The following is a 72,089-nucleotide window of genomic DNA, read 5'->3' as shown; positions in this document are numbered from 1 at the left end:
TGGTTCAACGCGCAACCGAGCAGGTCAGTGAGCGATGCTGCAAAAAAGGACCTCGGGTGAACCACTTACTATAGAATTAGGACCTAAACGTGCATTTTAAAAGAAGTAGGACTAAGGTGATACTGCCCAGAAACTTTTAGGACCTCTAGTGTATTTCTCTCGCCACGTGATTGGGCCCTGTGTTGACGTGGCATGGGTCAATGCGCCACGCGGGCAGGTCAGCGAGCGCTCATGAAAAAAGGACCTCGGGTGAACCACTTACTAAAGAATTAGGACCTAAAAATGCATTTTGAAAGAATTAGGACTAAAGTGACACCCCGATGAAACTTTTAGGACCTCCAGTGCATTTAACTCTTACAAAAAGGACTCCACCACTCACCATCTACCTTGGTTGGTGAAATTTTTGAATTGAGCCCTATAAACCGGAAAGGAGGGAGTATATGACTAGCCACTCTATCTACATGCGGGACATTTCAAAGCATCCGGGCCCGCGTGCCATCCACCAAATCACAGCGAGGTGCTACAGTCAAGACTCACCTGTCACCCCGGTGTGGCCGTCATGACCCGTCATATCACAAAACACACACCTTTACCAGCAGTGGTAAGGTGGCCTCCAAGTTGGACTGGACGAAGCAACCATCATTTCACCGGAACGCTTGTTCAAGCCCTTTCTTCCCTTTCTTGAAGAAAACCTCACTCCAGGCTACTCACTTCTGCCATTTTTCTTCTGTACCAACGAAGGAAAGGTGGGTGAATCAGTTATGCTGCTATATTTTCATTCCAAGAATCTTAATTTTGCGAAGCACCGACCGATTCTCACATCCTATTATTTTCTCGTTTTCATTGCGATTGTGGTTTCCTTTCGATTGCTTTTTGTTTGTCAGTTCATTGATGGATCCTGGAGCACAAGGCAAAGAGTTGCCGGCGGACAACCTACTGGAGACAGCGATCTCCAGGAAGCAAGCACCGACCAACGAGTTGACCATGTTGGCGGGCCAACCCATGGAGACGAAGAACTCCAAGAAACAAGCACTGGCCCAAGAGTTGAGGACGTTGGCGGACGAACTCCTCAAAGAAAGTTGGAAGAACAGCAATGGCCCCACCGTGCCTATCCCAGGAACTCTGATTGCCACCTATGTGAGGCTCAAGACTGAGTTTGAGGAGATACTCGCCGTTGAGAAGCAGTATTCCCCTGGCAAGGTGATGGCCCCCATCAAGGATGAGGAGATGGCCCCCGGAGGGATGAGATCCCCCGGTGAGCTGCACAAGGTAAAAAATAATGGCTTATTACCATAGTTGTGGTTTTTGATTATTTGCAATGTGCTTGCTAATATGTTAGGGTTGTGCAGGTGCCAGTGGACGTCCTTGATGATTCCGATGTCGTGGCCCATCCTGTTGGCATCGCCCTGGAGTTCGATTCCGCTGCCGCTGTCCATCCTATGGACATCGCCCCAGAGATCGATTCCGATGTCGCGGTCAGTCCTACGGACATCGCCCCAGAAATCGATTCTCATGCCGTTGTCCGTGTTGTGGTCATTGCCCGAGAGATCGATGACAAGAAATAGTTGGTCGCGCTAATCCTTCAGGGTAGTTTGCATTGCCCTGTCTTTAATTACCAGAATGATGTGTGTTATCAAACCATCTTAGGGCTAGTGCACTGTCTTGTGTGGGCAGATCTTGCTACTTTTGTTTGATAGTGAATCATGCGAACCCTCTCCGGGTTATGGAAACAGATGTATCCTCACCAGCTTTTGATGTAATATATGGCATGATTAGATGTAAGTTTGAATTGTTTATCATATCAGCAGGGCTTTTTTGATGATTCTTGGTGTTAGTAGGCTAGCTACTATGCGAGCTATAGTACTTGCAAAACACTCACCGAAGAGAAACGTTTGGGTTGATGAGCTCGTGGTACACTTATTGAGGGAGTCCTGGATTAGGGGGTGTCCGGATGGCCGGACTATACCTTCAGCCGGACTCCTGGACTATAAAGATACAAGATTAAAGACTTTGTCCCGTGTCCGGAAGGGACTTTCCTTGGTGTGGAAGGCAAGCTTGGCGATACGAATATGTAGATCTCCTACCATTGTAACCGACTCTATGTAACCCTAACCCTATCCGGTGTCCATATAAACCGGAGGGTTTTAGTCCGTAGGATAACACAATCATACCATAGGCTAGCTTCTAGGGTTTAGCCTCTCTGATCTCGTGGTAGATCTACTCTTGTACTACCCATATCATCAATATTGATCAAGCAGGACATAGGGTTTTACCTCCATCGAGAGGGCCCGAACCTAGGTAAAACTTCGTGTCCCTTGCCTCCTGTTACCATCCGGCCTAGACGCACAGTTCAGGACCCCCTACCCGAGATCCACCGGTTTTGACACCGGCATTGGTGCTTTCATTGAGAGTTCCTTTGTGTCATCACCGTCAGGCTCGATGGCTCCTACGATCATCAATAGCGATGCAGTCCAGGGTGAGACCTTCCTCCCCGGACAGATCTTTGTCTTCGGCGGCTTCGCACTGCGGGCCAATTCACTCGGCCATCTGGAGCAGATCGAAAGCTACGCCCCTGGCCATCAGGTCAGATTTGGAAGTTTAAACTACATGGCTGACATCCGCGGGGACTTGATCTTTGACGGATTCGAGCCACTGCCGAGCGCGCCGCACTGTCATGACGAACATGATCTAGCTCTGTCGCCGAACAGTTCCCTGGAGGCCGCACCCGCGTCGGCTTCGACCTTTAATTCGGAGCCAACTGCGCCGATCGAGGATGGGCGGTTGGACGCCGCCTCGGGGGCTGCGATCCCAACGGCGATCGAGCCGAACACCAGCCCCGCACTCCGCAAGACTCGTGACTCCAGGGAGCCGGACTCCGAACCCTCCGTGCCCCTGCCGATCGAATCCGATTGGGCGCCGATCATGGAGTTTATTGCCGCGGACATCTTTCAGCACTCACCTTTTGGCGATATTCTGAAGACACTGAAGTCTCTCTCTTTATCAGGAGAGCCCTGGTCGGACTACGGTCAGCAAGGTTGGGGTACGGACTGTCGACGATTTAACCGACATGCTCGACTTCGACTCCGAAGACATCGACGGTATGGACGCTGATGAAGGAGACGATGAAGAACCAGTGCCTATTAGGCCCTGGAAAGCCACATCGTCATATGACATATACATGGTGGACACCCCAAAAGAAGGAGATGGCGATGGAACAGCGGAGGATGACCCCTCCAAGAAACAGCCTAAGCGCCGGCGTCAGCGGCGCCGATCAAAATCCTGCCAAAACAAATACGGTGATTCCAGCACGGGAGATAATAATACTCCAGAGAGTGCCGAAGAAAACCCCCTCCAGCAAGACTTAGCACAGGAGGATGGAGAAACCAGCCCTCATGAGAGAGCGGCAGACAGAGAGGTCGAGGACGATAATTATATGCCTCCCTCCGAAGACGAGGCAAGCCTCGACGATGACGAATTTGTCGTGCCCAAGGATCCCGTCAAGAAAGAGCGTTTTCAACGCAGGCTTATGGCCACGGCAAGAATCCTCAAGAAAAAACAGCAACAGCTTAGAGCTGATCAAGATTTGCTAGTCGACAGATGGACTGAAGTCCTTGCGGCCGAAGAGCATAAACTCGAATGCCCCTCCAAGAGCTACCCAAAGCGCAGGTTGCTACCCCGACTAGAGGAGGAAGCACTTAAACCTACATCACCTGCACTCGACACGGCCGACCGGCCACCTCGTGGCCGCGACAAAGAGGCCTCTCGGCCCTCCACTCAAGCCGCACCCCGTACCAAGTCACGGGAATATGCGCCGGACTTACGAGATATGTTGGAGGACAAGGCAAGGCAAACAAGATCAATCTACTGATCACGTGGGCGCTCCACGGCTCGAGACGGTAATCGTCACGCCGGCCACAAATTCGGCAGGGCCGAACACAGTAGACAAAGCTCATTGGAGCTACATCGTGATATAGCCCAGTACAGAGGCGCCGCACACCCACTATGCTTCATAGACGAAATAATGGATCATCAAATCCCCGAGGGTTTCAAACCCATAAACATCGAATCATATGATGGCACAACAGATCATGCGGTACGGATCGAGGATTATCTCCTTCATATCCACATGGCCCGCGGCGATGATTTCCACGCCATCAAATACCTCCCACTCAAGCTTAAAGGACCAACTCGGCATTGGCTTAACAGCTTACCAACAGGATCAATCAGTTGTTGGGAGGACCTCGAAGCCGCATTCCTCAACAATTTCCAAGGCACTTATGTGCGACCCCCAGACGTCGATGACCTAAGTCACGTAATTCAGCAGCCAGAGGAATCGGCCAGGCAATTCTGGACACGGTTCCTAACAAAGAAAAATCAAATAGTCGACTGTCCGGACGCTGAGGCCCTAGCAGCCTTCAAGCACAACATCCGTGACGAGTGGCTTGTCCGGCACCTTGGACAGGAAAAGCCAAAGTCTATGGCAGCACTCACGACACTCATGACCCGCTTTTGCACGGGAGAAGATAGCTAGCTTGCTCGTAGCAACAATATGACCAAGAACCCTGGTAATTCAGATACCAGGGACAGTAGTGGCAGGTCGTGTCGCAACAAGCAGAAGCGCCGCTTAACGGTGACAATACTGAGGATATGGCAGTTAATGTCGGATTCAGAGGCTCTAAATCCGGTCGGCGGAAAAAATCATTCAAAAGGAATCCTAGGGGCCCGTCCAGTTTGGACCGAATACTCGACCGCTTATGCCAGATACATGGCACCCCCGAAAAGCCGGCCAATCACACCAACAGAGACTGTTGGGTGTTCAAGCAGGCAGGCAAGTTAAATGCCGAAAATGAAGACAAGGGGCTCCATAGCGATGACGACGAGGAGCCCCGGCCACCGAACAACAGTGGACAGAAGGGTTTTCCCCCACAAATGCGGACGGTGAACATGATATACGCAACCCACGTCCCCAAAAGGGAGCGGAAGCGCGCGTTAAGGGACGTATACGCGGTAGAGCCAGTCGCCCCAAAGTTCAACCCATGGTCCTCCTGCCCGATCACCTTTGATCGAAGGGACCATCCCACTAGGATCCGTCATGGCGGATTCGCCGCATTGGTTCTAGACCCAATTATTGACGGATTTCATCTCACTAGAGTCCTTATGGATAGCGGCGGCAGCCTGAACCTGCTTTACCAGGATACAGTGCGGAAAATGGGCATAGATCCCTCAAGGATTAAGCCCACCAAAACGACCTTTAAAGGCGTAATACCAGGTGTAGAGGCCAACTGTACAGGCTCAGTCACACTTGAAGTGGTCTTCGGATCTCCGGATAATTTCTGAAGCGAGGAGTTAATCTTCGACATAGTCCCATTCCGCAGTGGCTATCATGCACTGCTCGGGCGAACCGCATTCGCCAAGTTCAATGCGGTACCGCACTATGCATACCTTAAGCTCAAAATGCCAGGCCCTCGAGGAGTAATTACGGTCAATGGAAACACCGAACGCTCCCTCCGAACGGAGGAGCACACGGCGGCCCTTGCAGCAGAAGTACAAAGCAGCCTCTCCAGGCAGTTCTCCAGTCCGGCCATTAAACGACCGTACACCATCAAGCGCGCCCAGAGTAACCTACAACAAGACCGCCTGGCACGACCCGAGCAGGCGTAGCAATGCGGCCCCAACCCCAGCCCTCGCAAAAATGAGATACCAGTACTTCGCGTACATAACTACGCTCTAGAAATACCATGGGTACAGGGGGAGGGGCACCATCATGGCACACCCGAAACACGGCTTAAACCGCACCAGGGGCTGCCGATTTTTTAATTTTCTCTTACTTTTAGGACTCCACTCTTCGGAAGGCCTGTTCGACAGTTCAATTGCCGCACAAATGATGCAAGAACCAAGGAAGCAGACAAGCCACGCCACATTACGGAACTCCCAGGTGGTCTCTATCACGAGCAGTATACCTGTTTCGCATACTATTCCGCAGCCTGCCCCTGGAACGGACATGTTAAAATAGTCCAACCTTTTGCTTATCACATTATTTGTATCGTTCTGCTTCGATCGAAGCCCTTTTTAATAAATAATGCATAGCTTCTGTCTATTTTTGCATTACTTTTTTTACAAATATATGTTCCTTAACGACATGTTGCACCCGTACACTTTGGTACGGCCAAAACACGCCAGGGGCTTTAGTACCCCTCAATATGGTGTGAGAAGCCCGAACACTTTAACAAGTGCGGCACCCCGAACTTATAGCACTATATGCATCGGCTCCGAATCATGTCTTGGGTCCAATGTTGGGTTTGCCCGGCTCCTATGTTTTGGTGCCTTACGTTCTGCTATATCGGCTAAGGTAGCACTAGGAGAACCACTGCGATTGTGCCCCAGTTGAGCTGGGTCGAGCACCTCAGTGGAGAAAGCTAAAACTGACTGTCATGATGAAGCGAGAGCTGGTCGTTGTTCGAGAGGTTTTTCGAGTCCCTAAAGACTTATGCCGCTTAGAGCGAGGAGCCGGCTCTGTCCGGCCAAGGCGTGGATAGCGCCCCGAACTCGGTCTTCCGAATACCAGGGGCTTCACCGAAATTTAAAATTATAGAATTCTATGGCTAAGTGAGAGTGTTCACGCATTATAGTCCGATTGCCTTGTTCGTTGGGCTGAGCGCCTCCCTTGATGGACCCAAACATGGGAAAAAGAGCGCTCAGGTTTATCCCTGAACACCCCAGCACTAGCGGCACGGGGGCAGAAGCCGACGACTTGCCATCTCTCAGAATTGATAAACAGCTGCACATAAGGTAATATTTTAAATTCCAACAGCATTGCTTAGCGCATATGAACAAGTTTTCAGTGCACAGGACAAAACGAGCAAGTTTCACTCAAAAATTACATCCCTAGAACATTCATCCGCCACAAGGCAGGCACCCTTCAGAACATCCTTATAATAATTCTCGGGCTTGCGATGCTCTTTCCCCGGCGGTGGCCCATCCTTCACAAGCTTCTCAGCATCCAGCTTGCCCCAGTGCACCTTAGCACGGGCAAGGGCCCTACGGGCACCTTCAATGCAGACGGAGCGCTTGATGACTTCGAGCCTTGGACAGGCCTCCACCAGCCGCCGCACTAGCCCGAAATAGCTCCCAGGCAGAGCCCCTCCAGGCCACAGCCGAACTATGAGGCCCTTCATGGCCTGTTCGGCCGCCTTGTGGAGCTCGACCAGTTGCTTCAGCTGGTCGCTCAGGGGCACAGGGTGTCTGGCCTCAGCATACTAAGACCAGAACACCTTCTCTGTCGAGCTGCCCTCCTCGGCTCGATAGAATGCGGTGGCATCGGACACACTCTGGGGAAGATCTGTGAACGCTCCTGGAGAGCTCCGGATTCGGGTAAGTAACAAGTAACTCACGTTTATGTGTTTGCTTTGCATAAAGAATGCCTTACCCGCCGCTATGTTCTTCACCTCATCCAACTCCTAGAGGGTCTTCTGGGATTCGGCCTTGGCAGACTTGGCATTTTCAATAGCCACCGCAAGCTCGGACGCTCGCGTCTTTGAGTCAAGCTCCAAACTCTCATGTTTTTCCATGAGAGCCTGGAGCTCTTGCCGTACCTTGCCAACCTCGGCCTCATACTTCTCCCGCTCGGTGCGCTCCGTGGCTGCCCTCTTCTCGGCCTCGACCAGCGCTTGCTTAAGGGTCGCCACCTCAGACGTGGCCCCTACAATAGCCACGATAATCCTATCATTTTTTGCAATTGCACCTTTTTATATATATTTAAACAAGGTATTTCTTACCTTCATTGTCCTCGAGCTGCTTCTTGGCACGCCCGAGCTCTTGCTCGGACCGCTCAAGGTTCTGCTTTAGCGTGTCCACTTCCGCAGTCAGTGCGGCGGACGCAAGCAGAGAAGCCTGCATACGCATATTGACTCCTTTTTGTTAGACTCCTGCGAAACTTATTTGATCCTCTATTCGGCTTTTCTTCCCGAACGCCAAACAGAGCATCAGGGGCTACTGTCTATGTGGTAATATTATTTACACATTCTTTACTTACCTTAAAGCCTGTTAAAAGGCTAGTACAAGCTTCAGTCAGTCCGCTCTTGGCGGACTGAACCTTCTGGACCACCGCACTCATAATGGTGCGGTGCTCCTCGTCGATGGAGGCGCCTTGGAGCGCCTCCAACAGATTGTCCGGCGCCTCCGGTTGGACGGGGGTCACCGGCACGGTGGGCTTGCTCCTCTTGGAAGAAGGTCCCCCGCCGGACTCTGGAACCTTTGAAGGTTCCGGAGCAGTGTTCGGCCTAGAGCCGGACTTGGAGCCCTGGGGGGTTTCATCCCCTTTACTCCTGGAGTCCGGGAGGTCGCCTTGCGGCGCTCCAGGACCACCTCCTCCCGGCTTGGAACCTATCGGGACAACACTTCGGTGTCATCCGTAGGGCGGGGGGGAGGAAGCCGTCGGAAGCTAGTTCACATCCGATGAGTCCAGTGAGCCGCTCGACGACGCGTCGAGCCGGTCTTTGGGTGGGCTGCATAATCATATTCGACATAAGGGAAAGCTGTGCAATTAACGAATACTATGAATTACTCTGGTATCCGGATACTTACGATTTTGCCAGGGGCTTGGCCCTGGTCGACCACTCCTCTTTGCCATCATCGGTGTTGGTGGAGTAGTCCGGAGGAAGGGTTTTCCCCTTCTTGGACCCTTCGGCCTCCCCAGTTGGGGCGGCCTTCCTTTTCTTCCCTTCCCCCGCTGGAGGGGGAGAGGTCTCTTCTTCCTCCTCCTCATCTTCATGGGAGGAGTGTGTCTTGGAGCCGTCGGATGATGGATCCGACGCCTCCTGGCGCCGGGCACTCTTTCGAGTCCCCGTGGCCTTCTTCTTGGCCTTCTTCTCCGGCACCACATAGGGTGCTGGAACCAGCAACTTCGCTAAACGAGCGTCCGCTGGGCCTTCGGGCAAAGGAGCCGGACAGTTGATTTGTCCGGATGTCTCCTGCCAATCCTGTCAAAGGCAAGGGAGCTTAGATCCCGCATGGAGTCAAACTATGAAAAACTAATACCCTGTAGAAGGTAAAAATAGCTTACCGCACGAGCGTGACGCTGCGTGCTGAATCCGCGATCCTCAGTTGCGGATGCGAGGGCCTCAGCGCCTTTGAAAAGCACCTTCCAGGCATCTTCGTACTTCGTGTCGAAGAGCCTGCTCAGAGTTCGGTGCCGCGCCGGGTCGAACTCCCACAGGTTGAAAGCCTGTTGTTGACACGGGAGGAGCATAACCTAGACTACGTTGACAAGCTTGAGCTGCTTGTCCACCAGGGTTTGGATGCATGTTTGGAGTCCGGTCAGCTCTCCTTTTTTACCCCATGACAGGCCCTTCTCTTTCCAGGACGTGAGCCGCGTTGGGGGTCCGGATCGGAATTCGGAGGCTGCGACCCACTTAGGGTCGCGCGGCTCGGTGATGTAAAACCACCATGATTGCCACCGCTTCAGGGTCTCCACAAAGGATCCCTCGAGCCATAAGATGTTGGGCATCTTGCCCACCATGGCGTCTCCACACTCCGCCTGGTTGCCGCGCACCACCTTCGGCTTGACGTTAAAAGTCTTGAGCCATAGGCCAAAATGGGGGCGGATGCGGAGGAAGGCCTCGCACATGACGATAAACGCCGAGATGTTGAGGACAAAGTTCGGGGCCAGATCGTGGAAATCCAGGCCATAGTAGAACATGAGCCCCCGGACAAATGGGTGGAGAGGGAAACCCAGTCCGCGGAGGAAATGGGGGAGGAATACCACCCTCTCATGGGGCCTAGGGGTAGGGATGAGCTGCTCCCCTTCGGGAAGCCGGTGCGCAATGTCGTTGGACAAGTATCCGGCCTTCCTTAGTCTTTTGATGTGTCCCTCCATAACGAAGGAGACCATCCACTTGCCTCCCGCTCCAGACATGGCTGGAGAAGGTTGAGGTGGGGAGTACGGACTTGGGCGCTGGAGCTCGAGTGCGTGAAAATGGATAGGCAAAGGAGGAAGAAGGCGTAGGTGAAAAGGTGGATCCTTATCCCCTTATATGGGTGGACACGACTATGCGTGCCCACCAGCCTGGTAAAACTCGCTTGTCTCCCAAGCGCCGTAATCAATGGCGCGGTTGGGTTACCCACACCCGTATTGATGAGAATCCCGGAATAAGGGGACACGATCTCTGCTTTAACAAGACGTGCCAAGGAAACCGCCTCGCATAACACGCTGAGATGGGACAGTAAAACGATTCGAATAAAAGCTTGGTCATGGTGTGATGTCACACTATGGAATACGTCAGCAGATTAGATTTGTGTAAATATTATTCTCTCTGTGGCAATATGTGGAAACTTATTTTGCAGAGCTGGACACTATCTTTGTGTTCAAAATCTTCTATGAAGTACTTGGACGAGGAACCCGCCTTGCAATGTCGAAGACAATCTGCGTGCCGGGCTCGTCATCATTGAAGCCTGGTTCAGGGGCTACTGAGGGAGTCCTGGATTAGGGGGTGTCCGGATGGCCGGACTATACCTTCAGCCGGACTCCTGGACTATGAAGATACAAGATTGAAGACTTCGTCCCGTGTCCGAAAGGGACTTTCCTTGGCATGGAAGGCAAGCTTGGCGATACGAATATGTAGATCTCCTACCATTGTAACCGACTCTATGTAACCCTAACCCTATCCGGTGTCTATATAAACCGGAGGGTTTTAGTCCGTAGGACAACACAATCATACCATAGGCTAGCTTCTAGGGTTTAGCCTCTCTGTTCTCGTGGTAGATCTACTCTTGTACTACCCATATCATCAATATTAATCAAGCAGGACGTAGGGTTTTACCTCCATCGAGAGGGCCCGAACCTGGGTAAAACTTCGTGTCCCTTGCCTCCTATTACCATCCAGCCTAGACGCACAGTTCGGGACCCCCTACCCGAGATCCGCCGGTTTTGACACCGACACTTATACTTATCCCTCGTCAATCGACCAATAGCCCTAGCTCCTAAAATTGTAGGCTTAGCGATCGATGACCTAGGCGGGCTAGTTTGGCCTAGTGGGTTTCAGTGATATGATGTGCAACACAAAATCATAGAAGTGTAGAGACGTACTCCCTCCGTTCCAAAATAGATGACCTAGGCGGGCTAGTTTGGCCTAGTGGGTTTCAGTGATATGACGTGGTAAAGTGCCATCCAGTCTTCGCGTGTGGTAGCAGTATTGCGGGTACAGTAAGTTTTCTTGAAGAAGCGGAATTCAACGAAGTCATGATGGTTCCTTCGTCCGAACAACTTATAGTGGGAAAGGTTGGGCCTGCGATACGACCGGGGTAGACCAGGATAATTTTGTGCATGGCAGGTGGACCAGGATGGTCGACGTCCCACATGTCCGTGAATGAAAGTATTCTTTCCGATATAGAGGACGAGCAATGAGTATTCATTGTTTATTTTTGATGAAAGCTATTGTCTCCAGTGTTACGACGGAGGAGTGTGAAACACGACAGCCCAGTGAACTTGGCATGTGCACCACTCCCTCCTTCCTCATGTAATGCCCAGGTTACAACTTTTTCTCACTTTCTCTCTATCTATTTCCTCTCAAATGTTTTTTACCTTTCTTTTTTTAAGACACGATTGTTTTTATGCCTTTTTTAGAATTATTTTTTATACCTAGGAGCACGTGTAGAGACGGGCTCTTGCAGAGCCCACTCCTTGACTTTGTCAATGCCTCTCTCTCCTCCACATAAGGAGTACTACTTGCTATGCATGCATGCGGCGGGCAGCTGGCGTCTTGAGGGGCCAGGGCGGTGAGAGCGGGCTCCGGAAGCGGTCCGGACTCTAGCATAATTTTGGTTTTTACAGTATTTCTTTCTCCATTGACAGGTAGGCCCGCGTAGATAGATAAAGAACATGAGCTGATGAGGTGCATGCGGACTATTTGACTGGTCAACCAGACAAATACGGAGCTATACGCTGAGCCAGTGACCGTATAATCACCATATCTCGTATACAATGATCAAAGTGAGCTACCAAGACAAGTTCGATGACTGCCAATGCATTTTACTCGGTAATAAATGACCAGGATTGGAGGGGAATCCAAATTTGCTTTGTCTTCTGTCCTTGAGCTCTTGACAAACCAATGCACTATACGGTTGTCCGGCCACTCCACCCCAGAGCTCTCACCAAGCGTCGTTCATGCCACCACGCCGCACACTAACCGGTAAGGCAGCGATGGCATCCCGCCGTGCTGAGTTCCTCGCCGCCCACGACCGCACACAAAATGGTAGGGAAGCGATGGCATCCCTCCGGCCGAGTTCATCGCCGCTCGCGACCTCACAACTATGTGGGAGGAATTTGAAGATGCCAAGGCTGAATGGGCGATAGAGCAAGAGGCGGCCAAAGCCGCACAGAGGGAGCGGAAAAGTCAGAAAGCACTCAAGAAAAGAGAGGCCCGCCGCCACAAGAAAGAAAAGGACGCACGCACTGCTGCGGAGAGGTCGGCGGAGATCCAAGCACGGTGGGGTGTCGCCGACAAAGCCGGGAAGGAGAACGATGGTGTCTGGCCAGCATGTGAGAAGTAGTAGTACTAGTAGTTAGTTAGTTAGTGTGTGTGTGTGTGTCTGAGTACGAGCATGTACCAGTACTACTAGTTACTACTGTAGTTTTTAGAGCAAATTACCAGTACATTAGCCTAGACTAAATGGAAAAATTCCTATCCTAAGCATCAAATGGCATCTCTTTCTCTATAGGAATTGAGATGCATGTCATCTCACATCCTATGATTTTCATATTCCTATCCTATGAACGAAAGGAGGCCTTTGTTGTAGTAACTACTGTAGCTAGCAGTACTGCTGGTACAGTAGTTTTCTTCAAGAAGCGGAATTCAACGAAGTCATGATGGTTCCTTCGTCCAAGCAACTTCAAAGTGGGAAGTGGGCCTGTGATTTGACGGCTCATTAGTCATTGTTACTGCGGCGTGACGACCTGGGTGACTCCCTTGGAGTTCTACGTGCATGGCAAGTGGACCAGGATGGTCGACGTCCCACATGTTGGCGAATGGAGTAGTATTCTTTTCGATATCGAGGTATAGTATCACTATTGATTGGTTCACAAAAAAATAGTATCACTGCCGATTTATAATTAATTTTTATTTCTAATGAATGCTAGCATTTCAACTCTTACGACGAAGGGTGCCAAACACGGCACGTGCTGGATGTCCCACACGTCAGCGAAAGGAGTGGGACATGAACAACGTGGTAGAGCCCAGCGTAAAAAAACAGCATGGTAGAGCATCTCCACTTCTTCCACTTCTGGGTCAGAGACCACACGTAGTAGTACTTAGTGGTATGAACGATACAAAGTGCGACCTGGAGACAAAGACACATTTTCCGCAAAGAAATGGAGACAAAGACACGTCTAGTTGGAAGGTCTCGGGGCATACACGTAAACAAATATAAAAGTTAATATGTGCCTCCAACTAATATAGTAGTAGTAGAGTACTTAGGCACGTACTCCATAACATCACCGTGCATTGCACGTACAACATTTAGTGGTAGTACGTAGTAAGAGACAAATGCCGCCCAAGAGTTCCCTTCTCGACCTACTTTTAGGTGTTTGGTAGAGTGTATGGAGGGTGCATGAGTCCACACTAGTTTAGCACAAATACACTAGAAGCATGCATGAAGAGAGCATGCATGAAGAGGGGTGTTGAGTTGAGCATGCCTGAAGAGGGAACAACTATGCTAAGACGAGAACGCAACCAAACACACCCTATATGCCACGCATGTTCATACGATTTGTGCCTTTCTACTTCACTTACTACGCTACATTACTCAGGTTCGTACGTCCACTCCTGGGTACATGTTCATCTCGTAGTTCCAGTCCCACGTGTTCTTCATATAGATGGAACGATCCTTGCATAACACGTGCACCTTGATGCTAGATGTCTCGCGTGTTGGCAAAAGGATGAACAAAGCTCACGTAAAAAATAGAGTGGAAGAACATAGATTCCGGACGGCCGAGAAGGAGCAAGGAACCTCGTGGTGGAGCGTCTGCACTCATAATATTTAATATTATTCAACGATATAAAATTAACGAATCATCTCCACAGTGGACTGGAAGAGTACGAAACACGGCAGCCAAGTGTAGTTACATCATACTAGTACATGGCTAACCCACTCTATCACCATATTTCTTGGCTTCCGTGCGACACCTATCTCTAGTAATCCAGCAGCCTGTATCGCTTCTCCCTCCTCGTCTCTATCAAAGTGCGGCGGGCTGGCGTTTCTGCCGTCTATTGAGGTTGGTTAACTATCACATGTTAGCGACATGCCAAGAGCATTCTAAAAAAATTCCTTTCACTGTTCGTTTTCAAAAAGAAAAAATCCTTTTACGTACGAATTTGCCTATATGCTTTGAGTAACTTGCATGTCCTATACTGCTCCTGTTTGATACTCTAACTTAGCTAGAGGTTAGACTAACTCGTGACTAACCCTGAACTAACTATAGCCAAAGAGGTGTTTGGGTGACAGGGTTAGATTGACAATAAATGCACTTCATGGAGAGAGAAAAGTGATTTTTCAGTGGTCCCAATGAGAGTTATCTCCAGTTTAAACCCTCATGGGTGGGATAGTTTTTTTTGGTGGGTTCGGTGCAACTTGCCCCAATTTAAACCCTCATGCTTGGATAGTTTAGGGCTATTTGAGCCCCAACTAGCTCAAACTAACTCTAACCCATGGATCCAAACAGGGCCTATGGCCAGTCTCGATGCGGAGCAGTCGCGTGCACCGGGAAGTGGCGCTCTCTCGGCCGTCGCGCCACTTCAAAGCCGGCGCCAGTGAGAGGTCGCCTCCACTCTGGCAGGGCCGGCACTGACGCTCCAAGGCGACGCTGACCATTTCACGCGGGAAGCGCGCGCTGGCAAGGGACTATAGGTTTTGAACCGTTTCAGGTGTAGTACTTGTAGTTTGCAAAACTACTCAATTATTGCACTTGGTTTCCTAGGAAATTGTGGTAAAAAATGTTACTCCACAGCCCGCTTCCCTTCTCCCTCCTCTTCCACCGCCCGCGTACGTCCGTGGGAAGCGACCGGTCAACCCTTATATAGGAGTGCTAGCACAAAAAGATGCATGCATGGCCACTAAAATTTCCATATTAAAGCGCCGCTCCGGCGGGAGTATGGCGTATGTTGTTACCTTTGGCCGGTCCATGGCTACCGGGCGACGGCGACCAAAGAAGAGGCGGCGGGAGGGGAATGAATGCAGCTACTGTTTGGGTTCCTTCCGGCTTAAATAAATGCACAGCATCATGTGTACCCGCGGGTGCACAAATTGTAACATACGTGTCTGCTTAAGTGGGCGTCACGTAACTGGTGTGTGTGTGTGTGAGAGAGAGAGATTCTGAGAGACAGAGTGCGTGTGTGCGACTCTACTCTTCGGACATGTACTCAACCTTTTGCATCGGGATATAAGTATAATGGTATTTACTTTAGCTAGTGATTTACGTGGCCATGTTAACGTGGTTGTGTCAAAAAAATGTCACTTCCTGCTCGTGATTTGCGTTATATAATTACAAGCAAGATTCTCGTGCATTGCACGGAACATCAATATGCATTTTTTACAGAACACCTGTTGTGATTGACCCATGCAGGAGTAATCCCATGTGTAAAAACTAATGATATCTCAAGAATTTTATCGGAAAACTGGTATCTCGAGAATGTCATCGAAAAAATGAAAGATGAGAGATAAGGCGAGGAGGAGTGGAGCGTGGTGGTGACTGGTGGTCGGAATGGGCGGAGGCATGGGGATGGACGGCGCCGGCAGGCGGCAGCGGCCACCATGCATGCTAGATTGTTCCAGAGACTTATTCCTTTTTTAATTGCTGAGCAATGAGGTTGCGGGAGATAATGATGTGGAGAGAGGTGCGGGTATCTTTTGTAAAATTATCATAGTTTGCTTTCTATCCTCAGATATAGATCATACGGTCTGTATTACAAGATGGCAGGCACACCATCACCACCAACTCGTTTTTTATAAGGGTACAGATGATAAGTTTGCTGACTATTAAAGTAAAGTGGAATTTGTCCATGTTATGCAAGTAAATAAAGTTGATTGTTCATCATACGGGTACGGTTGGATGAAGGGTGGTAGGAACAAATGCTCCGCCTAGAGCATGTGTGTGTGAGATGGAGTCTTAGTGTGTGGGGGGGGTGAGAGAGAGAGATGGAGTCTTAGTTTGTTTGTGTGTGAGAGAGAGGGAGAGAGATGGAGTCTTAGTGTGTGTGGGGGGGGGGCGTGCATGCTTGCGTGTGTGTGTGTGTTTGTGTGTGTGTGAGAGAGAGAGAGAGAGATGGAGTCTGTGTGTGTGTTGGGGGGGTGTGCGTGTGTGTGTGTGTGCGTGTGTGTCGCGGGGTCCTCTGTGGCAGATGTAATTTAAGTGTCCATGGCTTTCATCATAGAGAGGTGATGTGTATGGCAGAGGCCACCAACGATGGGGTGCGAGAGAGAAAATGCTCGTAGATAGGGAAGAGAAGGTGTGTGCGCGTGAGAGGAGTCGACTTTGAGAGAACGTGTTTGTTTGAGAGACACCGAGGAAGACTACTATATATCAATGGTGCATGTAGGCGGGAATTAAACTAATGGATGGTCTTATTGGTTTCAGGGATATAGGGGAAGAGTGAGAGGCGGGGGGGGGGTAGCTAGAAGGAGATTGTTAAGTGTGAGTGTGTGTTTTACCCATCCAGGCGGAAGTTATGTGCACAAAAGAGGAGAACGATTCGATGTGGCGTTAGGATTGAGGGTAATTAACTACGTATGGAGACATAGAGACCTTGAACGTGCATGTGTGAGAGGTATACATGTATACGTGGGATGTGTGTGTGTGCGCGCGCGCATGATCGAGATAAAAGAAAGAAGACATAAGTCATAAGATCAACGACATGGGAGAGACGGATCGGTATGACAATATGCATGCATGTGAGAATGCATGGAAGAAGTCCCGACAATTGAGCATGTGTTTTTGTCTTTAAGAGATAGTGGCGTGGGCTGGAGCATGCATCTATGGCGAGCAGAGGGAGTGAGGCGCAACGATTGTGCAAAAGAGACCAACCTATAAATGCATATGTATGGAGAGACATATATAGTGTGGGTGATAGGAAGCAAGACTCCGTGCGAGAAAGAAATGTTGACGGAGAAACTACAGATAGATACAGAGATGGAGATGCTAGCTAGAGGGACATCCGCTAGTTTGGGTGTTGGAGATGACCGTCGGGTGGTTCAAAGGGTGAAGTTATATATGTGTGTGAGAGGGCACTTGACTGCATGTAGAGAGAAACATATGTAGTGTGCGTGATAGGAATCAAGAGTGAGGGCGAGAAAGAAGGTTGATGGAGAAACAGATAAATAGAAAGATAAAGATGCTAGCTAGTGTGCGTTAGAGATAGGAGTATAGTGGATCAGAAGGCTGGGTTATGTGTGTGGGTGTGAGAGAGATAGAGAGAGGGTGCGTGTGAGTCACATACAAACAGATATCAGAGAGAAATGAGATCCAGAGAGACGGAGTTTTGTGTCTGCGAGAGAGAAAGATATTTCACAACGAGAGTGATAGCTAGAGAGACATATGAGGGAACGCAAGATATCTCTAGGGAGAGAGGGTGTGTGTGAGCGACATACAAGAGAACAATGGAGAAATATGAGACCCTGGGAGACAGAGTTTGTGTTTGTGTGTGAGAAAGAGATATTGAAGAGGAAGAGTCGTAGGTTCTCATATCTAAGGAGCGAAAGACATCTCTGTATGAGGGGTGTGCGAGTGGCACACATGGGAATAGTAGAGAGAAATGAGACCCCGGGAGACAAAGTTTTGTGTTTGTGTGAGAGAAAGAGATTCCACATGGAGAATCATAGTTAGAGACACATAGCAGGGAGCGAGATATACTTAGAGAGAGATAGAGTGATGAAGGTCGAGGGAGAGAGTACCGTCAGTGTGTTACGAAGATAAAAGATCATTGTCGACATACAGGTAGCACGAGAGATACCTGAGAGACGATGAACGCGTATAGGTCCAGAGAGATAGTCCTATATAAGCATGAGTGATAGCTATATGAGACGAATATCTGGATTAAAGGGGATTCAAATATTTAAACTGGAGATCACGACATCGATAATATCATAACGCAAATTGGTGTATCAAACATGCATATTCATTTGAATTTGGGCACACGTGTAATGTTATATAGTTTATCAATATTGGTGATCCATAGATTCTTCAATTACAAACAATGCATGGTTTATATGCAATTAATGTCTAAACGGGATTACACTATATGTTGCGTGTGTGAAACACATTATACATGTTTGAGAAGTAAAAAAAACTGCATGAAACAACATTAATTGGAGACGGTTAGCGAGGAATGCATACATTGGATTTCAACATAAAGTGGTTTCAAATATTTGAAAATCCAAATTGATGGATACAACCTTATGAATCTGAGATCATGCCATTTGTAAACCATATTTATGTATAAATGGTGTTGTGCTTTTGAAAGTATATATAAAAAATGATGTATATAGAATGTAATTCCAATTGAAAATGGATCCCGCCCGAAAAAATAGAATACAAATGGGATTCAAATTGAGTTGGCACGGTAAACGTGCACTCTGCAAAATTTGAACGAAGCGGGGAAAGTCGCAGTAACCGCCCGAAACCAAAATCTGCGAGATGGAAATCACTACTGCCTATCCCTGCCACGCAAAGCCTATATGCTGGATTTCTATAGGTTTCGATAGGGGTAGGTTTGTAATTTCACCCAAACGTGACGTAACCGCCTCTCACCCGGATTCATACACGGTGGGCGCCAAAACACAGTGTGTCCTCGGCCGAAATCGACTCCCTCCCCGATTCATATTCATACACGGTGGGCGCCAAAAACAAACTCTCGTCGGCAAATATTCGGTGTATGCGAGATTACCGTCCTATCCCCAACCGACTAGTGTTGCTGTGATGTAGTAGAAATTTGAAACGGGGGCTAAGTTTGTAAATTTCCTCGCATTTGAGACAAGCGCGCCCTGAATACATGGTTCCCCCTTCCTCTCTACCTCCCTTTTCCCCATTCGTACTCCGTGGGCGCCAAAACACCCTCTCCACCCCACCCTCCTCCGTCCGCCGCCGTCCGCCACCCCATCCACCGCCGTCCTCCTCCACCATGCCGGAGCTGATACCCCGACGCGCCGTCCATTACGAGAGATCGACCTCTCTCATCCACGGCTTCGGACCGGGATCCTTGCATCCCGTCCTCTCGCTTCATCCCCGCCGTCGTCCACCTTGCCGGCGCCGCTCCTACGACCGTCTCGTCCACCGCGCCCCGCCGCCACCGTCTACCCTCCTAGATCTGCTTCCACGCCGCCGACAGCCATCGCTACCGCAGCACCGTCAAATTCTCAGCAGATGCGTACACGGCGCCGCACCAGAGGCGGTACTCTTTCGTATCTGCTCAACTTATTTATCGCAGCAAGAAAATAGATCGCCACTGCTTTACTCTGATTTCTTGTCTTGGTTGCGAAGTTGCCTTTGTCCGGTTTGCACCTTCAGATCCGCCATGGCACGCTCAACACCATACTCGCAATGCTCATGGTTTTCCCCTTTTATATTCCACACTAGTTAAATCACAGTAGACTAAATTTCAAAATTGGGTCAGTCGATTTTTCAGAGCTCGCCGGAGTTCGCCGGTGCGATCGAAGGGGCTCGGGTGGGGACGGTGGTTTTGGGGGCGGTGGTGGGGCCTCGTCGAACGAAGAAAACTCGACGCGGGTGGGGGCGGGGGTGGGGTGGGGGTGGCGGAGGAACACAGGCGGTGGGGCCGGTGGTTCGGCCGGCGGCCCGTGCGGTGTTCTGTATGGGAAGCACAGTATGTTCCTTGTCAGGAAGGGGAGCAGGGACATCTGCAGTCTAACAGCTGATAGAGCTGGCCTGTACGTGATCGATAGGCTTTCAATTACTAGCGGCAATACAACACCGTAATTTCCAGCCAGTTCCACTTTCCCGATTTATATATCCTGGTTATGGTGTACCCCTGTTATGTACACTATGATCTGCCTAGTTGTTGTGTGCTCTTGTTATCATGGTTTGGCAATAAACTCTCTATACAGTATATTATGAACCTATCATCTGCCAGCTATCCTTACTTCTGAAGCCTATTTTTTGTGTACTTGTGCCAGATTATATAAATGCACGCACCATATTACAGCACACATGAGCTCTCTCATCAGAATCCAGTGATAGCACACAAGTGTTTACAGGGGCGCCCCTATATTAGAATATCATCTGCATTACAAAGATAATCTCACAACTATTTATGTTTTCATGGTTCTCAGATATCATACGCAATTACAGTGAATATCAGAATCCGCGCATCAGAAGAATATTGTGGAACACTGCAATGACTTACAAAATTGGCACCAAGGCATTGAGTGCCATTCTGGAAGCAATGAAACTCGTACGCTCCCCACCTGTTGATTCTTGTTCAGAATATCATCCTAATGACTATTCTAACCTCGAGGAGTCAAAGGCAGATGGCCTGTCCTGTTCACCCATCAAGGTGCCTGTTCTAATTTGGCAAGGTTTTATTGATTGCGCGTATCTTGCATATGTTGTCTTGCATTTCTTCTACTTTGTTGCACCGCCATCTGCTTAGTTTACTCATCATATATGTCGAGATGCCATGCCCATCCATTATCAATACATATTCCATCTGTCATCGTACCATGTTTTTCCACTCAAATGCTTACATTAGTGTAGAATATATCCAATGCCAATGTTTTTATCAATTGTTCGCTCCAAATTATCTGATCTGTATGAATGGTTACATTAGTGTAGAATATATCCAATGCCAATGTTTTTTTAGCTCTGCATTGTTCTTGTAAGTACATGCTGTCCTTTATCAGTGTACTTATAATGACAGGTAGGTGTTCATGTACCATCACTCTGCAGCTTATTTTCCTTTGCCCTCCATTTTCTACACATCAGATCTATATTTACTCTTACCATAAGGTTGGTACTGAAGAAGTTTAGCTGTGCATTGCTCTTGGCTGTACCTTTTGCCTGTATCGCTGCACTTACATTTATAGCTACTTGGTTATGTAGCATCACTCTTCATCTTATCTTAAATATTCTCCATTTTTTCGTATATTATCACATCTATATTTACTCTTAACAAAATGTAGAATAAAGGCAATGCTTTTGAAGAAGATTCTGTGGTAAACTTCTTGAATTGCCCCCCCCCATCAGCATGGACAAGGCCTTTATAGAGCCTGTCTTCACCAATAATGTAAGTTTGTCCATCTCAAGCCTTCAAACTTTGTTGTATATATTTGGTTAGGCATGACTGCAACAGCTGTTTATTTTTGGTGTTTGCATCAAATTGCTTGTTTAAAGTTTATTATATGTAGTTCATAAACAAAAGTTCGTCCTTTCTCAATTTAAGTTTTCAGTTGTACAACCAAGTTCCTTCTTCATACCATGTAAATTAAACTATACAGAGCAAGTGATCTTCTTTTGCACTGCATGTATGCTTCTGTTCTTCATCTGTAATCCAGTGGTGTGGTGAACCTACCCACTACAGCACAATGTCATATTCTGCAATGTCTTAACTATGAACAATGTCATATCATTCTACTATTATTTAAACCGTCTCTTTATTTGCCAATCTGAAATGGTATAAATTGACAGCACACTAACCATTGATACTTATGAGTTCTTGATCTGTAATCCAGTGGTGTCGTGAAGCTGCCAACTCCTTCACAATGTCATTTCCTGCCATGTCTTGACCTGAACAATACCATATTGTGTTAATGCAAATTTAAACTGTGTCACTTTATTCGTCAGTAAGAAATGTGATGAATTGTCAGCACTGATACTTTTATGTGCAAAACCTGTCATCTGTCTGCTTGTTTATCTTTCAGAGTGAGGAAGATATAAGTGTTGAACAAGCGCAGTCTCATCATCTTGCTCAGCTGCTTGCGCTGCAGCTCCCCAGCAGGGCTAACCTTTCTTGAACTCTATTTAAGTGCTGTCGGTTTTGTATATTATTTTGTCGGCGTGTTTATTTGCACTGGTGGCGATCTTTGATGCCCAGTGTATGTAATCTGCTGTCTGCTTGTGCTTTATTATCATAGTGGCGAACTTTGATGCCCAGTGGATGTAATATGCCGTAATTTCTTTATTGTATAGTATAGGTTTTTTCTTATTCACGATGCTGCAGTTATTTTACTGTATATATATCCTGTCTTCGCAGTAAACCGGCCAAACCGTAAAATTACGGTACATAATCGGGCCGTCATGCAATCACGATGTAGGTTGGGCCTGAAACGTGCCGATCAGCTCACGGGCCGGCAGCAGCCCGAAATGAACCCCGGCCCATGATTGTGCGAATCAAATCACGGGCTTTTAACAGGCCGAAAAATTGTCTCGGTCCTTGTTTGGCCCAATCAGATATCGGCTGCGAGCAGGCCGGATGCAAACCGGGCCGTAGTTAGGCCCAACTATATGACGGGCTTTTAACAGGCTGAAATTAATATAGGGCCGAAATGTTAAACGGGCCCTTAACAGGCCAAAACTAATATCAGGCCGAATTACTAAGTGGGCCTTTAGCAAGTGGGCCCAAAAGCATAGTGTCCAGTTGACGGGCCGAATCTGATACGGGCCATAATTGAGCCCAAAGCCTCTTAAAGGGCCGGACCTGATCTGGGCCGTAATTTGGCCCAGAACGTGGTAGGCCTTTAACGGGCCGGATCTCATATGGGCCACTATTAGGCCCGGAGCGTGGCAGGCCATTAATGGACCGGATCAAATATGGGCCGGCATTTGGCCCAAAACATGGCAGGCAGTTAATGGGCCGGCCTACTAGGGTCCACAAATCTTGTGGGCCTACAGCTGGGCCGGCCCGTTAATGTCGGCGAAATCTCGTGGGCCTTTAGCTGTGCCGGCCCATTATGACCCGCAAGAATCTTGTGGGCTTTACCTGGGCCGGCCCATTATGGCACAAAAAAATCTTGTGGGCCTTTACCTGGGCCGGCCCATTATGGCCCGCAAAATCTTGTGGGCCTTTAGCTGGGCCAGCCCATTATGGTCCGCAAAATCTCGTGGGCCTTTAGCTGGGCCGGCCCATTATGGTCCGCAAAATCTTGTGGGCCTTAAGTTGGGCCGGCCCATTTAAACTTGATGGGCCGGTCCACGTGTCAACATATCATAGGCGCGTCTCGCCCATTGGATGAGTTGACACGTGTCTCCTCCAGCCAATGATGATTTTACACGTGGAAAATCCCCATTGGTCGGGGCTGTTAACGGGTTATCGGATCCAAAACCCGACCCGATAGCTTAACGGCGTTCCGTTACGGTGGATGCCACGTGTCGGTCACCCTTGACGAAAGCACTTCTGTGACGCGCGATTTATTGTCATGGAACTGGACACTTCCGTGATGATAATTTTGGTAATGTCATGGAACACTTCTACGACAGCACATGTATGACTATCTTGATTCTGTCATAAATTTGTCATGGATGTACATGCATGACAAAAAATGACCTACTGTGACAAACACGTATCATCACGGAAGTGTATTTTTTTTGTAGTGTGGGCTCGGGGCGGACTGCATGATTATATTCGGCGTTAGGAGAAGCTGTGCAATAAAGGAATGCTACGAGTCACTCTGGTGTCCGAATACTTATGACTTCGCCAGGGGCTTGGCCCTGGGCAGCCACTCCTCTTCGCCGTCAGCGGCGTTGGTGGAGTAGTCCGGAGGAAGGGTCCTTCCCTTCTTGGACCCTCCGGCCTCCCCCGTTGGGGTGGCCTTCCTTTTCTTTTCTCCCCCTGCTGGAGGGGAAGAAGCCTCTTTTTCCTCCTTCTCATCTTCATGGGAGGAGTGCGCCTCGGAGTCATCGGACGATGAGTCCGACACCACCGGGTGCCGGGAACTCTTTCGGGTTCCCGTGGCCTTCTTCTTGGCCTTCTTCTCCGGCACCACGTAAGGTGCCAGAACCAGCAGCTCCGCCAAGCGGGCGTCCGCTGGGCCTTCGGGCAAAGGAGCTGGACAGTCGATCTGCTCGGCCGTCTCCTGCCAGTCCTGTCAAAGGTACGGGAGCTTAGATCCTGCATAGAGTCAAATTATGAAAAACGAGTATCCTGTAAGAGGTAAAAACAGCTTACCGCGCTGGCTTGGCGCTTCGCACAGAATCCGCGATCCTCGGTAGTGGGAGGGGGAACCTCGGCGCCCTTGAATAGCACCTTCCAGGCATCCTCGTGTGTTGTGTCGAAGAGCCTGTTCAGAGTTTGGTGCTGGGCCGGGTCGAACTCCCACAAATTGAAAGCCCGTCGTTGACACGGGAGGATCCGGCAGATGAGCATGACCTGGACTACGTTGACGAGTTTGAGCTTCTTGCTCACCATGTTTTGGATACATGTTTGGGGTCCGGTCAGCTCTCCCGAACTACCCCAGGATAGGCCCTTCTCTTGCCAGGAGGTGAGCCGCGTGGGGATGCCAGATCGGAACTCGGGAGCCGCTGCCCATTCGGGGTCACGCGGCTCGGTGATATAGAACCACCCCGATTGCCACCCCTTTATGGTCTCCATGAAGGAGCCCTTGAGCCATGTGACGTTGGGCATCTTGCCCACCATGGCGCCTCCGCACTCCACCTGGCAGCCGCTCACTACCTTCGGCTTGACATTGAAGGTCTTCAGCCATAAGCCGAAGTGGGGCTCGATGCGGAGGAATGTTGGGGAACGTAGCAGAAATTCAAAATTTTCTATGCATCACCAAGATCAATCTATGGAGAAGTCTAGCAACGAGGGAAGGAGAGTGCATCTACATACCCTTGTAGATCACTAAGCGTAAGCGTTCAAGTGAACGGGGTTGATGGAGTCGTCCTCGTCGTGATCCAAATCACCGATGATCCTAGTGCCGAACGGACGGCACCTCCGTGTTCAACACACGTACAGCCCGGTGACGTCTCCTACGCCTTGATCCAGCAAGGGGAGAAGGAGAGGTTGGGGAAGACTCCATCCAGCAGCAGCACGACGGCATGGTGGTGAAGGAGGAGCGTGGTAATCCTGCAGGGCTTCGCCAAGCACCGCGGGAGAAGAGGAGGACTTGGGAGAGGGGGAGGGCTGCGCCAGAACTTGGGTGCGGCTTCCCTCCCAACCCCCACATATATATAGGGGCAAGGGAGAGGGGGGCCGGCCCCCTCAGATCCAATCTGAGGAGGGGGCGGTGGCCAAGGGGGGTTGCCTTGCCCCCCAAGGCAAGGGGGCCCCCTTTAGGGTTCCCCCAAACCCTAGGCGCATGGGCCCTAGGGCGGAGGCGCCCAGCCCACTAAGGGGCTGGTCCCTCTCCACATACAACCCATAGGGCCCTCCGGGGCAGGTGGACCCTCCCAGTGGACCCCGGAACCCCTCTGGTGGTCCCGGTACAATACCGGTAACCCCCGAATTATTCCAGTGACCGTATGATGACTTCCCATATATAAATCTTTACCTCCGGACCATTCCGGAACTCCTCATGACGTCCGGGATCTCATCCGGGACTCCGAACAACATTCGGTAACCACGTACATACTTTCCCTCTAACCCTAGCGTCATCGAACCTTAAGTGTGTAGACCCTACGGGCTCGGGAGTCATGCAGACATGGCCGAGGCAACTCTCCGGTCAATAACCAACAGCGGGATCTGGATACCCATGTTGGCTCCCACATGCTCCACGATGATCTCATCGGATGAACCACGATGTCAAGGATTCAATCAATCCCGTATACAATTCCCTTTGTCCATCGGTATGATACTTGCCCGAGATTCGATCGTCGGTATCCCGATACCTTGTTCAATCTCGTTAGCGGCAAGTCCATTTACTCGTTCCATAACACATCATCCCGTGATCAACTCCTTGGTCACATTGTGCACATTATGATGATGTCCTACCGAGTGGGCCCAGAGATACCTCTCCGTTTACACAGAGTGAAAAATTCCAGTCTCGATTCGTGCCAACCCAACATACACTTTTGGATATACCTGTAGTGAACCTTTATAGCCACCCAGTTACGTTGTGATGTTTGGCACACCCAAAGCACTCCTACGGTATCTGGGAGTTGCACAATCTCATGGTCTAAGGAAATGATACTTGACATTAGAAAAGCTTTAGCATACGAACTACACGATCTTTGTGCTAGGCTTAGGATTGGGTCTTGTCCATCACATCATTCTCCCAATGATGTGATCCCGTTATCAACGACATCCAATATCCATGGTCAGGAAACCATAACCATCTATTGATCAACGAGCTAGTCAACTAGAGGCTTACTAGGGACATGGTGTTGTCTGTGTATCCACACACGTATCTGAGTTTCCTATCAGTACAATTCTAGCATGGATAATAAAAGATTATCATGAACAATGAAATATAATAATAATAACTAATTTATTATTGCCTCTAGGGCATATTTCCAACAGTCTCCCACTTGCACTAGAGTCAATAATCTAGTTCACATCGCCATGTGATTAACACTCACAGGTCACATCGCCATGTGACCAACATCCAAGAGTCTACTAGACTCAGTGATCTAGTTTACATCACTATGTGATAAACACTCAAAGAGTTCTGGGTTTGATCATGTTATGCTTGTGAGAGAGGTTGTAGTCAACGGGTCTTGCCACATTCAGATCCCTATGTATTTCGCAAAACTTTATATCGTAGATGCTGCCACCACGTTCCACTTGGAGCTATTCCAAATTATTGCTCCATTATATGTATCCGGTATCTCTACTCAGAACCATCCGGATAGGTGTCAAGCTTGCATCGACGTAACTCTTTATGTCGAACTCTTTATCACCTCCATAACCGAGAAAAATTTCCTTATTCCTCTAAGGACAATTTTGACCGCTATCTGGTGATCTACTCCTAGATCACCTTTGTAACCTCTTGCCAGACATGTGGCAAGGCACACATCAGGTGTGGTACTCAGCATGGCATACCGTATAGAGCCTATGACAAGATCATAGGGGACGACCTTTGTCCTTCCTCTTTCTTCTGCCGTGGTCAATCTTTGAGTCTTACTCAACTTCACACCTTAAACTCAGGTAAGAATCCCTTCTTTGACTGATCTATTTTGAACTCCTTCAAAATCATGTCAAGGTGTGCATTCTTTGAAAGTATCATCAGGCGTCTTGATCTATCTCTATAGATCTTGATGCCCAATATGTAAGCACCTTTATCCAGGTCTTCCTTTGAAAAACACTCTTCAAACAACCGTTTATACTTTCCAGAAATTCTACATTATTTCGAATCAACAATATGTCATCCACATATACTTATCAGAAATGTTGTAGTGCTCCCACTCACTTTCTTGTAAATACAAGTTTCTAGCAAACATTGTATAAACCTAAAAGCTTTGATCACTCCATCAAAACATATATTCCGATTCCGAGATGCTTGCTCTAGTCCATGGAAGGATTGCTGGAGCCAGCATACCTTTTAGCATCCTTAGGATCGACAAAACCTTTTATTGTATCACATACAACTTTTCTTACGAAAACTGGTAAGAAAACTTGTTTTGACATCCGTCTGTAAGATTTCATAATCGAAAAATACAGCTAATGCTATCATGATTCCGACGGACTTAAGCATCGCTACGGGTGAGAAATTCTCATCGCAGTCAACTCCTTGATCTTGTGAAAAGACTCTTTCCCACAAGTCGAGCTTCATAGACGGTAACATTACCGCCCACGTTCGTCTTCTTCTTAAAGATCCATTTATCTCAATGGCTTGCCGATCATCGGGCAAGTCCACCAAAGTCCATACTTTGTTCTGATATATGGATCCTATCTCGGATTTCATGGCTTCTAACCATTTGTCGGAATACGGGCCCACCATCGCTTCTCCATAGCTCGTAGGTTCATTGTTGTCTAACAACATGATATCTAAAACAGGATTACCGTACCACTTAGGAGTAGTACATATCCTTGTTGACCTACGAGGTTCGATAGCAACTTGATCTGAAGCTTCATGATCACTATCATTAACTTCCTATTCAACAGACGTAGGCGCCACAGAAAACATCTTTCTGTGTTGCATCACTCTCTGGTTGAAGTAAAGGTTCGACAACCTCATCAAGTTCTATCTTCCTCCCACTCAATTCTTTCAGAGAAACTCCTTCTCGAGAAAGGACCCGTTCTTAGCGACAAACAATTTGCCCTCGATCTGAGATAGAAGGTATACCCACTGTCACCTTTGGGTATCCTATGAAGATGTGTTTGTCCGCTTTGGGTTCGAGCTTCTCCGGCTGAAGCCTTAAGCATCGTAGCCCCAAACATTAAGAAACGACAACTTTGGTTTCTTGCCAAACCAATGTTCACACGACGTCGTTTCAACGGACTTAGATGGTGTTCTATCTAAAGTGAATGCAGCTATCTCTAACGCATAACCTCAAGATGAAAACGGTAGATTGATAAGAGACATCATAGATCGCACCATATCTCATAAGGTTCGATTACGACGTCCGGACACACCATAACCCAGTGGTGTTCCAGGTGGCTTCAACTGTGAAACAATTCCACAATATCTTAAGTGTTTGCCAAACTCATAACTCAGATATTCTCATTGATCAGATCGTAGGAATTTGATCTTCTTGTTATGATGATTCTTAACTTCACTCTGAAATCGTTTGAACTTTTCAAACGTTTCAGACTTGTGCTTCATTAAGTAAATATACATATATCTACTCAAATCGTCAGTGAAGATGAGAAAATAGTGATATCCACCGCACGCTTCAATTCTCATTGGATCACATGCATCAGCATGTATGATTTCCAACAAGTCACTTGCCCGTTTCATTGTACCTGAAAGCGGGGTCTTAGTCATCCTGCCCATGAGGCATGGCTCGCATGTGTCAAGAGATTCAAAATCAAGTGACTCCAAACATCCATCGACATGGAGTTTCTTCATGCATCTTACGCCAATATGACCTAAGCGGTAGTGCCACGAGAAAGTGGTACTATCATTATTAACTCTACATCTTTTGGTGTGAACATGTGTATTACCACGACCGAGATTCAATGAACCATTCACATAGGGTGCATGAACATGAAAGGTATCATTCATGTAAACAGAATAACCATTATTCTCTAACTTAAATGAATGATCGTATTGCAATGAACATGATCTAATCATATTCATGCTCAACGTAGACACCTGATAACATTTATCTAGGTTCAATACTAATCCCGAAGGCAGATGGAGCGTGCGATGGTGATCTCATCAACTTTGGAAACACTTCCAACACACATCGTCACCTCGCCCTTAGCTAGTCTCCGTTTAGTACGTAGATTTTGCTTCAAGTCACCAATAATAGCAACTGAACCGGTATCCAATACCCAGGTGCTACTAGGAGTACTAGTGAGGTACACATTAATAACATGTATATACTTTGTTGAGGTTGCCAGCCTTCTTATCTATCATACATTTGGGGTAATTCCGCTACCAGTGACTGTTCCCCTTACAATAGAAGCACTCAGTCTCGGGTTTGGGTTCAACCTTGGGTTCCTTCACTGGAGCGTCAACTGGTTTGCCATCCATGAAGTTTCCCTTCTAGCCCTTGCCCTTCTTGAAACTAGTGGTCTTGTTAAACCATCAACACTTGATGCTCCTTCTTGATTTCTACCTTTTAGGGTCTTAAGCACCGCGAACAGCTCCGGGATCAACTCCATCCCTTGCATGTCATAGTTCATCACGAAGATCTAGTAGCTTAGTGATAGTGGCTAGAGAACTCTATCAATCACTATCTTATCTGGAAGTTTAACTCCCACTCGATTTAAGTGATTGTAGCACCCAGACATTCTAAACACATGCTCACTAGCTGAGCTATTCTCCTCCATCTTGTTGGCAAAAGAACTTGTCAGAGGTCTCATACCTCTCAACACGGGCATGAGCCTGAAATCCCAATTTCAGCTCTTGGAACATCTCATATGTTCTATGGCGTTCAAAACGTCATTCGAATCCCGATTCTAAGTCGTAAAGTATGGTGCACTAACCTATCAAGTAGTCATCAGGATGTGTCTGTCAGGTGTTCACAACATCCACAGACGACGTTGTAGGGGTTTGCACATCGAGCGGTGCATCAAAGATGTAAGCCTTCTATGTAGCAGTGAGGACACTCCTCGGACTATGGACCTAGTCCGCATCATTGCTTACAATATCTTTCAACTTAATCTTTCTCTAGGAACGTATTCAAACAGGGAGCTACAACGTGAGCTATTTATCTACAACATATTTGCAAAGACAATTTAGACTATGTTCATGATAACTGAGTTCATTTAATGAACTCCCACTCAGATAGACATCCCTCTAGTCATCTAAGTGAAACATGATCCGAGTCAACTAGGCCGTGTCCGATCATCACGTGAGACGGACTAGTCAACATCGGTGAACATCTTCATGTTGATCGTATCTTCTATACGACTCATGCTCGACCTTTCGGTCTTTCGTGTTCCGAGGCCATGTCTGTACATGCTAGGCTCGTCAAGTCAACCTAAGTGTATTGCGTGTGTAAATCTGGCTTACACCCGTTGTATTCGAACGTTAGAATCTATCACACCCGATCATCACGTGGTGCTTCGAAACGACGAACCTTCGCAACGGTGCACAGTTAGGGGGAACACTTTCTTGAAATTATTGCGAGGGATCACCTTATTTAAGCTACCGTCGTTCTAAGCAAATAAGATGTAAAACATGATAAACATCACATGCAATCAAATAGTGATGTGATATGGCCAATATCATTTTGCTCCTTTTGATCTCCATCTTCGGGGCTCCATGATCATCGTTATCACCGGCATGACACCATGATCTCCATCATCATGATCTCCATCATCGTGTCTTCTTGAAGTTGTCTCGTCATCTATTACTTCTACTACTATGGCTAACGCTTTAGCAATAAAGTAAAGTAATTACATGACGTTTATGTTGACACGCAGGTCATAAATAAATTAAGACAACTCCTATGGCTCCTGCCGGTTGTCATACTCATCGACATGCAAGTCGTGATTCCTATTACAAGAACATGATCAATCTCATACATCACATATATCATTCATCACATCCTTTTGGCCATATCACATCACAAGGCATATGCTGCAAAAACAAGTTAGACGTCCTCTAATTGTTTGTTGCAAGTTTTTACGTGGCTGCTATAGGTTTCTAGCAAGAACGTTTCTTACCTACGCGAAAACCACAACGTGATATGCCAATTTCTATTTACCCTTCATAAGGACCCTTTTCATCGAATCCGATCCGACTAAAGTGGGAGAGACAGACACCCGCTAGCCACCTTATGAAACTAGTGCATGTCAGTCGGTGGAACCAATCTCACGTAAGAGTACATGTAAGGTCGGTCCGGGCCGCTTCATCCCACGATGCCGCCGAATCAAGATAAGACTAGTAATGGCAAGTAAATTGACAATATCGACGCCCACAACTGATGTGTGTTCTACTCGTGCATAGAAACTACGCATAGACCTAGCTCATGATGCCACTGTTGGGGAACGTAACAGAAATTTAAAATTTTCTACGCATAACCAAGATCAATCTATGGAGAAGTCTAGCAACGAGGGAATGAGAGTGCATCTACATACCCTTGTAGATCGCTAAGCGGAAGCGTTCAAGTGAACGGGGTTGATGGAGTCGTACTCGTCGTGATCCAAATCACCGATGATCCTAGTGCCGAACGGACGGCACCTTCGTGTTCAACACACGTATAGCCCGGTGACGTCTCCTACGCCTTGATCTAGCAAAGGGAGAAGGAGAGGTTGGGGAAGACTCCATCCAGCAGCAGCACGACGGCATGGTGGTGAAGGAGGGGCGTGGTAATCCTGCAGGGCTTCGCCAAGCACCGCGGGAGAAGAGGAGGACTTGGGAGAGGGGGAGGGCTGCGCCAGAACTTGGGTCCGGCTGCCCTCCCAACCCCCACATATATATAGGGGCAAGGGAGAGGGGGACCGGGCCCCTCAGATCCAATCTGAGGAGGGGGCGACGGCCAAGGGGGGTTGCCTTGCCCCCCAAGGCAAGGGGGCGCCCCCCCTTTAGGGTTCCCCCAAACCCTAGGCGCATGGGCCCTAGGGGGGGAGGCGCCCAGCCCACTAAGGGGCTGGTCCCTCTCCACATACAGCCCATAGGGCCCTCCAGGGCAGGTGGACCCCCGGAACCCCTCCGGTGGTCCCGATACAATACCGGTAACCCCCGAATTATTCCGGTGACCGTATGATGACTTCCCATATGTAAATCTTTACCTCCGGACCATTCCGGAACTCCTCGTGACGTCCGGGGTCTCATCCGGGACTTCGAACAACATTCGGTAACCACGTACATACTTTCCCTATAACCCTAGCGTCATCGAACCTTAAGTGTGTAGACCCTACGGGCTCGGGAGTCATGCAGACATGGCCGAGACAACTCTCCGGTCAATAACCAACAGTGGGATCTGGATACCCATGTTGGCTCCCACATGCTCCAGGATTATCTCATCAGATGAACCACGATGTCAAGGATTCAATCAATCCTGTATACAATTCCCTTTGTCCATCAGTACGATACTTGCCCGAGATTCGATCGTCGGTATCCCGATACCTTGTTCAATCTCGTTACCGGCAAGTCTCTTTACTCGTTCCATAACACATCATCCCGTGATCAACTCCTTGGTCACATTGTGCACATTATGATGATGTCCTACCGAGTGGGCCCAGAGATACCTCTCCGTTTACACGGAGTGACAAATTCCAGTCTCGATTCATGCCAACCCAACAGACACTTTCGGAGATACTTGTAGTGAACCTTTATAGCCACCTAGTTACGTTGTGACGTTTGGCACACCCAAAGCACTCCTACAGTATCCGGGAGTTGCACAATCTCATGGTCTAAGGAAATGATACTTGACATTAGAAAAGTTTTAGCATACGAACTACACGATCTTTGTGCTAGGCTTAGGATTGGGTCTTGTCCATCACATCATTCTCCCAATGATGTGATCTCGTTATCAACGACATCCAATGTCCATGGTCAGGAAACCGTAACCATCTATTGATCAACAAGCTAGTCAACTAGAGGCTTACTAGGGACATGGTGTTATCTATGTATCCACACACGTATCTGAGTTTCCTATCAGTACAATTCTAGCATGGATAATAAACTATTATCATGAACAATGAAAAATAATAATACTAACTAATTTATTATTGCCTCTAGGGCATATTTCCAACAAGGAAGGTCTCGCACACAATGATAAACGCCGAGATGTTGAGGATGAAGTTCGGGGCCAGATCATGGAAATCCAGGCCGTAGTAGAACATGAGCCCCCGGACGGATGGGTGGAGAGGGAATCCCAGTCCGTGGAGGAAATGGGTAAGGAACACTACCCTCTCGTGGGGCCTGGGGGTAGGGATGAGCCGCCCCTCATCTAGGAGCCGGTGCACGATGTCGTCGGGCAGGTATCCGGCTCTCCTCAGCTTCTTGATGTGTCCCTCCGTGATGGAGGAGACCATCCACCTGCCTCCCGCTCTGGACATGGTTGGAGAGGGTTGAGGTGGGAAGTGCGGACTTGGGCGCTGGAGCTCGAGTGTGCGAAAATGGATGAGCAAAGGAGGAAGAAGGCATGGATGAAAAGGTGAATCCTTATCCCTTTATATGGGCGGACGAAACTATGCGTCCCCACCAGCCTGGTAAAACTCGCTTATCCCCCAAGCATCGTAATCAATGGCACGGTTGGGTTACCCGCGCCCGTATTGATGAGAATCCCGTGATAAGGGGACACGATCTCTGCTTTGACAAGACATGCCAAGGAAACCGCCTCGCAAAACGCACTGAGGTGGGACAGTAAAAAACAATTTGAATAAAGGCTTGGCTGTGGTGTGATGTCACGCTACAGAATACGTCAGCAGATTATATTTGTGGAAATGTTACTCTCTCCCTCTACGGTGGTATGTGGAACTTGTTTTGCAGAGCCGGACACGATCCTCATGTTCAAAATCTTCTATGAAGTATTCAGAGGAGGAACCCGCCTTGTAATGCCAAAGACAATCTGTGCGCTGGACTCGTCGTCATTGAAGCCTGGTTCAGGGGCTACTGAGGGAGTCCTGGATTAGGGGGTATCCGGACGGCCGGACTATAACCATTGGCCGGACTGTTGGACTATGAAGATACAAGATTGAAGACTTCGTCCCGTGTCCGGATGGGACTCTCCTTGGCATGGAAGGCAAGCTTGGCAATACGGATATGTAGATCTCCTTCCTTGTAACCGACTCTGTGTAACCCTAGCCCCCTCTGGTGTCTATATAAACCGGAGGGTTTAGTCCGTAGGACACAATCACAACAATCATACCATAGGCTAGCTTCTAGGGTTTAGCCTCTCTGATCTCGTGGTAGATCTACTCTTGTACTACCCATATCATCAATATTAATCAAGCAGGAGTAGGGTTTTACCTCCACCGAGAGGGCCCGAACCTGGGTAAAAACATCGTGTCCCTTGTCTCCTGTTACCATCCGCCTAGACGCACAGTTCGGGACCCCCTACTCGAGATCCGCCGGTTTTGACACCGACACTGGGGGTGTTACAGGATAGAAGGGAACCCGCCTTGCAATGCCGAAGACAATCTGCGCGCTGGACTCCTCGTCATTGAAGCCAGGTTCAGGGGCTACCGAGGGAGTCCTAGACTAAGGGGTCCTCGGGCGTCCGGCCTGTTATCCATGGGCTGGACTAATGGGCTGTGAAGACTTGAAGACCGAAGACTGTACCTGTGTCCGGATTGGACTCTCCTTGGCATGGAAGGCAAGCTTGGCGACCGACTATGAAGATTCCTTCTTATGTAACCGACTCTATGTAAACCCTAGGTCCTCCCGGTATTTATATAAACCGGAGGGGTTAGTCCGCAAAGGATATACTCATTACCATAGTCATACAGGGTAGGCTTTTAGGGTTTCGCCATTACGATCTCGTGGTAGATCAACTCTTGTAACACTCATATTCATCAAGATCAATCAAACAGGACGTAGGGTGTCACCTCCATAGAGAGGGCCCGAACCTGGGTAAACACTGTGTCCCCCATCTCCTGTTACAATCGATCCTAGACGCACAGTTCGGGACCCCCTACCCGAGATCCGCCGGTTTTGACACCGACAGGCACCGCACACGGCTAAGACAACTGTCAACTTGTGTCTATGGGGTGCCCCCCTCCCCCGTATATAAAGGATGGGAGAAGGGGAGGGCTGACCCTCTCTATGGCGTGCCCAAGGGGAGTCCTACTCCCAGTAGGAGTAGGTCCCCACTTCCCTAGTTGGAGTAGGAGAAGAAGGAAGAGGGAGAGAGAGGGAAGGAAAAGGGGGGCACCCAATTTGGACTGGGCTTGGGGGAGTGCCCTCCACCTGGCCGCCTCCTCCTCTCTCCCACTAAGGCCCAATAAAGACTCATTGACTCCCCGGGGGGTTCCAGTAACCCCCGGTACTCCAGTAAATGCCCGAACTCATCCGGAACCATTTCGATGTCCAAACATAGCCTTCCAATATATCATCTTTATGTCTCGACCATTTCGAGACTCCTCATCATGTCCGTGATCACATCCGGGACTTCGAACTACCTTCAGTACATCAAAACACATAAACTCATAATATCAATCGTCATCGAACGTTAAGCATGCGGACCCTACGGGTTCAAGAACTATGTAGACATGACCAAGACTCACTTCCGGTCAATAACCAATAGTGGAACCTGGATGCTCATATTGGTTCCTACATATTCTATGAAGATCTTTAGCGGTCAAACCGCATAACAACATACGTTGTTCCCTTTGTCATCGGTATGTTACTTGCCCGAGATTCGATCATCGGTATCTCAATACCTAGTTCAATCTCATTATCGGCAAGTCTCTTTACTCGTTCTGTAATGCATCGTCCCGCAACTAACTCATTAGTCACATTTCTTGCAAGGCTTATAGTGATGTGCATTACCGAGAGGGCCCAGAGATACCTCTCCGACAATCGAAGTGACAAATCCTAATCTCGATCTATGCCAACTCAACAAACACCATCGGAGACACCTGTAGAGCATCTTTATAATCACCCAATTACACTGTGACGTTTGATAGCACACTAAGTGTTCCTCCGGTATTCGGGAGTTGCATAATCTCATAGTCATAGGAACATGTATGAGTTATAAAGAAAGCAATAGCAATAAACTAAATGATCATAGTGCTAAGCTAACAGATGGGTCAAGTCAATCACATCATTCTCTAATGATGTGATCCCTTTCGTTAAATGACAACTCTTGTCCATGGCTAGGAAACTTAACCATCTTTGATTAATGAGCTAGTCAAGTAGAGGCATACTAGTGACACTCTGATTGTCTATGTATTCACACATGTACTAAGTTTCCGGTTAATACAATTCTAGCATGAATAATAAACATTTATCATGATATAAGGAAATATAAATAACAACTTTATTATTGCCTCTAGGGCATATTTTCTTCAGTCTCCCACTTGCACTAGAGTCAATAATCTAGATTACATTGTAATGATTCTAACACCCATGGAGTCTTGGTGTTGATCATGTTTTGCTCGTGAGAGAGGCTTAGTCAACGGGTCTGCAACATTCAGATCCATTTGTATCTTGCAAATTTCTATGTCTCCCTCCTTGACTTGATCGCGGATGGAATTGAAGCGTATCTTGATGTGCTTGGTTCTCTTGTGAAATCTGGATTCATTTGCCAAGGCAATTGCACCAGTATTGTTACAAAAGATTTTTATTAGACCCGATGCACTAGGTATGATACCTAGATCGGATATGAACTCCTTCATTTGCTGCTTCCCGAAGCAGCTATGTACTCCGCTTCACACGTAGATCCTGCCATGACGCTCTTCTTGGAACTGCACCACTGATCTTCACATAGCTAAATAATTATTAAATGGGAGAGTCTTCACATAGCTAAATAATTATTTAAATACTCATTGATCTTCACTTATATCTTTCGGAGTAGTTTGTTATTCATTCACGTGCTTCACATATATCCTATGAGTAAATGGTTGAATGAATTGAATTTAATAAATCTGAAATTATATATGTTTCATATGCTTATCCCATGGGGAGTAATGACTTCACATATAAGAAGTAGAGGTGGTAAATTTATTGAAGGTTAGCAAACATTGTATTGGTCACTTAAACAATTCATGAAAGAATATTGAGGGAAGAGAGATTTCACATATAAATATACTATCTTGGACATCTTTTGTAATTGCTAGTACTCATTAAAATATGACATGTTAAAAGGTTGATGGTGGACAAGGAAGACAATGTAATGGATTGTGCTTTCTTATATCTGAAATAAAGTATATTGTCATGGATCATTCAACATGCTGAGCTTGCATTTCTCCCTCATGCTAGCCAATTCTTTGCACCAAGTAGAGATACTACTTGTGCTTCCAAACATCCCTTAAACCACGTAGCCACTGACTCGTTGATCTCCACATAGCCGGTTTCTTTCTCCACCGACCGGCCGCGGTTTCGCCAATGTTAACGGCGGATGGCACGGTGTCTGGCCTCGTCCATGGCAGCTACCATGCCCGTTCCGCCATGCTCCCTCGCGTGTCTTCTGGAGCAACTCGCCACCGCGATCTGGCTTGGAGTGGCGAGTTGCCGAATGATACGTCTCCAACATATCTATAATTTTTTATTGTTCCATGCTATTATATTATCTGTTTTGGATGTTTTATATGCATTAATATGCTATTTTATATTATTTTTGGAACTAACTTATTAACTCAGAGCCCAGTGCTAGTTTGTGTTTTTTCCTTATTTTTGAGTTTTACAGAAAGGATATATCAAACGGAGTCCAAATGAAATAAAACTTTATGATGATTTTTCTTGGACCAGAAGACACACGTAGGACTTGGAGAGGAAGTCAGAAGAGTCCCGAGGGCTCCACAAGCCCTCAGGGCGCGCCCTAGGGGGGTGCCCCTGGCTTGTGAGCCCCATGGGATTCTTCCAACCCTAATCTTTGGCCTATAAGTTCCCAAATATTCCCAAACGACCAGAAGCGTCCACCAAAATACTTTTCCGGCACCGTAAGCTTATGTACCCGTGAGATCCCATCTTGGGGCCTTTTCCGGCACACTGCCGGAGGGGGATTCGATCACGGAGGGCTTCTACATCAACTCTATTGCCCTTCCAATGAAGCGTGAGTAGTTTACCACAGACCTACGAGTCCATAGCTAGTAGCTAGATGACTTCTTCTCTCTCTTTGATGCTCAATACCATGTTCTTCTCGATGTTCTTGGAGATCTATCCGATGTAATCTTCTTTTACAGTGTGTTTGTCGAGATCTGATGGATTGTGGATTTATGGTCATTTTATCTATGAATATTATTTGAATCTTTTTTTAATTCTTATATGCATGATTTGATATCTTTGTATTTCTCTTCGAATTATCGGTTTGGTTTGGTCGACTAGATTGGTTTTTCTTGCAATGGGAGAGGTGCTTAGTTTTGGGTTCAATCTTGCGGTGTCCTCACCCAGCGACAAAGTAGGGATAGCGAGGCACGTATTTGTATTGTTGGCTTCAAGGGTAAAAAGATGGGGTTTTCATCATATTGCTTGAGTTTATACCTCTACATCATGTCATAAAAAAATGGTGCAAGAGGAGATGGGAGCGGAGGTGTGGTGCGTTTTTTGCTCGACGTCTGGCATAGTTTAAATAGCGGGCGGACGGGAGGAGCTTGCCCGACCTTGTGTTTAATGCCGACCCGCTCGTGAATGGATGTGTGATCGGAGTAGGGTTCTCGGCTTCCACACGAGTTTAATGGAGGCGTTTGAATGCGGCGAGGAGTCGTGTCCTTACCGAATGTGCAGCCGGCGGCGCCCTCGACCGGTGCGTCGCGTCAATGGCAGAGGCAGTGAGAGGTCGCATTCGTTTTGGGCCACTCACCAGCGGCATAAATGGGGGCAGCTGGCGTGGGCGGGAGCGCGTGCAGACGAGGGAGGAGGGGGTTTGGGTGGGCCAGAGTGGTCAGAAGCGGGCGTGGCCGCGTGGGTGCTGTCCAATGGCTGCAAAGTTTCACGTTTGTCTCTAGTTTGCGAGAAAAAGTATGTCCAGACTGTCCTGCGGATTGATACAGACCCGTGTTAAATGACTTCCATGGTTCGGATAGTTGAAAGGGGTTTGAACATGAGCGTTGGAGATGCCCTTAAATGACATGTTTTTTTTTTTTGAGGGAACATGTCTTTTCTTGACATTATTGGTTTTGAGGTTGCTTGCATGTCTTTTCGAAACGGTCGATTCTTGTAGTTTGCTTATCCGTAGAATCCACGGAGGCGTCTAGAGCGGCACAAGTACCCAAAGCATCGTGGGAACGGTGGCAATCAAACCATGATCCAAAACCAGGCGCCGAAGGTGGGAATGAGCCTATGAATATTTAAGCAAAAGAGATTCAGAAGATCGTTTGAGCTGGAGAGCACGCCTCTCGAGGCGAATCTGAGAGTCAGAATCTTAAGTTAAAATTAACACCGGGAGTCCATATGAAACCACTGCACATATGAAGGAAAAATTACACTCCTCACGACATTTTGAACGTTTCGCCTCACCCTTTTCACCCACCACCGACCCGAACCTCCGTCGAAACAACACGCTCGCGAACAAACAAAAAAGTTCTACTACTACTATTGCCGCTGATACTACTCACTCTCACTCTCTCTCCCTCTGCTGGCAATGGCAATGGCGAGTACTACTGCTCCTGCCAGTGGCCACACGGCCGCGGCCCCTCGGGGGCCCGCCACCCACCAGGGGCGTGTCAGGGAAGCTTTACATTACATTGATGGGTCCGTCGATCCAGTCGAGCCACAATGCGGCGTGGAGGCGGGCAGCCGCTCCATAAATTAAATCCCACTTGGCTCGTGCCGCAGTGCGGCCGCTGCCATTAAAACCGCGAGATATACTAATCCGGCCATTAATGCCCTTAACTCGAGCTCGAGATCGGAGGCGAGGAGGGGTGTGCGTGCGCGCGCGTGTACTCGGTCCGCCACGTCGTGGCCCGTGTCGCCGTCCGTGCGCTACGCTACGTGCCGCCCCGCCATTTAAGGCCGCGCGCCGCTCCCGGTCTCGCTTTCCGGGTCTGTCGCTGCCCGTCGGTCAGAGGGGGCGTGCGTGCTCGCCGGCGGCGGGATGCTCACGTGCATCGCCTGCTCCAGGCAGCTCGGCGGCGGCGGCGGGGTGCCGCCGCTGCACGAGCCGACGGAGGACGAGGACGCCGTCGATGCCGGCGCGGGCGTGGGCGGCGCTGCCACGCCTAGCGCCCGGCAGGCCATCAAGGCGCTCACGGCCCAGGTGGGCTCTCGGGACTGTGCTTGCATCTCTTGCCACTGGAGTCCTGCTTGAAATGTTGGATTTTTTGTTTCGTTTCTCTTGTTCTGTTCATCCGAAGGATTTTTTAAGTCGTCTGAATCTGTCTGGAAGGTTACGCCTTTTAGGTTTTGGAATCTTGTCTCGAGCGTAATCATCAGATCGGGTGGGACTGAATTGACGGGGGATTTTCTTGGGTTCAGATCAAGGACATGGCGCTCAAGGCGTCGGGCGCGTACCGGCACTGCAAGCCTTGCGCCGGCTCCTCCGCGGGGGGCTCGGGGCGGCACCACCCGTACCACCACCGCGGCGGCAGCGGCTTCCGGGGCTCCGACGCCTCCGACCGCTTCCACTACGCCTACCGGCGCGCCGCGGGCGGCGGCTCCAGCGGGGAGGCCACGCCATCCATGAGCGCGCGCACCGACTTCCCCGCCGGCGACGAGGAGGAAGAAGAGGAGGAGGACGGGATGTCATCTGGCGGCGGCGGCGGCAAGGAGGACAACGCCAAGGAGTGGGTGGCGCAGGTGGAGCCCGGCGTCCTCATCACCTTCGTCTCGCTGCCGCAAGGTGGCAATGACCTCAAACGCATCCGATTCAGGTGTGTGCTCTTACGCGATTGCGCCTGCATTATTTGCATTTCTCCAGTGCATTACTCTGATTGTTGGTTGGAAAATACCTTGTTGGCTTAGTTTACATTTTCAGAAAATGTGATCGAGATTTGAGACCCTCCTGCATTCAGAGTAGAAAAATGTTTTTGTTAAATTTGGTAAAAAAAATGCAGAAGGATGAAGCGCAATGTGTTGGAAAACTCTCAACGAATTGAAGTTCCAAGTAGTATCTTTCATCTTTTTTACTGCTCAGTGCTCAGAGTTACTACAATTTTCTTTGAGAAATGCCTAATGTGAATAGTTAAACATTTGAGACTAAGGCTTTCTTGGTTAACCTCTTGTTTAAGCCTTTTTTTAAATAAGTACTACCACTGTAAACTAATATAAGACGTTTTAGATCACTAAAGATATTAGTTTACAGAGGGATTCTTTTTGGATTATGCACTACAAAAATATGTGCTACACTTTTTCCTCACTGCTATATGTCCTATATATAGATAGTAAATCCCTTGAGATTTTTACACACTGGATGAGCTGTAAACGGGAACAATCTGGCGCATTGACTTTAGAATAGGCCCTCATTTAACCCCTCACGTGCTCCAGCCAGGTCGAAGTCTAGATGTGTCAGAATGCATGTTGTGTGAGGAGCCGGTAGATTTAGAATTGCCCACCCTAGAATCATAGAAGCTCCAGTGCATCAACTTGCTATGAATTTTGAAGTTACCAGTTCTATGTGGGGGCAAGTCCAGCTTGCACATTTGTACTTTAGGCTATGAAAATGATACATCTAGTGTGCTGGCGATGATGCTTCCTCTCCACCAAAGGGGTGGTATTATCATGGGATAGAGACACAAAGAGGCCCACAAGCTACATCCTATCTGGGTATCCAATACAGAGGCTTAATTGAAACTTTGAAAGATGTTGGAACAGAAAAATTCTGCTCCTCTCACTTCTTTGTCCATTTGCTTGGCTGGTGGCCTTCTTATTGATATGTACTAGTTGGGTCCCTCCACACCGGGTTATCAGGAGAGCCATCCAACATGGACTCTTGACTGCAGCACTTTTGCTAATGTGCAATACTACAAAATATTCTAGTATATATCTGCCACCCTATTTTGCCACTCCTATGTGTTCTATAGTTAGTAAATCCTTGGTTCTTTTAAATTTTACAACTGGATGGACTCTAATGAGAACAATCGGGTTAACTCTAAATTCAGAAAATGGTACTAATTGTCAACTCTAAATTTAGCCCCCGATGTGCTCCAGCCAAGTTGAATTCTAGATGTGTCAGCATGCATGTTATAGAGTTGTCAGATTTAGAATCTTGATTCATACATTATAGAGTTTACGGGATCATGTCAGTTGTGCACGGTACAGGTGTAGCAGCTCCAGTGTATCAGCTGGCTATGAATTTTGAACTTACCAATACTATGACGGGCAAGTCCAGGTTGCACATTTGTACTTTATGCTATCAGAGTCATACATTTGCTGTGCTGGCAATGACACTTCCTCTCCTGGAAGAGGTAGTATTAACAGGGATAGACTTGAAAGGCCCACAAGCTACCTCTCAACTGGGTAGTCAATAAAGAAGCTTCAATGGAAAGATGAGTGTTGGATTAGAAAAGTTCTGATCCTCTCTCTTCTTTGGCCATTTGCTTGGCTTGTGGCCTAAAGAAGCTTCAATGGAAAGATGAGTGTTGGATTAGAGAAGTTCTGATCCTCTCTCTTCTTTGGCCATTTGCTTGGCTTGTGGTCTTACTGATATGTAGTTGGGTCTCTTTGCACTGGCTTATCAGGAGAGCAAACAAACATGGCCCTCGAACTGGAAGCATTTTTGCTCATGTGTAGAGTTTTAGTTCCAACAATATTACACTCATAATCAATCTTACAAACCACTTTTGCAAACTTAGTCTTGGCACTATAAATTTAAAATGTGCATGTGAAATATGCTCATTATAAATTTGTAGTGTTCGGATTGAGTTTATAATAGTCGTTCTAAGATTTGTTTGTGAACATAGTAATATTGTTAAAATAAGGTTCTTGTTGGGAGCTACTTGTGGCCAGCTATGTTGATTGGCCCCCACTAGTATCATTAGGGATAAAATAGTATTTTATGGTTGAAACAGTAGCTGGATCTTAACATGGGTGCAGGTGTTGTTTTGTTTAGTTCACTGGGTCTAGATCTAAGGCAAGTAGGCCAATTCAAAACTTGGTAGTTTGTGAAGTAACATTAGTCTGATTGCCAACGTTGTCACGGGATGCACTAGTTGTCATTCCATTGACGCATGGATCAGTCGATTAATGTGCTTCAGATCTGCCGACGCACCTATTGGCTTAACCACTGCACACTCGTGATTTCTTTCTGAATGGAGCATGGGCAACACAGTAAATTGATAGTAGTGGGCCATCTCCTTCTGTTTGTGTGTCCTGCCCTTTGACCTCTTCGACAATCAGCATGATGTACAATTATCACAGGGATGGAATAGTTTCAGTTCTTCTCGCTTTACAGATTGTTTCTAATTTTATATTGAGATTTCATCCATCTAAGGCTTTCCTTTCAAATGGCGTGCCATCTTTCCCCTCTTTTAAATGGTGTGTCATAATACCCGGAAAATTTGGATCTCCATATATTCTGTTCTGGATTTAGATTGCCAGGTGAAGTTGGTTAGCTGTTCACTGTATCAGTTGAACATGGGGTCTAAACTTGTTGGTATGCATGTGATGAAACAGAGCTCTGCATAGATGCAAGTGGAACTAAAAAAACTACATGTCCTGCCACCCTTTCAAAATAAAAGAACTACATGTACTGTCAGGCATCATGATTTATGAGGCAAAAAAAACCCTGATGCATAGGAATAGCATCAATTTTGGGCTTATAAGTTGTGAAATGAAAAACTTTCCTTGTCTGGTCTGGAATGTTATAGTTGGGAGGCAAAGACTCCATTCTTCTTCTTTTTTCGTTCCATGCAGGTGGCCTGCAAGCAAACACTCTATTCTGTGATCCTTGATCATGGAGGATATCTCTTAGCTGCCCATGTGCTGACTTAATTCCCATGCATTCATAACTCTTCACAGCTTTGTATACAGTGATTAAGTAGAGTACTATACAGCTATAGCCAGCGTGTCTTATCGATTCACTACTTATTCTGTAATTATGTACATTAAAGTGACAGTTTGGATCTTCCTTCCATGTGATCTGTACAATGCAAAGTTTTGCACAAGCTACAACACAAAAAATGTAACCATATAAAAAATAAATGGAAAGTGAATTCATAGACAAACAGCAACAGTGGAAACAAAATGCATGCTTGTTAACCTTTCTCTATGAGAAGTTGTTTCCATCTGTATCTCATGCTGCGACTTTTTCCTGCATGGAACGGTGTATGACAGCCGTGAGATGTTCAACAAATGGCAAGCGCAAAGATGGTGGGCTGAAAACTATGACAAAGTTATGGAACTTTACAACGTGCAGAGGTTTAACCATCAAAGTGTTCCTCTCCCTACTACTCCAAAGTCTGAAGATGAGGTGAGACGTGCTGAATTTATCCTTAGCTGTTTCAATCACTAAAATCCTGTCTTGTAGTAGTGCCTTTACACTGTTTCATGGCCTTTCTTTTCCTACAGAGCTCCAAGGAGGACAGCCCGGTAACACCACCACTGGACAAGGAGCGAGTGCCTCGTTCTTTACAGAGACCAACATCGGGGGGCGGAGCGCTGGGTTACTCTTCATCTGATTCTCTTGAGCACCATTCTAACCACTACTGTAACGGTCTCCACCCTCACCATGGGCACCAGTGCTATGATTCAGTGGGGCTGGCATCGACACCGAAGCTGTCAAGTATAAGTGGGGCCAAGACAGAAACGTCATCGATGGATGCGTCGATGAGGACGAGTTCATCTCCAGAAGAGGTTGACAGGTCCGATGAGCTCTCGGTGTCCATCAGCAACGCAAGCGACCAAGAGAGGGAATGGGTTGAGGAAGACCAGCCTGGTGTATATATTACCATCCGGGCTTTGCCTGGTGGCATCAGAGAACTCCGCCGTGTTCGATTCAGGTTTGTCTTGTGTCCTGCCTTTATTTGATTTCTTTGTGAATGAGATTACCCAAGAGCAGTTTTCGAGGCGGTCCATAAGTCCCTAAAATTGGAAGAAAAAGAAGTCAGAAATCAGAATAACAACTTAATCCTGACAATGCAAGTTTGGTGAAATGGTGGCAGTGGCCCTGTTCTTACTATCTAGGGTATGAATTATGATCATGGCAACATGCTCAATCATTCCATGTCTCTTGTTCTGCCTTGCAGCCGAGAGAAGTTCAGCGAGATGCACGCGAGGCTATGGTGGGAAGAGAACCGAGCGAGGATACATGAACAGTACCTCTGAGACAGAAGAAGAAGCACAGATGAAAACAATACTGAGAACTTCGCCGTTGACATGAGCCAGCCGTCGATCCATGTTGTACATTTGCAGTTTGAGCTAACATTACCCCCTCTCTGGTGAAGGCGTCTTGAGAAACTGAACTATACTGATCTGCAAGGCTCTGATTATGTGGCCATCCACATGTTCTCATGCATGGTTTTTGGCTTTAGATTGCGCAGGAACTTCGTTTGTGTTGGGTAGCTCGAAAGGGTGCGTACTGTGTCATTGGCCTAGAGATACCATCTGTTCTGAAACTGTTGCTTGCCAAAACCAATTCCCCACCTGGAATGCTGGAATTTTTTGTGGGTTTTCACCTGAACTGCTGTCAGCATGTCAGATTCTTACCAAGGCGTACGCCTCAAGCAGGCCCAAAAATGTTCGTTTTAAGTTTCGTCCATTCGTCTACAATCCAACCGGTTGCTATTTTTCTTTTGAGAAAAATTCACTATAGGTCCCAAAACTTAAGCCGGTTGACACTTTAGTCACTGTACTTCAAAATATCCTAAATACCATCCATATACTTGCTCTAGGGGTTCACTTCGGTCCATATATACGATTTTGTGTACGTATACGCAGGAAAGCAGGGTTTTTATTGCAAAATTGCCAGTGATAAAACAGTTGCTTCCCACCGACACTCCTCCCCGATCCGCTCCCGCCGGAGCACCTCGTCGTCGGTCGCCACGCGCACCCCCATCGCACGCGCCGTGCACCTGGCCCACCCGCTCCGTCGCCCTGTCGTCGCCGAGGTCGTAGAAGATGGAGCCAAGGCCGGCGCCAGCGAGCAGCGAGTGCAGCGCATCGACGAAGCCATGATGGAGCATGGAGTTGGCGGCGAGCAGGAGCACGGCGTTGAACATATTGACGATGCGCGCGCCAGGCTGGTGGATGCTGAGCACTACGGTGCGCCCGCGCGACTCGGCCTTGGCCCGGAGCGCGGGCGCGCTGTCGAGGCCCGACGTGGGCTCGTCGAGCACCAGCACGGCGGGGTCGCGCACGGCCTCGACGCCGATGGACACGCGCCGGCGCTCTCCGCCGGAGAGGTCCTTGACCCTGGCATCGGCAACGCGAGCGAGCGCAAGGTCGTCAATGAGCGCGTCAACCGCGGAGGGGTCCTATGCGTCCGGGCCGAGGCGGAGGCGCGCGCTGAAGTGGAGCGTCTCGGGCACTATGAGCAGCGGGAAGATGACGTCGCGCTAGGTGGCGTAGCCGCAGAGGCGGCAAACGGCCGCAGCCCGTGGCGTCCACGGGTGAGCCATTGACGCGGAGGTCAGTAGGAGGGGAGGAGCTGGTCTCAAGGGGGCCGGAGAGGATCTCGAGCGGTGTGGACTTGCCGGCGCTGGGGCCGACGATGGCGAGCAGCTCGCCGGGGCTCGCGCGGCAGCCGACGTTGCGGAGCACTAGGCGGCACCGGCTGTTACGGCTCACCGGCGGAGGTGCAGGCGCAGCAAGGTCGCCGGCGACGTCGAGGAGGAGGTTACACAACCCCGAAAGAAAATATCGACCATTAAATACTCAGTTTTGCTAAAGCACATCTAGATGTGCCATAAGTATTGCACATCTAAGTCATATATCATTGATCTTACATTAAGATTCGTGTGAATATTTTCTTTGTCTTTTTTCTTTTTTTCTTTATGCTTGATTCACTCACTTAGATGTGCAATAACTAAAACACATTTAGATGTGCCCTAGGCACACCCTTAAATACTTTCTCTCCGAAGAAGATTGATAAATCAAAAGGCACTTGCCAAATGCAAGGAGGAATTAAAGAAATTCCTTAAGAGTTGACTTGGGCTTCTCACATCATCACCGTGTTTGCATTCATCGCTCCACCACGTCTCGCCTCTGCTGTCGAGCAAGCCGGCGCTGTTGCCGGTAACCGTGAGCCCGTCGATTTGGTAGAACATCAGCCAACAGTTCTTCTTCTCCCTCCATGCGCCCGCCGGCGGCGCCGTAATCGTGCCCATGGCCTGCAACAACCAAAGCAAGTTTTCCAGACCGTCAGATGAAGCCAAAACACAACCCAGATCAGGAAGGACAGACGAGCGGTGCGTGCCTGGACGGTGATTCTGGTGGAGGCGCATGGCCCACTGAACCTGGTGAGGCCGACGAGGAATGACTTTGCCGCCGGCACGAGCAGCGTCGTCGATGAGCCAGTGGCGTTGCACGCCGCCGCCCATGCGTCCACGAACGCCTTCGCACACGGTGCAGATAGTCAACACACATCCGGCCATCAGGTATACACCAGTATTATCGACGTAGAGCAGGCGCGTGCGTACCTTGGTGTCGTCCGTGGTCCCGTCACCGAGAGCACCGTAGTCCTCGATGTTGAACACGCCGTCCACCCCGCCGGCGGTGGCGATTAGCACACTACAGCACGCGAGGCCGACGAGGAGCAGATTGGCAGTGCGGAGGACGCCGATGATACCCTGCATGATTAAGCACATCTCACACAGACACACATGCATGGTCGTCGACTGATCACCAGCACGCACGTACTACTACTCTATAAACTATGGATGAATCTGAACATCAGTTCGAGCAAACTTAAAATGCACTAATATACACAGAGCACTTTGCGGAGAAGTAGTTGCTGGCGAGGGAGACAGCGATGAGGTTCCGGAGCAGGGTGAGGTTCCCCGGTATGGTGCCAGAGAGCGCGTTGCCGGCGAGATTGAGGGCACAGAGGCTGCACAGCAGGCCAACGTGCTTCGGCAGCGCCCCCATGATGCCGTTGCTGGCGAGCGAGAGGATGTGGAACTCCAGCACGCGGAACAGGTCGACGGGGAGGGTGCCGTTGAGCGCGTTGCCAATGAGATCGAGGTGGCGGAGGTGCTCGATCCGGCCCAGCTCCGGCGAGATGGGGCCGACGAGCTGCTCGTTGGGCAGGACGACGCTGACGACCCTCATCTGGTCCGAGGACGACGTGGCGGGGAAGGCCATGCAGACGACGCCGTTCCAGGCGCAGGGCGTGGCGTCGGCGTAGCCCCAGCCGGAGATGGAGCCGAGGTGGTCGGCAAGAAGGGAGGACTTGAAGGAGAGGAGCAGCACGCCGTCGTGGTTAAGCACCAGGGCGAGCTGCGTCGCGGGGCCGCGCGATGCCCAGCAGCAGGACTAGCAGCAACGGCGAGCTGTGTAGGTCATTTTTGCAAAAACACCCCCGGATCCCCCCCGAATTGCTGAGTATTCCTTCTCCCCTAACTACGTGACAGTCAAAGCACGCGTGGCGAGCGTTGACGCGGCCAGATTAGCGTATACGTACACAAGATCGTATATATGGACCGAAGTGAACCTCTAGAGCAAGTATATGGATGGTATTTAGGGTATTTTGAAGTACATTGACTAAAGTGTCAGCCGACTCAAGTTTTGGGACCTATAGTGAATTTTTCTCTTTTCTTTTTCAAAAGACGTCTGCGCTGCCTTAAGGGGGTGGCTCGGGCGAACCCTAGCCGCCGCCGCCCCTGACCCATCTTCGCTCCATTTCCCCATTGCTGCCAAAGGAAGCCGGTGAGTAAAGCTTGCCTGGTGGACGGCGGTGCCAGGTCGCCTCCTTCCTCTTGGGGGCGGCTCGTGCCAGTGTGCAGCGGCGTCCCTGGGCGCCATGAGTGCAGGCCGAGCATGAAAGCTGGGGCTGCGGCCTTAGGGGTTCACGACGGTGGCTGCGTCGCCATGGCTAAAGGGGCAACATGGTGACCAGCCGTGGCGCCGCAAACTTTGGGCTTCCCCTGCCCCAGATCCATTCTGATGCGGGCGGTGGTGCCTCGCACACTCATCAGTGGCTCTAGACGGCGGCGCTTCACGTCCGACGTTGGGGAAGGCCGATGGTGAGTTGGGCGTCGCAGGTCTGGGCTGGTCTAGATATGTTGCTAGCGGTGATAGGGTAGGTTCTATCCAGCGGTCAGTGGCGCATGACGTTTGGAGCCTGGTGGGTGGTCGCCGGTTGTGGGTCCTAGTTTCTAGGGCGGCGACTCTAGGCAGCAGTGCGACAAATTCTTCCCTTTGGCCTGGTCGTGGCTGCTGTTGATGGCGGAGAGGCCGGTGGCGTTCGGTGTCACCTTCTTCAACCATGATAAGCGTGGCTCCCTTGTCTCGCTCCGGTGGTTTGGATTTCGGTCAAGGTCAGCGCGAAATCCCCGCTCAGCTAGCCGATGCTGGCAGCGACGACACCTGCAGGTGTTGTGTCCTCCTTGGGGACGCTGCCATGGCCCTGGCCGTTCCCCTTTTTGAGCGCCGGGGAAACCCTCGTTCTTTCATTTTGTCGGAACAGGCAATGGCGGCGACATGACATCATTTGCTTCTTGAATGCGTTGCCTTGGCCACTCGCGGTGTCCTTGGTGTTGGAGCTTGGGGCATATCGGTTCTCGTTGCAGGTTGCCTCTCAGGTCATGAGCCGCTAGGGCGCAATGTATGTCATCGTCTACCCTTCCGGCGCGACTTCTTCCATAGGTTCGGCTACGTCCTACCCCCACTTGCCTATTCCTTTAGGTGATATGGGTGGGGCGGTACATTGATCCAGTTAGTTTGATGATCGTGTCGTGGCTTGGATGTGCTTGCATCTGTAGTGAAGTGGCCTGATTTTTGTGCCCCTTCTCCTCGCCTTCTTGGCTGGTGATTGGGCAAGGCGAGTTTCCTTGTTTTCTTGTTAAGTAGGTGTGGTACTAATCCCATGATCAACGTGGCGTTGATTGCCTCATTTGCCATTGTATCTGCCATTTGGCATTGCTCTGGCCATTTGACCCTTATTCTACGAAATGATGATACACCTCTCCATGGTGTATTCTAGAAAAAATCCAACCGATTGCTTCAATACCATCCCTCGTCATGGTTAGTGGTGAATCTAGAAAGAAAATGGAGGGTGGGCTCAAAGTTAAGTTTGAATAAAATAATCACTTTTTTGCATCAAATTTGGATATGTTTAGCGAAATAGCCAAACATCTCTTAAGCATGTGGTTCAAATAAGCTAAAAATCAAAATTTTACTGTGAACAAGTCTTATTTACCGAAACAATTTCATTTTATCAACTTTTTAAACAAAGTTTGGATCTAACTAGCAAAATAGCTATTTCTTTCAATTATGTTGTCCAAATAAGCTCATATTTGTTTATATTACTACTGGGCACATGCAGTGTTCTCTTCGATTTTCTTTTGTAAAAATATTTTGACAAAAAATATGGTACCGTGCCAGCCGCTCAAATCGGGGCCTTCCTCCGGTAGACCAGTGCTCAATGTGCTTGGATGTGTGCAGTGGCGGCGTGAAGAAAATTAAATGAGGGGGGGGGGGCAGTTGTTGTTAATCCTTGTTGGGGAGGGTTGGCTCATCACATCACACCATTTTAGCAGCAATTAATCAACTTCTCACATGCATATTAGCCTAAATTCAGAGATGTTAGGGGGAGGGGGAAGGGCCCCTGCTGGTCCCCTGTCTCCTCCACTGGATGTGTGCATCTACTAGCTTGGATTGGAGAGCAATGTGCGTGCGTGTTCCATGTTCTTTTGTTGTGCATGGACTATGTAATTGATGCCCATGCCCTAACCCTAGTTCACCGGGGGTGGCGATGTCGGACCACATGCAGATCAATTATAAGGTTTCCTGACTTCTCGCCCACCACGTCGGCGGCGTAGAGGAGGCCGCGATATTTTTTGGTCACTGCTCTTCTAGGGGGTGTATTTGGTCGTGTAGCCTTCGAAGGTATCTTTCGACGGAGTGAAAAGCGTTGTTTCGTGTCTTGATCATTTGGCTCCTTAGGGCATCTCCAACGGCAACCCACAAATATCCTCCCGCATCCGTCCGCAGACATGGATGCGGGAGGCCACCATCCAACGATGCCCGCATACATTTCAACTACCATCCAAACTAGCCAGATGAAATTCATGCAAACATGGCCAGATTTCATTCAAGTTCGGATATACTTGTGGGTTATCAGCGCCTGTTGTAGTTTTTTTCTAAATGTTTGGACCGTCATGCAAATCCCTTTTTTCATAAGTAAGAGTGTCAAACCTGATCAGGAGCTAAAGGTAGAATTAATATTCTCTCAAGTTGTATCGACCACCGATACAACTCTACGCACACTTAACATTTGTTTTACCTAGAACAAGTATGAAACTAGAAGTACTTTGTAGGTGTAATGCTAGAACTACTTGCAAGAATAAAATTAGGAGTACTTTGTGAGATAATAAAAGTTAGTTTGTTTTAGTAGAGAGCTTTTTTGCAACATAAAGAGAAATATTGTCCATAGACAATTGAATATAACACGATAGATACTTATCATATGCAATGAGGGAGACACATACGCTAACACACTTTTCGTACTTGGATCATATGCACTTATGATTGAAACTCTAGCAAGCATCCGCAACTACTAAAGATCATTAAGGTAAGACCGAACTATAGGATTAAGTAACAATTCCTCTTTATTCCCATACACAACAACCCCCTTACTTGGGGTATAAGCTTATGTCACTCTCGCTACCCACTATAAGCGAATCATGAACGTATTGCAAAACCCTACAATGATAATCCCACACGCTTGCGCGACACGGAGGGCACCATAGGACAACACCAATTTAACATACAACTATATCAATCACACCATACCACAATTAACCCATAGGACAAAAGAAATCTACTCAAACACCATAGGATGGCAACACATAATTGGATAATAATAATATGAAGCAGGAAGTACCATGTTCAAGTAGAGATTACAGCGGGGAGAATAGGTGTTACACCGCTACATAGAGGGGGGGAGTTGGTCATGACGGCGACGAAGTTGTTGGTGTAGATCGCTGTCATGATGGTTCCCCCGGCGGTGTTGCGGCGCCACCTGGAGAGTGGTGGAGAGAGGCCCCCTCCTTCTTCTTCTTTCTTGGCCTCCCACCTCGATGGGAGGAGAGTTTCCCCTCTGGTCCATGGACGACATTGCTCCCAGAGGGAAGGAGCCCCCTCCGAGATTGGATCTCTGTCTGTTTCTCTTCTGTTTCACATTCCTGTTTTCTGGCCAAAAACCATTTCTTATATTCCCGGAGATCCGTAACTTCAATTGGGCTGAAAATTTGAGGGTATTTTTATCCGGATATTATCTTTCTTGCGGCAGATGGACACCCCAACCAACTTACAAGGAAGCCACAAGCCTGCTAGGCACGCCCAGGGTAGGGGGGCGCCCCTTGAGTTTGTAGGCCCCTTGAACATCGTCTCGCGTTGATTCTTATTTCCAAAAATCACATATATTAGAAAAAAAATCTCCATAAATTTTATCGCGTTTGGACTTTGTTTGATATGTGATATGTCTCCAACGTATCTATAATTTTTTATTGTTCCATGCTGTTATATTATCATTCTTGGATTTTTTACATTCATTTTATAGCAACTTTATATCATTTTTAGGACTAACCTATTCACATAGTGTCCATTGATAGTTGTTGTTTTTTGCTTGTTTTTTACTTCGCAGAATATCAGTACCAAACGAAGTCCAAATGCCACGAAACATTTTGAAGATTTTCTTGGACCAAAAGACAACTTGGGAGCCAACGAAGCACCAGAGGGGAGGCCCATGGGGCCCACTGTGACGCCCCCGATTCAATCGTACACTAATCATGCACGCAAATGTGTACGATCAAGATCAGGGACTCACGGGAAGATATCACAACACAACTCTACAAATAAAATAAGTCATACAAGCATCATAATACAAGCCAGGGGCCTCGAGGGCTCGAATACAAGTGCTCGATCATAGACGAGTCAGCGGAAGCAACAATATCTGAGTACAGACATAAGTTAAACAAGTTTGCCTTAAGAAGGCTAGCACAAACTGGGATACAGATCGAAAGAGGCGCAGGCCTCCTGCCTGGGATCCTCCTAACTACTCCTGGTCGTCGTCAGCGGGCTGCACGTAGTAGTAGGCACCTCCAGAGTAGTAGTCGTCGTAGCCGAAGTTGGCATCTGGATCCTGGGCTCCAACGTCTGGTTGCGGCATCCGAGAAGAAGAGGAAAACGAGGGAAAAGAGGGAGCAAGCAACCGTGAGTACTCATCCAAACTACTCGCAAGCAAGGAGCTACACTACATATGCATGGGTATATGTGTAAAGGGCCATATCGGTGGACTGAACTGCAGAATGCCAGAACAAAAGGGGGATAGCTAATCCTGTCGAAGACTACGCTTCTGGCAGCCTCCGTCTTGCAGCATGTAGAAGAGAGTAGATTGACGTCCTCCAAGTAGCATCTCCAAGTAGCATCTCCAAGTAGCATCGCATAGCATAAACCTACCCGGCGATCCTCTCCTCGTCGCCCTGTAGAAAAGCGATCACCGGGTTGTCTGTGGAACTTGGAAGGGTGTGTTTTATTAAGTATCCGGTTCTAGTTGTCATAAGGTCAAGGTACAACTCCAAGTCGTCCTGTTACCGAAGATCACGGCTATTCGAATAGATTAACTTCCCTGCAGGGGTGCACCACATAACCCAACACGCTCGATCCCATTTGGCCGGACACACTTTCCTGGGTCATGCCCGACCTCGGAAGATCAACACGTCGCAGCCCCACCTAGGCACAACAGAGAGGTCAGCACGCCGGTCTAAATCCTATGCGCGCAGGGGTCTGGGCCCATCGCCCATTGCACACCTGCACGTTGCGTACGCGGCCGGTGAGCAGACCTAGCAACCTCCATTACAAAGGAAGTTGCGTTAACGCAGTCCAACCCGGCGCGCGCCACTCAGTCGCTGACGTCAAGAAGGCTTCGGCTGATACCACGACGCCGGGATACCCATAACTACTCCCGCGTAGATGGTTAGTGCGTATAGGCCAGTAGCCAGACTCAGATCAAATACCAAGATCTCGTTAAGCGTGTTAAGTATCCGCGAACGCCGAACAGGGCCAGGCCCACCTGTCTCCTAGGTGGTCTCAACCTGCCCTGCCGCTCCGCCACAAAGTAATAGTCGGGGGCCGTCGGGAACCCAGGCCCACCTCTACCGGGATGGAGCCGCCTGCCCCTTCAGCCCCCATCTCCGAACAGTATCACAGGTAATGTAACTGTGTAAAGTATATAGTATACGCCCGTGATCACCTCCCAAAGTGATCACAACCCAGTAGTATAGCATGGCAGACGGACTAGAGTGTAGGGCCACTGATGGAACACTAGCATCCTATACTAAGCATTTAGGATTGTGGGTAAGGTATCAATGACTGTAGCAGCAATGACAGGCTATGCATCAGAATAGGATTAACGGAAAGCAGTAACATGCTACACTACTCTAATGCAAGCAGTATAGAGAAGAGTAGGCGATATCTGGTGATCAAGGGGGGGGGGGCTTGCCTGGTTGCTCAGACAAGGAGGGGTCGTCGGTGACGTAGTTGTACTCGGTGGCATCAGCGTCGGTCTCGTAGTCTACCGGAGATAAGAGGGGGAAGAAACAATGAATACAATGCAAACATAAACACGACGATGCGTGACGTGACAATGAGCGGTGCTAGGTGTGCCCTAACGTGGTATGAGGTGGTACCGGTTAAGGGGGGAAACATCCGGGAAAGTATTCCCGGTGTTTCGCGTTTTCGGGCAGAGGAGCCGGAGGGGGAAAGTTGCGAGTTTGATAGGTTAGGGGTGTGTGGCGAACGAACGGACCGCGTATCCGGATTCGTCTCGTCGTTCTGAGCAACTTTCATGTACAAAGTTTTTTTATCTGAGCTACGGTTTATTTTATATTAATTTTAAAAGATTAAAATCATTTTAGCATTTATTTAATTATTTTAATCCAACATTATCCAGAACAGTGCACGCTGACGTCAGCATGACGTCAGCATGACGTCAGTAGTCAACAGAAGCGTTGACTGGTCAACTGACGTGTGGGTCCCGTTTGTCATTGACTGTTTAGTATAATTAATGTTTAACTAATCTAATTACTGTTTAATTAAACTAATTAGTTAATTAGGTTAATCTAATTATGATTAATTAACTTAATTAATTCCTTAATTAATTAATTAATTTAATTATTATTTAATTATTTCTATTAATATTTTTTTAAACGTTTCTGGGGCTGTGGGCCCATATGTCATAGGCCCCAGGGGGCCATAGCGGTTTTGGGCACGGGTGCGGGCACGCGCCCATCAGGGCCACCAGGGGGGGCGCCGGCGATAGCAGGGCACGGCGAGGCCGGCCGTCGGAGGCGACAGCGGTGAGGCCACGGCGGGACCGCGCCAGGGCGCGGCAGTAGAGGCGAGGACGCGGGGAGCAAGGGAGAGGGCGAGGCAGAGAGGCCTCAGCGGGGCGAGGCGCTGGGCGCGGCCAGCGCACGGACGATGCCGCGGTCGTGAGTGTGTGCGCGAGACTGAAGGAGGAGAGGAGGAGGCGGAGGTTCACAACGAGATGCAGGGATCGGGGCAGTGGGGCGCCGGGAGGAGACGGAGAAGTAAGCGACGCGGTGACGAGGTGCAGGCCGGCGAGGAGGAGGAGGCAGACCGGCGAGGACGTCCGGCGAGGTCCAGGCGGCGGCGTGCGCGGTCGATCTAGGCGGCGGGGTCGTTGAGGCCGTTCGGGGAGGAGGTCGAGGGCGGCTGGGCGACGAGGAGACGAGCAGTTGCGGCGAGGGACGGCACCGACGTCGGTGTTGAGCGGCGGGGGCCGAGGCGGCGAGGGGCGCCGGGTTCGTTCCCCTTCCCGATCCAGATCGGGATCGAGAGGTGGGGGAAGCAGACGAGGGGGAGACGGGGAAGCGAGGTCCGGCGAGGTGGTCCTCTAGGCGGCGTCGACGAGGTGGCTGCGACGGTGCGGCGATGGGGTCGGGGTCGCTCGACCCCAATCCAGTCGGGAGGGAGGGAGGAGTGAGTGGGGGGTCGTGGGGAACGATGGGGGGGAGTGGGGGTGACGCTAGGGTTCGGTCGCCCCAGGGGGTGCTGTAGGCACCAGCTGGGCCGGCCTGGTCGGCCCGATGGCCTGCTGGGCCATGGTCCAGCGGGGGGGGGGGTGTCTCTTCTATTTCTTTTTTTTTGTTCTTTGTTAGTTTTGTTTTCTGTTTTTATAGTTTCTTTTTTTTATTTTTTTTATTTGTAGTTTCATTTATCTTTAGTTTTATAAAATTTACCCCTAGTGCCTAAATTTGTACTAATCAACAAACTATTGTGGGATTAATTATTAACCCATAATAAAATAGTTTTAGCATTCTATAAGTTCAATAGGCATTTGTTTAATTGTTTTACTACTGTTTTAATCGTTCTAGAGCCTTTAAACATTTTATCAAAGTTTGGTTTCTCCACCATAATTACTTACGATTTATTTGACACAACCCGAACATTTTAGTTTTAATTTTTGAAAACTTTTGTTGTTTGCCTGATTTTAAATTGAATTCAAATCGGTTTCGAACTAATGCGAGATTAACCACAGTAATCGAGGTGACGTGGCATCATTAGTGGAGGATTACTGTAGCGTAACTATCCGGGCGTCACAATTCTCCTCCACTACAAGAAATCTCGTCCCGAGATTTAAGAGGGGTGTAAGGGGGGGAAGTTCTGGTTACGAAGTCTAACGGATCTTCTCATCTTTGGTTGATCTTTCGAAGTGGTTGATCCCTTTCATTGATTTCTTCATTTCTCTATTTCAAGTCGTCATCCTTTCTTCGGGATCTCCATCGTACTTATGAATAGGTAAGGGGCAGCTCTACAACGATAGGATGTTACAAGGGAAAAATCTTCTGGGGGTTTCCCAAGTATGAACATATGAGTATCTCTCGAGTTGAACAAATGAAACACATCGAGAGCAAAGTAAGACGGTGCAATAAGAAGTTTCAAGCGGATAGGCAATCGTTCATTGCCTGAAACAGAGTGTGAATGGGGTTCAGAGCAATGGGAATAAGTATTGTGTCCGATACCAGAATTGATCACTAGGAAGGTGGCTCGCAAATTACATACGAAGTCAAGCTATAGGAATAACTTTGGCAATAGGGTGTATAGGAGAGTCAGGTTTCGATCCTGTGAAACTGTGGGTTATGGGCCCACCATGTGGTTCTTTTTTTTTATAATAGGAGCAGTGACATCTTGCACGGTCATGATAGCAAGGCATGTTAGGGAGTACCATGTCAGCTATGTCGGCAACAACGTTGGTACCAAGGGCGAGGGACGAAGAGAACCATTTTCCTGCTCGTTGAAACGAGGCGGACCAATAGGCAAGGTTCCCGTCCATCGGTGGTTACCGGAATGTCATCAACAATAGTAACAAGGTCTTACTGACAGAGTTGTACATCGAGGTGTTTGCACAAGCAGTGGATTATTACTGCTTATATCATATAGATCATAGAAAAGGTTTAAACAAACCAATGGAAGGAAAATATGATCATCAGATTAAACAGAACAATGGAAAGGAAAATATGTTTAAACACATATTTCGAGGGTATATCCTTCCCAAGGACAAGCAGAGCAAGATATCCATGACAGGATATAAAGTAGAAAACCATTTAGGTAAGGGGGAAGGAATCTCATGATATTACTCATACAACGGTGTTAGGATAATTGATAATTAAAATATAGCATCGTGCTTCAAACGTGCCAGTTGAAAATCGGAGTACCATTGACATGCTTCGAGATAGCAGTGACATGGTCTTCAGGTGAAGATCAGACTTTGGAAATACAAAGGATCCATCAAGAATAACTTGTAGAATAAGTCTTACAATTTCCTCATGGATGAATGGATAACCTTGCTGAAAAGGAATCTATAAGGATAGGTCCTCCAGCCGGGGGGGGGGGGGTGCTAGGCATGACATCATGTTACCGGGTCATCAAAGGATCAACGTCATAACTCTTGGAAAGTTGTCCCAACCATCATATCTGACCGAGATTCAGATCCGATTGGTGTCAGGATACCTGAGACTCAGGATGTCCGAGAAGAAAAGGCGCAACACAAATCGTGGAAATGGCATTGCAAGCTTCTCGGGAAATGAACTATGGGATCGGGTTTCTGAAGCAATAGTTCACCATTAAACTAGGGAGAGGACAAGGAGGTGTCTGGTGAACTCAACGGCAATTCACCGAGATTCCCAAAAGATGGATTTCCACCATTAAGTGAACAAGGAGATAACATTTTTCAGATCAACTGATATAAGGAAGTATGCTCGAGGAAAACATACACAATTAAACATTGGTTGAAGGGTGCGCCCGAAGTACGGGTTGGGTTGCACGACCAATGTTAGAATGGTGATTCAATTAGCGAAGGACTTAGAATGAACTATCGCCCATTCACTTCAAAGCAATAGGGTTGCTAGAAGTTTTGAATTCACACGTCATAGCTCCATTGTCGGTATTCCGGTTGAAAACAATACGGGGACCAAGGAATGAACGAAGATGGCAAGAAGTATTAAGATATCAAGAATTATTAAGAGGTGGTGAAATTCTCACCACATTCTTGACAAAAAGTGATGGTAATACTTCCGAGGTAAGGAAGATCAACTGCTGGGTAGCAGTGATCTCAAGGTTTACACAAAACGCGAACAAGTTGTGTTGAACGGAAGGCAATAAAGTGGTCGATGAGAATAGGAATCATCGAGGGGCAAGGATGGTATTACCCATCATGAATTCAATTGAATTCCTGGAAGAGCTCATAAGGTTGATGGTGATCACGACACAATTGTCGAGAGATTTCATGCAGATGTAGTCAATCAGCGACGACATCAAGTCAAAGGAATGATGAAGCAAGAGGTTATTGGAACCACAGTTACGACACAAACTCGAACTCAAGCTTGTTGTTTAAGGTGAAAGGGTATGACGAGGAAAAAATCGACGTAAGGTTAGTTCATCGTCGAAAATTGGTGCTCCGAGAATAAGGACCAGGTAGCACCGTTAGAATCGTCACGTCAATGATATAGCCAAACAGGCTAGGAATGGCGTGATCGGGTACAAACTCGTACTTATAGAAGCTTACTGAAGAGTTGTTGAACCGTAGAGCGGACTCGGTTCAGTTATCGGTGTCTTTGAGTGTTCAATAACTCCGAGCCCATGAAAAATTGTAATCGGTGAGTATGTAGTACTTGATGAAGAACTCATAAGAAATTATGCAGTTCCAAGATAATCTCGAGATACCAGGTGGTAATACTCGACGACAGATCAAACTAGAAGTTGAACTGGGGTATTGCTCTATAGAAGACAAGTGCTTAAACTTGCACAGGACATGATAATTAAAGGAGAACATGGTCAGAACCACGATTGCAAAAAGGCCAGATCTCAGATATAAGATGAACTTATACCAAGGGAATAATTGATTTTAAAAGAAACTTCGATGAGAAGATGTACATCGTGTCCATGGGCATGAACGCAAAGTTCAAGGTCGACTCCCACTTCTCCAATGCACAACCTTTCATTCACTTCTCGCGCTCAATGAAGTTGTAGTTTTGAAATTTTATCTGGCAAAATACCAGAAGAGTACGACTCGTGAAAACTTTCGAGTTCACACCTATTAAGGAAGGCATAGGTTCAACCCATTGGGGCATCTTAGAATCATATACCAAATCTTCAGAAGTAATTAACTCAAGCTCAAAGGCAGAGCATGGTTGAGAAAGTAGAGGCTACAATTTACCAAAGGCATTATGTATCCGAGGAAAGGCTCACAAGGTTATTGAATATGAAGGGCGTTGTCAGATAAATCCAACAAAGGACTTGATGGTTCACAAGGGATCTGATACGAGTATCAGTACTCAACTAGAGGAAGAAGATTGCAAGGAGATCAGATTATAGAAACAACTGACTAACTCAATTGTCAAATGCAAAGGAATTATGATTTCCAAATCAAGGGATCAGAAGCAATGCTCTGAGTAGGGATGGATAAGTTGAATAGCCTTAGGGTACAATCAATGACAATTGGATTGGTCGAGAACCAATTCCAGTTAAAGGAATGGCAGCTTAGCCGGAGAAGTAATTTATAAGGATCAATGATGATTGCGTGCATTCGCAAACATATTGAGTCAACAGACTCAAAATGATAATGACAAGGAATGTCATTAAGACTACGAGACTTATGGGATTAACCATAATGCGAGCAAACAAGAATTTCAAGAGCCAAAGGCTCCAGAGGATTTTCGGAAGATCGAATAGTATTTTGAAGACTTTTGTGAAACTCATGAACAACTAGGGATGAGCGGATACTTGACAAGTGCGGCGATTTATTTGAAGGGGTACTCATGTGGCAAAGAACTGCTAGGCAGTAGGCACGAAGTATTCTCGGAACAATAGAGAAAACTTCGGGTATCTTGTAATAACAAGAACAATGGGGAATGATCGTAAGAATGGCAAGTGTAAGTAGTTATCCATAAGGATTTATCGGTGGTCGGGAATAGCAAAAGTGATGGGCACAAAGTCTCGAGAGAATATCAAAGAGTATCTCCGAAATCTTCTGGTGCAGTCGGCGACCATCTGGACTGAAGGGGCTCTCCGGGAGAAAGTATTTTCGAGAACCTAAAGTTAGTTTTTAGTAAAAATCGTTTAACCCGAATAGAAGAGGGTTCAGAATCCCAGAGTAAAGGTCGAGGAATAAAAGATCCTAATACCTCCCGATGGCGACGTGGGCCCATGGGCCACACAGCCATGTTAGTAAAAGTTTTTCAACGACTAGACTCGACTTTGGCCAAGGAGTTGGAAAGGGGGATTCCTACAGGCAGTCGGCTCTGATACCAACTTGTGACGCCCCCGATTCAATCGTACACTAATCATGCACGCAAATGTGTACGATCAAGATCAGGGACTCACGGGAAGATATCACAACACAACTCTACAAATAAAATAAGTCATACAAGCATCATAATACAAGCCAGGGGCCTCGAGGGCTCGAATACAAGTGCTCGATCATAGACGAGTCAGCGGAAGCAACAATATCTGAGTACAGACATAAGTTAAACAAGTTTGCCTTAAGAAGGCTAGCACAAACTGGGATACAGATCGAAAGAGGCGCAGGCCTCCTGCCTAGGATCCTCCTAACTACTCCTGGTCGTCGTCAGCGGGCTGCACGTAGTAGTAGGCACCTCCAGAGTAGTAGTCGTCGTAGCCGAAGTTGGAATCTGGATCCTGGGCTCCAACGTCTGGTTGCGGCATCCGAGAAGAAGAGGAAAACGAGGGAAAAGAGGGAGCAAGCAACCGTGAGTACTCATCCAAAGTACTCGCAAGCAAGGAGCTACACTACATATGCATGGGTATATGTGTAAAGGGCCATATCGGTGGACTGAACTGCAGAATGCCAGAACAAAAGGGGGATAGCTAATCCTGTCGAAGACTACGCTTCTGGCAGCCTCCGTCTTGCAGCATGTAGAAGAGAGTAGATTGACGTCCTCCAAGTAGCATCTCCAAGTAGCATCTCCAAGTAGCATCGCATAGCATAAACCTACCCGGCGATCCTCTCCTCGTCGCCCTGTAGAAAAGCGATCACCGGGTTGTCTGTGGAACTTGGAAGGGTGTGTTTTATTAAGTATCCGGTTCTAGTTGTCATAAGGTCAAGGTACAACTCCAAGTCGTCCTGTTACCGAAGATCACGGCTATTCGAATAGATTAACTTCCCTGCAGGGGTGCACCACATAACCCAACACGCTCGATCCCATTTGGCCGGACACACTTTCCTGGGTCATGCCCGGCCTCGGAAGATCAACACGTCGCAGCCCCACCTAGGCACAACAGAGAGGTCAGCACGCCGGTCTAAATCCTATGCGCGCAGGGGTCTGGGCCCATCGCCCATTGCACACCTGCACGTTGCGTACGCGGCCGGTGAGCAGACCTAGCAACCTCCATTACAAAGGAAGTTGCGTTAATGCAGTCCAACCCGGTGCGCGCCACTCAGTCGCTGACGTCAAGAAGGCTTCGGCTGATACCACGACGCCGGGATACCCATAACTACTCCCGCGTAGATGGTTAGTGCGTATAGGCCAGTAGCCAGACTCAGATCAAATACCAAGATCTCGTTAAGCGTGTTAAGTATCCGCGAACGCCGAACAGGGCCAGGCCCACCTGTCTCCTAGGTGGTCTCAACCTGCCCTGCCGCTCCGCCACAAAGTAATAGTCGGGGGCCGTCGGGAACCCAGGCCCACCTCTACCGGGATGGAGCTGCCTGCCCCTTCAGCCCCCATCTCCGAACATTATCACAGGTAATGTAACTGTGTAAAGTATATAGTATACGCCCGTGATCACCTCCCAAAGTGATCACAGCCCAGTAGTATAGCATGGCAGACGGACTAGAGTGTAGGGCCACTGATGGAACACTAGCATCCTATACTAAGCATTTAGGATTGCGGGTAAGGTATCAATGACTGTAGCAGCAATGACAGGCTATGCATCAGAATAGGATTAACGGAAAGCAGTAACATGCTACACTACTCTAATGCAAGCAGTATAGAGAAGAGTAGGCGATATCTGGTGATCAAAGGGGGGGGCTTGCCTGGTTGCTCAGACAAGGAGGGGTCGTCGGTGACGTAGTTGTACTCGGTGGCATCAGCGTCGGTCTCGTAGTCTACCGGAGATAAGAGGGGTTAGAAACAATGAATACAATGCAAACATAAACACGACGATGCGTGACGTGACAATGAGCGGTGCTAGGTGTGCCCTAACGTGGTATGAGGTGGTACCGGTTAAGGGGGGAAACATCCGGGAAAGTATTCCCGGTGTTTCGCGTTTTCGGGCAGAGGAGCCGGAGGGGGAAAGTTGCGAGTTCGATAGGTTAGGGGTGTGTGGCGAACGAACGGACTGCGTATCCGGATTCGTCTCGTCGTTCTGAGCAACTTTCATGTACAAAGTTTTTTTATCTGAGCTACGGTTTATTTTATATTAATTTTAAAAGATTAAAATCATTTTAGCATTTATTTAATTATTTTAATCCAACATTATCCAGAACAGTGCACGCTGACGTCAGCATGACGTCAGCAGTCAACAGAAGCGTTGACTGGTCAACTGACGTGTGGGTCCCGTTTGTCATTGACTGTTTAGTATAATTAATGTTTAACTAATCTAATTACTGTTTAATTAAACTAATTAGTTAATTAGGTTAATCTAATTATGATTAATTAACTTAATTAATTCCTTAATTAATTAATTAATTTAATTATTATTTAATTATTTAATTATTTCTGTTAATATTTTTTTAAACGTTTCTGGGGCTGTGGGCCCATATGTCATAGGCCCCAGGGGGCCATAGCGGTTTTGGGCATGGGTGCGGGCACGCGCCCATCAGGGCCACCAGGGGGGGCGCCGGCGATAGCAGGGCACGGCGAGGCCGGCCGTCGGAGGCGACAGCGGTGAGGCCACGGCGGGACGGCGCCAGGGCGCGGCAGCAGAGGCGAGGACGCGGGGAGCAAGGGAGAGGGCGAGGCAGAGAGGCCTCAGCGGGGCGAGGCGCTGGGCGCGGCCAGCGCACGGACGATGCCGCGGTCGTGAGTGTGTGCGCGAGACTGAAGGAGGAGAGGAGGAGGCGGAGGCTCACAGCGAGATGCAGGGATCGGGGCAGTGGGGCGCGGGGAGGAGACGGAGAAGTCAGCGACACGGTGACAAGGTGCAGGCCGGCGAGGAGGAGGAGGCAGACCGGCGAGGACGTCCGGCGAGGTCCAGGCGGCGGCGTGCGCGGTCGATCTAGGCGGCGGGGTCGTTGAGGCCGTTCGGGGAGGAGGTCGAGGGCGGCCGGGCGACGAGGAGACGAGCAGTTGCGGCGAGGGACGGCACCGACGTCGGTGTTGAGCGGCGGGGGCCGAGGCGGCGAGGGGCGCCGGGTTCGTTCCCCTTCCCGATCCAGATCGAGATCGAGAGGTGGGGGAAGCAGACGAGGGGGGGACGGGGAAGCGAGGTCCGGCGAGGTGGTCCTCTAGGCGGCGTCGACGAGGTGGCTGCGACGGTGCGGCGATGGGGTCGGGGTCGCTCGACCCCAATCCAGTCGAGAGGGAGGGAGGAGTGAGTGGGGGGTCATGGGGAACGATGGGGGGGAGTGGGGGTGACGCTAGGGTTCGGTCGCCCCAGGGGGTGCTGTAGGCACCAGCTGGGCCGGCCTGGTCGGCCCGATGGCCTGCTGGGCCATGGTCCAGCGGGGGGGGGGGTGTCTCTTCTATTTCTTTTTTTGTTCTTTGTTAGTTTTGTTTTCTGTTTTTATAGTTTCTTTTTTTTTGTAGTTTCATTTATCTTTAGTTTTATAAAATTTACCCCTAGTGCCTAAATTTGTACTAATCAACAAACTATTGTGGGATTAATTATTAACCCATAATAAAATAGTTTTAGCATTCTATAAATTCAATAGGCATTTGTTTAATTGTTTTACTACTGTTTTAATCGTTCTAGAGCCTTTAAACATTTTATCAAAGTTTGGTTTCTCCACCATAATTACTTACGATTTATTTGACACAACCCGAACATTTTAGTTTTAATTTTTGAAAACTTTTGTTGTTTGCCTAATTTTAAATTGAATTCAAATCGGTTTCGAACTAATGCGAGATTAACCACAGTAATCGAGGTGACGTGGCATCATTAGTGGAGGATTACTGTAGCGTAACTATCCGTGCGTCACACCCACCACCCACCTGGGCGGGCCAGAGGCCCCTGGCGTGCCCTTATGGGTGGTGGGGTCCATGGAGGTCTCCTCCACCGCCTCTTTGTTGGGGAACGTAGTAATTTCAAAAAAATTCCTATGCACACTCAGGATCATGGTGATGCATAGCAACGAGAGGGGAGAGTCTGTCCACATACCCTCGTAGACCGAAAGCGGAAGCGTTAGCACAACGTGGTTGATGTAGCTGTACGTCTTCACGATCCGACCAATCCAAGTACCGAACGTACGACACCTCCGAGTTCAGCACACGTTCAGCTCGATGACGTCCTGCGAACTCCGATCCAGCAGAGCTTCACAGGAGAGTTTCGTCAGCACGATGGCGTGATGACGGTGATGATGTTGCTACCGACGCAGGGCTTCACCTAAGCACCGCTACAATATAACCGAGGTGGAATATGGTGGAGGGGGGCACCGTACACGGCTGGAATAGATCAACCGATCAACTTGTGTGTTCTAGGGTGCCCCTGCCCCCGTATATAAAGGAGCAAGGGGGAAGGCGGCCGGCCAGGAGGAGGGCACGCCAGGGGGGAGTCCTACTCCCACCGGGAGTAGGACTCCTTCTTTTCCTTGTTGGAGTAGGAGCGGGAAGGAAGGGAGAGAGGAGGAGAAGGAAAAAGGGGGGCGCCCCCCTCATTGTCCAATTCGGACTAGAGGGGGAGGGGGCGCGCGGCTGCCCTGGACGCCCCTCCTCTTCTCCCACTAAGGCCCGTGAGGCCCAATTAACTCCCCGAGGGGTTCCGGTAACCCCCCGGTACTTCGGTTTTTATCCGAAACCACTCAAAACACTTCTGGTGTCTGAATATAGTCGTCCAATATATCGATCTTTACGTCTCGACCATTTTGAGACTCCTCATCATGTCCGTGATCATATCCGGCACTCCGAACTACCTTCGGTACATCAAAACACAAAAACTCATAATACCGATCGTCACCAAACTTTAAGTGTGCGGAGCCTATGGGTTCAAGAACTATGTAGACATGACCGAGACACATCTCCGGTCAATAACCAATAGCGGAACCTGGATGCTCATATTGGCTCCTACATATTCTACGAAGATCTTTATCGGTCAAACCGCATAACAACATACGTTGTTCCCTTTGTCATCAGTATGTTACTTGCCCGAGATTCGACCATCAGTATCTCAATACCTAGTTCAATCTCATTACCGACAAGTCTCTTTACTCGTCCGTAATGCATCATCCCACAACTAACTCATTATTCACATTGCTTGCAAGGCTTATAGTGATGTGCATTACCGAGAGGGCCCAGAGATACCTCTCCATCATTCGGAGTGACAAATCCTAATCTCGAAATACGCCAACTCAACAAGTACCTTCGGAGACACCTGTAGAGCACCTTTATAATCACCCAGTGACATTGTGACGTTTTGTAGCACACAAAGTGTTCCTCCGGTAAATGGGAGTTGCATAATCTCATAGTCATAGGAACATGTATAAGTCATGAAGAAAGCAATAGCAACATACTAAACGATCAAGTGCTAAGCTAACGGAATGGGTCAAGTCAATCACATCATTCTCCTAATGATGTGATCCCATTAATCAAATGACAACTCATGTCTATGGCTAGTAAACATAACCATCTTTGATCAACGAGCTAGTCAAGTAGAGGCATACTAGTGACACTCTGTTTGTCTATGTATTCACACATGTATCATGTTTCCGGTTAATACAATTCTAGCATGAATAAAAACATTTATCATGATATAAGGAAATAAATAATAACTTTACTATTGCCTCTAGGGCACATTTCCTTCAGTCTCCCACTTGCACTAGAGTCAACAATCTAGATTACACAGTAATGATTCTAACACCCATGGAGCCTTGGTGCTGATCATGTTTTGCTCGTGGAAGAGGCTTAGCCAACGGGTCTGCAACAATCAGATCCATATGTATCTTGCAAATATCTATGTCTCCCACCTGGACTTGATCCCGGATGGAGTTGAAGCATCTCTTGATGTGCTTGGTTCTCTTGTGAAATCTGGATTCCTTTGCCAAGGCAATTGCACCAGTATTGTCACAAAAGATTTTCATTGGACTCGATGCACTAGGTATGACACCTAGATCAGATATGAACTCCTTCATCCAGACTCCTTCATTTGCTGCTTCCGAAGCAGCAATGTACTCCGCTTCACATGTAGATCCCGCCACGACGCTCTGTTTAGAATTGCTCCAACTAACAGATCCATCGTTCAATATAAACACGTATCCGGTTTGTGATTTAGAATCGTCCGGATTAGTGTCAAAGCTTGCATCAACGTAACCATTTATGATGAGCTCTTTGTCACCTCCATAAATGAGAAACATATCCTTAGTCCTTTTCAGGTACTTCATGATGTTCTTGACCGCTGTCCAGTGATCCACTCCTGGATTACTTTGGTACCTCCCTGCTAAACTAATAGCAAGGCACACATCAGGTCTGGTACACAGCATTGCATACATGATAGAGCCTATGGCTGAAGCATAGGGAACATCTTTCATTTTCTCTCTATCTTATGCAGTGGTCGGGCATTGAGTCTTACTCAAATTCACACATTGTAATACAGACAAGAACCCTTTCTTTGCCTGATCCATTTTGAACTTCTTCAAAACTTTGTCAAGGTATGTGCTTTGTGAAAGTCCAATTAAGCGTCTTGATCTATCTCTATAGATCTTGATGCCCAATATGTAAGCAGCTTCACCGAGGTCCTTCATTGAAAAACTCTTATTCAAATATCCTTTTATGCCATCCAGAAATTCTATATCATTTCCAATTAACAATATGTCATCCACATATAATATTAGAAATTCTACAGAGCTCCCACTCACTTTCTTGTAAATACAGGCTTCTCCAAAAGTCTGTATAAACCCATATGTTTTGATCACACATCAAACCATTTATTCCAACTCTGAGAAGCTTGCACCAGTCCATAAATGGATCGCTGGAGCTTGCACACTTTGTTAGTACCTTTTGGATCGATAAAACCTTCAGATTGCATCATATACAACTCTTCTTCCAAAAATCCATTCAGGAATGAAGTCTTTACATCCATTTGCCAAATTTCATAATCATAAAATGCGGCAATAGCTAACATGATTCAGACGGACTTAAGCATCACTACGGGTGAGAAGGTCTCATCGTAGTCAACTCCTTGAACTTGTCAAAAACCTTTTGCAACAAGTCGAGCTTTGTAGACAGTAACATTACCATCAGCGTATGTCTTCTTCTTGAAGATCCATTTATTCTTGATGGCTTGCCGATCATCGGGCAAGTCAACCAAAGTCCACACTTTGTTCTCATATATGGATCCCATCTCAGATTTCATGGCCTCAAGCAATTTTGTGGAATCTGGGCTCATCATCGCTTCCTCATAGCTCGTAGGTTCGTCATGGTCTAGCAACATGACCTCCAGAATAGGATTACCGTACCACTCTGGTGCGGATCTTACTCTAGTTGACCTACGAGGTTCGGTAGTAACTTGATCTGAAGTTTCATGATCATCATCATTAGCTTCCTCACTAATTGGTGTAGGTGTACATGAACCGGTTTCTGTGACGAACTACTTTCCAATAAGGGAGCAGGCACAATTACCTCATCAAGTTCTACTTTCCTCTCACACACTTCTTTCGAGAGAAGCTCCTTCTCTAGAAAGGATCCATTTTTAGCAACGAATGTCTTGCCTTCGGATCTGTGATAGAAGGTGTACCCAACAGTTTCCTTTGGGTATCCTATGAAGACACATTTCTCTGATTTGGGTTCGAGCTTATCAAGTTGAAATTTTTTCACATAAGCATCACAGACCCAAACTTTAAGAAACGACAACTTTGATTTCTTGCCAAACTATAGTTCATAAGGCGTCATCTCAAGGGATTTTGATGGTGCCCTATTTAACGTGAATGCAGCCATCTCTAAAGCATAACCCCAAAACGATAGCGGTAAATTAGTAAGAGACATCATAGATCGCACCATATCTAGTAAAGTACGATTACGAAGTTCGGACACACCATTATGCTGTGGTGTTTCGGGTGGCGTGAGTTGTGAAACTATTCCGCATTGTTTCAAATGTAGACCAAACTCGTAACTCAAATATTCTCCTACACGATCAGATCGTAAAAACTTTATTTTCTTGTTATGATGATTTTCCACTTCACTCTGAAATTCTTTGAACTTTTCAAATGTTTCATACTTATGTTTCATTAAGTAGATATACCCATATGTGCTCAAATCATCTATGAAGGTGAGAAAATAATGATACCCGCCGCAAGCCTCAATATTCATCGGACCACATACATCAATATGCATGATTTCCAACAAGTCAGTTGCTCGCTCCATTGTTCCGGAGAACGGCGTTTTAGTCATCTTGCCCATGAGGCATGGTTCGCAAGTACCAAGTGATTTATAATCAAGTGATTCCAAAATTCCAGCAGTATGGAGTTTCTTCATGCGCTTTACACCAATATGACCCAAACGGCAGTGCCACAAATAAGTTGCACTATCATTATCAACTCTGCATCTTTTGGCTTCAACATTATGAATATGTGTATCACTACTAGTGAGATTCAACAAAAATAGACCACTCTTCAAGGGTGCATGACCATAAAAGATATTACTCATATAAATAGAACAACAATTATTCTCAGATTTAAATGAATAACCGTCTCGCATCAAACAAGATCCAGATATAATGTTCATGCTTAACGCTGGCACCAAATAACAATTATTTAGGTCTAAAACTAATCCTGAAGGTATATGTAGAGGTAGTGTGCCGATGGCGATCACATCGACTTTGGAACCATTTCCCACATGCATCGTCACCTCGTCCTTAGCCAGTCTTCACTTAATCCGTAGTCCCTGTTTCGAGTTGCAAATATTAGCAACAGAACCAATATCAAATACCCAGGTGCTACTGCGAGCTCTGGTAAGGTACACATCAATAACATGTATATCACATATACCTTTGTTCACCTTGCCATCCTTCTTATCCGCCAAATACTTGGGGCAGTTCCGCTTCCAGTGACCAGTCCTTTGCAGTAGAAGCACTCAGTCTCAGGCTTAGGTCCAGACTTGGGTTTCTTCTCTTGAGCAGCAACTTGCTTGCCGTTCTTCTTGAAGATCCCCTTCTTCTTCCCTTTACCCTTTTTCTTGAAACTGGTGGTCTTGTTGACCATCAACACTTGATGCTCCTTCTTGATTTCTACCTCCGCTGCCTTTAGCATTGCGAAGAGCTCGGGAATTGTCTTATTCATCCCTTGCATATTATAGTTCATCACGAAGCTCTTGTAGCTTGGTGGCAGTGATTGAAGAACTCTGTCAATGACACTATCAACAGGAAGATTAACTCCCAATTGAGTCAAGTGATTATGACACCCAGACATTTTGAGTATATGTTCACTGACAGAACTATTCTCCTCCATCTTGTAGCTATAGAACTTATTGGAGACTTCATATCTCTCAATCCGGGCATTTGCTTGAAATATTAACTTCAACTCCTGGAACATCTCATATGCTCCATGACGTTCAAAACACCGTTGAAGTCCCGGTTCTAAGCCGTGAAGCATGGCACACTGAACTATCGAGTAGTCATCAGCTTTACTCTACCAGACATTCTTAACATCGTCAGCAGCATCTGCAGCAGGCCTGGCACCCAGCGGTGCTTCCAGGACGTAATTCTTCTATGCAGCAATGAGGATAATCCTCAAGTTACGGACCCAGTCCGTGTAATTGCTACCATCATCTTTCAACTTTGCTTTCTCAAGGAACACATTAAAATTCAACGGAACAACAACACGGGCCATCTAACTACAATAACATAGACAAGCAAAATACTATCAGGTACTAAGTTCATGATAAATTTAAGTTCAATTAATCATATTACTTAAGAACTCCCACTTAGATAGACATCCCTCTAATCATCTAAGTGATCACGTGATCCATATCAACTAAACCATGTCCGATCATCACGTGAGAGGGAGTAGTTTTGAATGGTGAACATCACTATGTTGATCATATATACTATATGATTCACGCTCGACCTTTCGGTCTCAGTGTTCCGAGGCCATATCTGCATATGCTAGGCTCGTCAAGTTTAACCCGAGTATTCTGCATGTGCAAAACTGGCTTGCACCCGTTGTAGATGAATGTAGAGCTTATCACACCGATCATCACATGGTGTCTCGGCACGACGAACTTTGGCAACGGTGCATAATCAGGGAGAACACTTTTATCTTGAAATTTAGTGAGAGATCATCTGATAATGCTACCGTCAATCAAAGCAAAATAAGATGCATAAAAGATAAACATCACATGCAATCAATATAAGTGATATGATATGGCCATCATCATCTTGTGCTTGTGATCTCCATCTTCGAAGCACCGTCATGATCACCATTGTCATCGGCGCGACACCTTGATCTCCATTGTAGCATCATTGTCGTCTCGCCAACTATTGCTTCTACGACTATCGCTACCGCTTAGTGATAAAGTAAAGCAATTATAGGGCGATTGCATTGCATACAATAAAGCGACAACCATATGGCTCCTGCCAGTTGCCGATAACTGGTTACAAAACATGATCATGTCATACAATATAGCATCATGCCTTAACCATATCACATCACAACATGCCCTGGAAAAACAAGTTAGACGTCCTCTACTTTGTTGTTGCAAGTTTTACGTGGCTGCTACGGGCTTAGCAAGAACCGTTCTTACCTACGCATCAAAACCACAATGATAGTTCGTCAAGTTAGTGTTGTTTTAACCTTCTCAAGGACCGGGTGTAGCCACACTTGGTTCAACTAAAGTTGGAGAAACTGACACTCACCAACCACCTATGTGCAAATCACATCGGTAGAACCAGTCTAGCGTAAGCGTACGCGTAATGTTGGTCCAGGCCGCTTCATCCAACAATACCGCCGAACCAAAGTATGACATGCTGGTAAGTAGTATGACTTGTATCACCCACAACTCACTTGTGTTCTACTCGTGCATATAACATCTACGCATAAAACCTGGCTCGGATGCCACTGTTGGGGAACGTAGTAATTTCAAAAAAATTCCTACGCACACTCAGGATCATGGTGATGCATAGCAACGAGAGGGGAGAGTGTGTCCACGTACCCTCGTAGACCGAAAGCGGAAGCGTTAGCACAACGCGGTTGATGTAGTCGTACGTCT

The 72,089-nt window shown here is 47.8% G+C and overlaps 1 protein-coding gene and 1 pseudogene across 1 annotated transcript; both read left to right on the top strand.

Annotated features, from left to right (window-relative positions):
• Positions 1-39,878: 39,878 nt before the first annotated feature.
• LOC123103716 (protein Brevis radix-like 1) lies at positions 39,879-45,780 on the top strand. Its single transcript, XM_044525390.1, has 5 exons — positions 39,879-40,354; positions 40,573-40,967; positions 44,368-44,503; positions 44,602-45,032; positions 45,279-45,780. The coding sequence occupies exons 1-5, from the start codon at positions 40,193-40,195 to the stop codon at positions 45,355-45,357; spliced, it is 1,203 nt and encodes a 400-aa protein (XP_044381325.1). The 5' UTR covers positions 39,879-40,192; the 3' UTR covers positions 45,358-45,780.
• LOC123101337 (uncharacterized) lies at positions 45,681-46,929 on the top strand (annotated as a pseudogene).
• The last annotated feature ends 25,160 nt before the right edge of the window (positions 46,930-72,089 follow it).

This window comes from Triticum aestivum, chromosome 5A, assembly GCF_018294505.1.
Source record: "Triticum aestivum cultivar Chinese Spring chromosome 5A, IWGSC CS RefSeq v2.1, whole genome shotgun sequence".
NCBI classification, from domain to species: domain Eukaryota; kingdom Viridiplantae; phylum Streptophyta; class Magnoliopsida; order Poales; family Poaceae; genus Triticum; species Triticum aestivum.
Note: the sequence above shows the minus strand (reverse complement) of the source record. Positions and strands in the feature narration are given on the sequence as shown.

Excerpts from the sequence above, each read along its gene's own strand:
- LOC123103716 (XM_044525390.1), top strand. The coding sequence starts at position 40,193 with ATGCTCACGTGCATCGCCTGCTCCAGGCAGCTCGGCGGCGGCGGCGGG. Across the intron at positions 40,355-40,572 it reads TCAAGGCGCTCACGGCCCAG|ATCAAGGACATGGCGCTCAA; the intron begins GTGGGCTCTCGG and ends TCTTGGGTTCAG. Across the intron at positions 44,504-44,601 it reads CTCCAAAGTCTGAAGATGAG|AGCTCCAAGGAGGACAGCCC; the intron begins GTGAGACGTGCT and ends CTTTTCCTACAG.